The 72,089-nt window shown below is 36.3% G+C and overlaps 3 protein-coding genes across 3 annotated transcripts; all 3 read left to right on the plus strand.

The window, feature by feature from the left end:
• Nucleotides 1-3,654: 3,654 nt before the first annotated feature.
• On the plus strand, nt 3,655-7,196 carry LOC132069313 (trifunctional UDP-glucose 4,6-dehydratase/UDP-4-keto-6-deoxy-D-glucose 3,5-epimerase/UDP-4-keto-L-rhamnose-reductase RHM1-like). The gene is made up of 3 exons (XM_059462698.1): nt 3,655-3,771; nt 4,384-5,930; nt 6,283-7,196. Exons 2-3 carry the CDS (start codon nt 4,410-4,412, stop codon nt 6,724-6,726), a joined length of 1,965 nt encoding a protein of 654 aa, XP_059318681.1. The 5' UTR covers nt 3,655-3,771; nt 4,384-4,409; the 3' UTR covers nt 6,727-7,196.
• Nucleotides 7,197-15,707: 8,511 nt separating this feature from the next.
• On the plus strand, nt 15,708-19,768 carry LOC132029913 (serine/arginine-rich splicing factor RSZ22A-like). Its single transcript, XM_059419320.1, has 6 exons — nt 15,708-15,844; nt 16,663-16,764; nt 18,471-18,559; nt 18,807-19,032; nt 19,168-19,278; nt 19,467-19,768. Exons 2-6 carry the CDS (start codon nt 16,676-16,678, stop codon nt 19,501-19,503), a joined length of 552 nt encoding a protein of 183 aa, XP_059275303.1. The 5' UTR covers nt 15,708-15,844; nt 16,663-16,675; the 3' UTR covers nt 19,504-19,768.
• A 24,004-nt stretch (nt 19,769-43,772) lies between these two features.
• On the plus strand, nt 43,773-45,199 carry LOC132029915 (mitogen-activated protein kinase kinase kinase 20-like). The gene is made up of 2 exons (XM_059419321.1): nt 43,773-44,204; nt 44,295-45,199. The coding sequence occupies exons 1-2, from the start codon at nt 43,982-43,984 to the stop codon at nt 44,957-44,959; spliced, it is 888 nt and encodes a 295-aa protein (XP_059275304.1). The 5' UTR covers nt 43,773-43,981; the 3' UTR covers nt 44,960-45,199.
• The last annotated feature ends 26,890 nt before the right edge of the window (nt 45,200-72,089 follow it).

Below are 72,089 nucleotides of genomic sequence, written 5' to 3' on the forward strand. Positions count from 1 at the left end.
AACGCGTCAAAGAAAATCTTGATTAAATTCCAGATGTGTCTACCTTGCAAATTCGTTGCTAAACGAAATCTTGATATTTTTCTGCTACTACAAAACTAAAACATTTTAGGTGGCACCAACCCAAGTTAGAATGATGGTAATTATCGCTCCATACTTAACCATCTCAGGTGGGATGGAGTCTCCTTTGGCAACAAAACATTTTACCTTTCAAAGTAGGACTTTCCGGTGCAAATATGGATTAGTCAAGTCTCAAAATAGGTACTGAACATCGAATGAAAAACTAAATACATAGGGACATGCTCAATTGGCATTCACATTTCCACAAACAATTAAGTATTTTTTTATGAGGAAAATGTAGTTGCAAGAATTTTTAAAATGATTTATAAAAAATATCTAAAAAAAAAATAAGATACGGAATTTCTCAAGGGAAAAAAAAAGACTTGAATAGTGAAAAGACCAATTTGGTGCTATGGGTTAACCATGTCAATCACACAATTAAAAAGAATTAAGATGTTGCTTTCTTTAATCATTTAAACTTTTAGATGAGTTGATCATACACGTAACATAATAATAGAGTTGGCAAAAGTATTGATTCAAGTCTCACCTTCACGTTTTATTAAAAAAAAGTGCTTAATCTATTAAAAAGAATCACGGGACATATAATTATAGGTGACTAAAAAGTTTCAAAATTGAGTGAAGGTAACTCAAATTTTTTTAATTGAGTAGAGGTGATAATATTTGGATTAGTGATTAAGGACTTTTGACCATATTCCAACTTTCCCAACAGTTTTATTTTTAACACTTTAGCCCTAAGCTTTATTTTTAACACTTTGCCCCCAAGTTATTTACCCTAAGCTTTATTTTTAACACTTTGCCCCCAAGGTTTTTTTTTTACACTTTGGTCCAACTTAATAAAAATCCTAATTACCTAAAATTGATGGGGGAAAAAATCCCAAAAAACACATCAGCACCCCCCCCCTCTCCCCCGCCACCCCTCCCCCCAAAAAAAAAAATTAAAAGTTTTGACATTTTTTTTTTGTTTTTTCACCAGCCCCTCCCCTCCCCCCCGCCACCCCCCCCCTCCCAAAAAAAAAATTAAAAAAGTTTTGAATTTTTTTTTTGTTTTTTCACCAGCCCCCGGTGACCCAACACCCCACCAGCTCCGCCCTCCCAAAAAAAAATTAATTTTGATTTAAAAAAAAAATTGAAAAGTTTTTGTTTTTGATTTTTTGCACCCCTCCAACTTTTTCTAAAAAAATAATTTTTTTGAAAAGAAGTTTTGAATATTTTTTTTTTCTTACTCCATTCACCCACCCCAAAAATAGTTAATTTTGTTTTTTTAAAAAAACAAAATTGGTTTTGGTTTTTTGCACCACCCATCCACACCCCCCCCCCCCCCCCCCCCCCAAAAAAAATTCTTGAATTTGATTTTTTTTTTTTTTTTTTGTTTCTTACTCGACCCACCCACCCCCTCCTCCTTCTCCTCCTCTTTTGCTACTGCTGCTTTCTTCTTTTATTTAGAAAAAAGTTGCTCAAGAAAAAGAAAAAAAAAACTCACCCGATTTACGTAATTGTCGGACCGGATTTCATTCGTGTAGCACTGGACATTACTTCAAGGGTTATTTCCGTTCATTTGGTAAGTAAAACAATGTTGTTTTATTTCAATTATTCATCTGGGTATAGCTGCTGATTTTTCAACAATTTACAGTAGCAGTTACAGTTGTTGCAACAAGTGCTAAAGATGTTGTATGAGAGCTTCTAAATTTATTGCAACAACTTTTGTAGTTTTTGCAACACTTGCAACAACTTCCATACTAATCTGTTGCAACAACTGCTAAAATGTGTTTAAATAATTTAGTCTACTTGTTACAACAACTATGAAAGCTATTTTCTACAGCTTCTACTCTTTCCAACAACTCACTGACTTATTGCAACAAGTAGATTTCTTCTTGAAACAACTGCAGTAGTTTTAAGACATACTTTATAGCTGTTGGATGAAACAGAGACAACCGAAGTTGTCACCAACAACTAAGTGATCAGTTGCAACAACTCACCTAAGTGATACGTTGTTCTTGTTCAAATCACAAAGTATGTTCCGTTGTTAATAAATTGTTGAAAAATTTTCAACAAGTAATAAATATGTTGCAACAGCTCTGTAACATGTTGGGATAGTTGTTGCAATAAGTTTAGTTGTTGCAATAAGTCATGTTACTTGTTGGAAAAACCACAACATGTTACAGAGCTGTTGCAACATATTTATTACTTGTTGAAAATTTTTCAACAATTTATTAACAACAGAACATACTTTGTGATTTGAACAAGAACAACGTATCACTTAGGTGAGTTATTGCAACTGATCACTTAGTTGTTGGTGACAACTTCGGTTGTCTCTGTTTCATCCAACAGCTGTAAAATATGTCAAAAAACTAATGCAGTTGTTTCAACAAGAAGTCTACTTGTTGCGATAAGTCAGTGAGTTGTTAGAAAGAGTAGAAACTGTCGAACAGTTTTCACGATTATTATTGTAACAAGTAGGCTAAATTATTTATACACATTTTAGCAGTTGTTGCAACAGATTAGTACAGAAGTTACAACAACTGCATAAATTGTTGCAAGTGTTGCAAAAACTACAACAGTTGTTGCAATAAATTCAGAAGCTCTTATACAACATCTTTAGCACTTGTTGCAACAACTGTAACTGCTATTGTAAATTGTTGGAAAATCAGCAGTTATACCCAGATGAATAATTGAAATAAAACGACATTGTGTTACTTACCAAATGAACGAAAATAATCCATGAAGTAATGCCCAGTGCTACATGAATGAAATCTGGTCCGAAAATTACGTAAATCGGGTAATTTTTTTTTCTTGAGCAACTTTTTTCTAAATAAAAAAAGAAAGCGAAGAAAGAAAAGAGGAGGAGGAGGAGGAGGGGGAGGGGCAGGGGTGGGTGGGTGGAGTAAGAAACAAAAACAAAAAACAAAAAAACAAAAAAAACAAAAAAAAAACTTTTATGGAATAGTAATATAGCTATACTACTAAATATTTAGTGTCAATTTTGCCTAACTTTTAAATTTTTCTTCTATTAAAAAGTACTTTTTTGTCAAAAAGCTCAAATTATTTTTACTTTTGGATAAATTTTTAATAAAATTAATTACACATTTCCACAAACTAGTACTGAATGACCAATAAGGTTAGAGGAGACCTCTCAATAATGATAATTAAATAACAATATAGTTATACTATTAAGTATATTAGGAGTATTATTTATAGCCAATTCCCCAAACTTTCAGAATTTACTTTTTTTAAGAATATTTTTTTTTCAAATGAAATTTCAAAAAAAGTAACTTTAGATGGTAGTACTATTTTATTTTGTATTTCACATAAATCATATGACAAATAATGTCATTTTAATAGTGTAGGGGGTATCAAAGTGTAACAAACAGATTTGGTATTATTATCCCTTTAACGTGATGCTATGGGATTCAATAACACGAGAACCTCGTTGTTTGCATGTTAATTTATAACCTGAAAAGGAGGAACTAGAAACCCGTTTAATCTCTACTAATTTTGCTACCTTCACGCATCAACAGCCATTATTATCTCTTTTCAGTAAAAAGGCTTTTTAACTTCTTTTACTAAATTGATGCATTTGTCAAACGTATTGCTCTGACTTTAATTCTTCTTCTTATTCTTTTTAACGTCTGCATTCTCTATATTTTTCCAACAGAACCCACCAAAACGATTCTGAAAGTCCATGAAGTGAAAAATGTAAGTCAAAATCGCATTTTTTTCCATATATTTATTGGCTTATGGTGTTATGATCTATTTGTGGGCGTTGTTAATTTAGTTTCTTCTGGAAGATAATGTATTTATCTAGATTTATGCATTGAAATTAAATAAAGAGCATTCAAATGATTTGATCTTGTCCAGAATATATAAACCAAAATCAACTAATTAATTTGATGAACTTGATTTTTCAGAAATTTGTGATATTGAATAGCTAAGTCTATGATCAATCTCTAAGTTTCTTAGCTCTAAAGACGTTCTGCTAGAAAATAGTAACTGTCCAAATTTAATGGTTTTTCACGTATATATTGTTGAAAAACATGGGGACTTTCTTTAAAACCAAATTTTATCATATTTAAAATGCTGAATTTGATTTGCCAGTGATTCACCACATTAATTCCTTAAGGAGAGTATATGGCCAACTCGAGAATATAATTTTTCCTCATATAAGCACCTTCTAAGAGATTAGAAAATAATATCTGTTGAAACTTAACTGACTCCGTCAAGATTGATTTATATGCAACATAATTTGGTCTTCTGATTTCATGTTAAGCAAACACCTAATTGTGATTCTTTCCTATGATTCTGTAACAGTGCATTGAAATAGCAGCAAATAAAGGATGTCGCCCCAACCAGCTCCTTATGTACCCAAAAATGTCCTCATAACGGGTGCAGCAGGCTTCATTCCCTCGCATGTAACCAACAGGTTGACCAAGCTTTATCCTGACTACAGGATTGTTGCTCTTGACAAGCTCGATTATTGTTCGAGTCTGAAAAATTTGGAGCCTAGTTACTCATCTCCAAATTTTAAATTTGTCAAAGCTGATATTACAAGTGCTGATCTTATCAATCATCTTTTGGTTGAAGAGAAGATTGACACAATTATGCATTTTGCAGCACAGACTCATGTGGATAATTCATTTGGAAATTCATTCGAGTTCACAATCAATAATATTTATGGTACCCATGTGCTTCTTGAAGCTTGTAAGTTGACTAAATCCATCAAGAGATTCATTCATGTTAGTACAGATGAAGTTTATGGTGAGACCGATTTGGAGACCGACATTGGCAATCCTGAAGCTTCTCAACTCCTTCCTACTAATCCATATTCCGCAACTAAAGCTGGAGCGGAAATGCTTGTCATGGCTTACCATAGGTCTTATGGCCTACCGACAATCACAACCCGAGGGAATAACGTTTATGGCCCGAACCAGTTCCCTGAGAAGTTGATTCCAAAGTTCATAATTCTTGCCATGAAGGGCGAGCGTTTGCCAATTCATGGGGATGGATCGAACGTTAGGAGTTATTTGTACTCTGATGATGTTGCTGAGGCATTTGATGTGATACTTCACAAAGGGGTGATTGGCCATGTGTATAACATTGGCACTAAAAAGGAGAGAAGAGTTTTGGATGTGGCCGAGGACATATGCAAATTATTCGGCTTGAACACTCAAGAAGTTATCGAGCTTGTGCAGGACAGACCCTTTAATGACCAAAGGTATTTCTTGGATGATCAAAAGCTTAAGAAGTTAGGGTGGCAAGAAAGGACCCCTTGGGAGGAAGGACTAAAAAAGACCCTCGATTGGTACACCAAAAATCCTGATTGGTGGGGCGATATAACCGGAGCCCTTCACCCACATCCGAGAATTTCAAATATTATGCCTTCACATGATGAAGGGTGTTTGTTGCAGCTTATAAAAGGAAGCAAGAAAGGCAGTGGCTCGGACTTGAAATTCTTGATTTATGGAAGAACTGGTTGGATCGGAGGGTTGTTAGGAAAGATGTGTGAAGAGCGTGGAATAGCATACGAGTATGGGTTAGGGCGACTGCAGGATAGGAATTCGCTAATGCATGACATGGTAAGGGTAAAACCGACCCATGTTTTCAATGCAGCTGGTGTTACTGGGAGGCCTAATGTGGATTGGTGTGAATCACATAAAGTAGAGACGATTAGAACTAATGTTGCAGGTACACTAACTTTGGCTGATATCTGTAAAGAAGCGGATATCTTGGTGATGAATTTCGCGACCGGTTGCATATTTGAGTATGATGAGGGGCACCCACTAGGCTCAGGCATCGGATTCAAGGAGGAAGAGAAACCAAATTTTACAGGATCCTTCTATTCCAAGACCAAAGCCATGGTAACTAGTTCATTTTCATTTAGCATTTGTTACTCCTGAATAATTGTCTTACATTTCAAATTACATGTGCCATCACTTGCATTTTATATTCAATAACTTTAGAGATTGGTCCATTCTTTAAAAAATAAAAATAAAATTAAGAGATTAGTCAGACTTGAAGCATTTTAACAATATTTCTGAAAATGTTTTAAATCGCAGATAGCTATTTTAGTTGCCTTGGCAACAATGGAATAACAGATGAAGTCCATTAGTTGATGCATAGCTTTGGCATTAATATAGAGGCAGCAAAAACATTTATAGTTTGATTTGATTTCTATAACATTGCAGTTGAAGTGTTCCATAATATTTACAGGTTGAGGAGCTTCTAAAAGAATATGATAATGTTTGTACCCTCAGAGTAAGAATGCCAATATCATCGGATCTCAGCAACCCAAGAAACTTCATCACGAAGATCACGCGTTATGATAAAGTGGTAAACATACCAAATAGCATGACAGTGCTAGACGAGTTGCTACCAATATCTATTGAGATGGCAAAGAGAAACTGCAGAGGGATATGGAACTTCACCAATCCGGGAGTTGTGAGCCACAATGAGATTCTAGAGATGTACAGAGACTATATTGACCCCAAATTCAAGTGGCAGAATTTTGATCTTCAAGAACAAGCCAAAGTGATCATTGCACCAAGAAGTAACAATGAGCTTGACACAACAAAGCTGAAGAAGGAATTCCCAGAATTGTTATCTATCAAAGAGTCTATCATCAAGTATGTCTTCGGACCTAACAAAAAAACATAAACCTTTAAAATTGTATTTTCCAGATAGTGAAGGTGCCAAACAGACCCCATCATTGATTTGAGATCTTGATAAGATGAATACCCAGTCTATTCAATGCTAAGCATAATGAGTATAAGGACCTATAGTCTTTCCAAATTCCTTATCTTTCTCATTCACTCTATTCTTTTAGGAATGGATTTGAGCGTAAATGGCTTTTTCTAATCACAAGTCTTGTGATATATATGGAATTAGGATATCTTTTTTAATTGATTCTTTTATCACATTGTGATATTTTACATCCATGAATGGCCCCATTAGAGAACAATTGACTATTGACAAAATTATCAACGACTGACATTCCTTATTTCTATTTAACAACGTTTTTCTCATGTTCATCAATCTTTTTGTCTTAGTTACTTGAGGTTGTATTTTTAGATACATAATGTGATTCAGGTACTTCTTATTTTCCTTTTGTTGGTCGTCAGTTATCATTTCACTTTTTCGAACACGATTGCGCTGAGTGAAATCTACTTCACTATCATTTTGGAATTTTGGAAATCTTGAACACCAATTTTAAATGATGCATATAAAACAAATTCAGAGAAGGCTTGCTTGATTTATTTTATTCTATTGGTGTCTTCCGTTGTTTTATTAGTTTCCAATCATTTTAAATATAATTTGCAATTCTTGCGAGAGTAGATCTTGCGAATGATCGTTTATGATAGTTTGTTTGGTCAAGCTTCTAAAATCTGCTTATTTTGAAAAGTGTTTTTTTTTTAAAAAAAAATATATGTTTGGCAAAAAACAGTTTGTGTTTGACCAATTAATTTTAAAAATACTTTAAGCACAAATTAGTTTTTGGCCAAGCTTTTAAAAAATGCTTCTAAGTGTATTTTTCTCAAAAATGTTTATCAAAAAAGTACTTTTCGTCAAAAACTATTTTTTTAGCTTCTGAAAAACAATTTTTGTTACTCCCCATAAACACTTATTTTCTCCCAAAAGCTTGGTCAAGCACCTCACTTTTTTAAAATAAACACTCATTGAAAAAAATAAGTACTTTTAGAGAAAAATAAGTTTGGTCAAACAGGCTAGTAGTTTAAAGGTAGCATTTCATCCTTCAAATTTAAAGCTTTTTCTTCTCCTTTCTTTCTCTTCTGCGATGTAATTTTTATTCTTCTTCTTCCTCTGTTTCTATTAATCAAAAAAGTCTTGAGTATCTTGGCATTTAAACAAGGGCTCATTTGCATTTGGATGTGCATAGACCATATCCTTTCTTAATACAATAAAAGTTAATGCATTCAAGACATTTAAGCTTTTATTTATTTTACCAAATTTGCTAAACTATTTTTTTGTAATGAAAGATCATTAACTTTACCAAACATTTTCTTACAACCAAAAAGCCAATCAACTTTGCTTAAATATAAGGGCAAATGTCTCATTTCTTTCCTCTTAAAAACTTTTGTGATTCTTAATTAAAGTTGAGAGACTTTTTTGTTACAAAAGAATATTTAGTGACTTCCGGAGATACTCAAAATAAAGTTGAGTGAATTTAATTTAATTTTTTTCTTTTAGTATTTCTGGTGAAGAAAAGACAAAATAAAAGTCGAACGACGTTCAATTAAATTAACCCTGAATTCGACCAGTACAAATATTATGGATGACAACTCGTCCAAATCTGAGGGTGTCAGTGGTTCAGTTCGATTGGTTATTTTATAAAATTTATACTGTACCAATTTTTCGGTTCCTCTATTTTGAATAACCAAAATTCAACTTTTCAAAACCGTAACAATCATCTCGGTTCTCTTCGGTATCGATACGGTTCGGTTATTTTTCGGGTTTTTTAAGACATTATGTAAGAGTCGCTAGTAAAAGTTAGAACGCGATAGCATGCATACTTGCATAGGATTTTGTCAAAACTCACTAGGCACATTTACTTTCAAAGTTGAAGAATAAGATGCTTATAAAAGAGATTCATTCTACTATTTTATAGCAACACAAAATAAATTAAACAAAGACGAGAAACATATAAATCACACTAGTAAAAAGATATGCATTGTGCAAACATCTTAATACTTGTTTTGCAGTTTTAGCAATTTAGTAATTGGTATGTTATGAAAGTTAGATTTATCTCATTGCTCTTTGTAAATCAAAAGATTAAGCATATGGTCAAAGCTGAACCTTTCTCTCTTTTAGCAGTTAGTAATCGGTATGTTATGAAAGTTAAATTTATCTCACTACTCTTAGTAAGTCAAAAGATTAAGAATACGTTTGAAGTTTGAATTTAATTTCAACACTGTAGCAAAATAGGTTTGGGAGTAGGAACTTTTGGTTTTAATTACTTGTTGGCTTGTAATAATTTCATAATCCAAAGATCCAAGGAAATAAATTTAGTGCTTTTTTAAACTTAATATATAAAATATATTTTTAATATATACATTAATCGGTACGGTTCGGTATATTTTCATAAACTTTAAAACCTACACTATTATTCGGTATGGTTATGGATTAATATAAAAACTTACAGTATTATCAAAAGAAACCTAATAATCGGTTTGGTATGGTACGATTTGGTCAGTTAAATCGGTTTTTAAGTGTTCATTGACACCTCTCATATACTTTTTTGCCAAAAATCATTACTTGTAATGTTCTGCAACTTTTAGCCTCGCTTTATGGACTATTTGATTCTAAATCTATTTACTAAAATGTTGTTTGTGTTGGTTTTTTTTTTTTTTTTTTTTTTTGTGTGAATGAAAAATGAAGGTTTTATTTTTCGCGCATTTTTTATATAAAGACTTCAGACTTTTCCCAAAAAGGCACATGCCTTTTCTCGTAAAAGCACCACCATTTTTCCAAGAAGACATCGGGTTCACCTATTCGTTGGTCATAAAGTCAGAGGTCTTGCCTTAGATTTTTTCATTGAATTTTGAAATTTCTCTCTCACCTCTTCTCTACACTATATCTTCAAAACAAATAGAGTCATGTTATTTGCTCCGGTCTTGTCATTGGAAGATTGCTGGAATTTGAAGTACCGCTATTCCATCAAAGGTATTTTGTTCTATCCTGGAAAAAAAAAATTTATACCTTGGATATTTTGAGAGGATTAAACTCCTTATGAACATACAGTGCATTTTGTGAGCGCAAAACTTTTATTTCTATATATGTTTATTTTTTTTATTTCGAACGTCGCAGTGGATAACAATTTTCCAGTATAAACTATATATTGGTCTGAAAATAAGGGTCAAATGTGATAATACAAGAGAAAAGTATTTTGGAAACAAGTCTAATGTATTAATGTCTACAGTATTGAACAATGCTTTTAGAAGTAGCTATGCCCTTTTTTGTTTAAAAGAATAAAACTTAAATTAGTACTTGGGAGATTTTTCTTTCAAGACATACAAAATTTACTGACTTAGCTAGACATTTTTCACAAATTGTATGAAAATTCAGTATAAAGAAATAAAACAATTAAATGTCAATAAGTTGGTAATTTGTGCGACTAATTAATTTAAGTTGTATATATGTTTCAAAATGTCAATGTTAGCAAAAATCATCATATAAAACTTTTAGAAGCAGTAATAATAAAAAATAAAATAAAAAAACTCTTCCATCACCTCAGACTTAATGGGTAAAATTCACGATGACCCACTTTTAGGACTGATATTTAAAATGAGTCACAATATCTCGATATAGTCACTCATTTATGCGAAAATAATATTTCTACAACCATATTCCTAACTTAAATGAGAAGCAGAGACCCGCTCCTATAGTCTGGGTTTTTCGAATGTTTATTTTTTATGCTCTTTAAAAGTACAGGATAGTGTCTCGGAATTCAGAAACACTTATATGTGAATTTCACGGAAAATCCATATAGTTTAATCCTTTATCATTTAAACTCCAGAAATTTACACGGACTTTGAATAAATCAGGCCGCTTTTATCAATTCTAAATATTAATGTCACGTCCCAGACAGACGTGAGTGGCACCCACACTAGTCCTATAATGGGCGAACCAATCCCTTAACCCATTATCAAGCCAATTCCAATTACTTAAGTTAATTATAAAATATTACTCACGAATAAATGATAAAATAATCTAACAATAATATAAATAAATAACAAATGTGGAAATCTAGCTATTACATCCCCAAAATCTGAAAGTCATCGTACAAGATCTCTAACTAATAATGTCTAAAGAGAAGAAATAACTGTTTAAAATAAACATAATGTCTGAGATGAAAATAGACACCTGAAATAAGAAAAGATCTCCAAGTGGCATGGCACGGATAGGAGCTCACCCTCGAATCTTGATAACGGATAACCTCAACTAGATGCCAGGTCTGGAAGACGTCTCTGGCTCAAAAATTGCACTCACAAAAAAGTGCAGCAAGTGTAGGTCAGCACAAACAACACGTAATGGTAGATATCATAGGCCGACTAAAATTAGTATCATGCATACATACATAAAATAAATGCAATAAGCAGACAAGCACAACCAACATGAAAACACAACAAGTATCCTCGAACATTACTCACTCAAACATCAGTCGCCAATCATCAACAAAAAACACCACTAGACAGGCCAAATGTAATGCAATAAATGATAAAAATCTCCCTTGTATGTACACACATGCTAAATGGTAATGTTCTCCCCAAATAGGCATGACCTGCAGGGGACCCATGGTGTCTATGTACCACTCGTTCCGGAACGGACCGCGGACCACGAGCTCATAACTTGGTTACATCGTCACCCCCTGTCAAATGTGCCTTAAGAGATGTATATGTTCCATCCCAATCATCATCAATAATTGCCTCATAATCACATCACAAGAATAATTCAAGAATACGTATCAAGTCAACACCAATGAAGTATAATCAAATATCACAAGTCACAATAAGACTCACAAATTATCTGCTCAATGATAATATAATATGTAGCTATTACAATTCGTCTCCGAAGGGTATATATGAACACCTCCCTTTCAACAGTCTTAAGAATACAATTCAAGTTTATCAACCACAACAATGGAGAATCACTTCACACAATTTAATCATACAACTAACAACGATCACCCAAACTCCATGTCCGAAAACCTAGACATGCTTTCTCCTATAAATTCTACGACATATACATCAACTAATCAAAGTCTAACTCAAGTAAACCATAACCTACCTCAAAGTAGATTTGAGCAATAGAATCACTTTGCAACAGCCTTTCCCTTCCGTAATGCCTCAGAACATTCAAAGTCTAGAAATCATAATGCTAAGTAAGTAAATGAGCATTAACTCAATAATAACAATTTGGGAAGACAACCCCTCCACTTCTATCCTTAATCAATGGTTCACTTTCCTTAGGAACATATTCATCCTAATTCTAGTCTCAACAATCATATTATCCATTTATGGGTTCTACAATCAATTTAACCTTACAAATATGTTTTTAGCCAAAGTTCTTATTTTTATTGGAACCCTAGGTCTCAACAAGCAATTTCCATCATTGAATAACCAGTTCTCATCCTAGGAAGTGATAATCTCTTCTCTTAGATGATTAAACAACATTAAACAACAATAAACAGTAACCCATTAGTATTCTAAGGTTTTCTTGGTGTTTGTGTTCTACCCTTCAATTCCCGTTAAGGGCCTTTTGATTGAAACAAGAATCTAATATGAACATTAAGCGAAGAAAGTTGGTGATTAAGGCTTACCTTTGATGGAGAATAGTGTCCTAGCTTTAGAAATTCGCCTCTATACTATTGGGAACTATTTTGGGGATTATGAGAAGTGTGGGCACAAAATAACTACTTAAACTCGTCATTAGACTTAAGTGATCTTCGTTGCAGCGACCCAAGTCTTGCTGCAACAAACTCGTTGCAGCGAACGGGTCGCTCACTGCAACGAACCCTGGGATTTTCCCACCCTTCGTTGTAGCGAACCAAGTCTTCGCTGCAACGAAAAATCTTCGCTGCAACGAGGCGTTGTGAACCAGTGAGCACGAAAATTCCAACATTTTTATACTTAGTCTATCAAAATCATTCAAAGGCCCTATGAACACAAGCCAACAGCCAAACCAAGTTAAAAAAAAACACAACATATCGCAATCAAATTATTTAGGTTCGCTCATTTCTAGCCTTGGGGAAGTACTAGCAAGGATAGAATGGTCAAAGCACGCATAACGACCAACCGGGTCATTACAATTAACATGGAATTTCAGTTTACGAACAATCTCTTTAAATTTTCAATAAGTCAATACCAAAATTTACCTTTAGCACCTATTGATGTGAAGATAATTCAAAAATAAAGAGAAACTTATTTAATACTTGTAGAAACAAGAAACTTATTTAATACTTGTAGAAACAATCCTACAACATAGAACAAACTCCAAAATAAGATTTCGAGAGTGAACCTTAAATTTGAATGAGACCGTCAATGAAGACCCCTTCACTAGTTTAATAAAGACTTTGACTTGGGTTGCAAACACTATGATGTTCCTTTTTTTTTGGTTTCCCACCCCTGATATCCTCACTGGGACTCGATTAAATTCGGACTCGTGCGGGAAATTCCCACATTTCAAACCTCTTTAAGGATTAAGGAGCACTCGTCACTCCACCACAACCCTTATTAGTAAACACTATGATGTTTATGTAGGTTGTATGCGATTGATATTGCTAAAAAGACCCTGACAAAGATAAGAGAACAAAATATATAGATATTAGACATCAATTTTTGAATTAATGTAGAAATGGGCATAATGTAGCTCTCCTAAATTTCTTCATTAAATTTAATACTTTAAAGTTCGCTAACAAATATTTACATACTAAATAATGCTACATACTAGTATATTCTAATAATTTCCGTACAGAATTTTAAATTAAAATTAACAGAATTTTTATTTCCGCAAACTGTAATTATTGTTTCGAACAGAAACTGTCTTTAGGTACAAACATGTCCGTACCTGTTGATACCCAGAGTTCTGCTATAAATTTCGAGGCTTCACCTCAGTTTTACTCACCGAATATTATCAATTTTTTTATCTCCTCGCTCTTCTGCATTCTGCATCGTTTCATAAGCAAGCGTAAGTATCCAATATAATTTGCTACCACCATTTGAATTCGTTGAAGTTCTGCAACTTGCATTACTGCTACTGTATAATAGTTTTTGTTCTATTCTGGAAGGAATTAATCAGTACCTTGATAGCTGTGAAGGGATTAAATTTCTTAAGAAAACACAAGACATTTGTGGGTTTGAAAATTTCTATTTCATCTATTTTCTTATTTACTGCTTTGAACACACAAAGTTAACAGAAAGAGAACATGGAGTTGATCAAGGGACTGCTTAGGGTCAAGCTACAAAGGATATCACGAAACAACCTCAGGTAGAGGGAAAAAAAACGTGTACTACTTAGTTTAGTAGTTGTAGAAACTTTAACAATTTATGGACTATAGACAATAAAATTCACGTCAAGAAAATAATAATCAAGACAGGAAATATCGCAACAATCGTAGTATTTGATTTCAAAATATGACAATCTCTATGAATTCTCTGATTCTACACTTCTATAATAAATTCAAGGGCTTTTGAGTTTAATCTTGAACTTGCTGGATTTGATCTTGACTTATACTTGAATTCAAGAGTTTTTGAGCTTGATCTTGAATCTGGTGGTCTTGAACTTGAACTTATACTTGGATTCAAGGGCTTGAAGCTTGATCTTGAATCTCGGTCTTGATCTCTAGAGCTTCTAGAGAAATACTTGAGTGAATGCTTTTAGCTTGTAGAGAAATCTGCAGCGTTTGATCCACGAGCTCTCTCTGGCTTCTTATTAGAATTTCTAGTCCCTTTTCTGAATTATGAAGCCCCTATTTATTGTTGTAGGATGGAGGAGTTGTGATAAGGACGAACTCCTTTCGGCCAATCAGATTTCAGTTGACATGGCGATATTTGATTAGCCGGAATATGTCACTTGTACACGTGGCACACTTTCATTGGCCTTTGATTTGACTAGGCTTGTTTACACGTGACATAATCCTATAGGCTCCTTTGTTTGACTAGGCATGCCACGTCATTTGACATGTGACACCAATTTGGGCCTCTAGGATAAGATGACATCTTGGGCTTGACAAAGTGGGCTCATCATTTGTAGCCCAAACAAATGGACTAGCCCAACGAAGTTGGACCCTTAATTAAATTCATATTTATTGGACTTAAATAATTAATTCAATTACATTAATCCACAATATTTATTTGGACTAATATATCTTGAACTTAATATAATCAGAATTTCTTATGGATTTAAATTTAATAAAATTCCGTTGTCCACAATAACATTAGTACTTTTAGGTATTTAAATTCTGCCTCAATAGTCAGGACTACATTTTACCTTTAAAATAATTAGATGATTTTATAACTTTTTTTTTTCTGGCAAAGAAATTGAAACCACTGAGCTATTGAGCAAAAAATTTATAGGTGAAAGAACGACGTTAACCCCTGAAAATAAAATAATTACCTCCCGTGTCTTTCTTATTTTCATGCCCCTAAAATTATTTACCCAAAATGCTCTCAAAATTATGATACCAACCTGATATATAAATATACTGAGATTGTATCATGTTCATGCATTCAAAAGACACTTTTCTAAAAAAAAAATAAAAAATCTCCATGATATCATCATCTGATATACATATAATGTGATGGTATCGTGGAGGACTGCTTCAATCCTTCAATAAGACACTTCTCAATCTTTCATGATACCATCGTAGTACATAAATATATTGAGATGGTGACTGCTTCAGTTCTTCTCGTAGTCCTCAATGACCTCCATGATACCATCATGATATATAAATATACATCGATGGTATCATGGAGGAAGGATTTTGGACGAGGGGGTAATCGGATAAATATTTTTGGCCGATTGGGTAAGAAGCGAAATTAGTTTAGGAGGGATAAATATTTTACATTTTTAGGGATATTTTGTGTTGTTTTCCCAAATTTTAAATAGGCATCAGAAAAGGCCATTTGCACAAATAACCACTTCTGCCTATATATATAGTAATCATATTATCGGGTAAGGTCCTTTTTACATGTCCCGTTCAATAGAACACCAAATCAAAGCCCTTGTTCTACAGTTTCGTGTTTCGCTAGGGTTTCAGGTATGCCTCTACTTTCCCAATTTCTCCAGCCAAACATCACTTATAAGCTCATCTGATCTTGAAATTATTGGAGAAAAGATGTACTGATTTTGTTGAGTTGTTAGATTCTTCAATTTATTTGTGATGTATAACCAACTTTGCATAGATTCAACAACTTGCAGTAGATTTCTAGTTTTCTTACTTAATTTTTGATAGAATAGGGAAAATATGTCTTGTTTCACTCCTCCCTGTTATTTTTTTGTTCTTATATTTATTTTACTGAACTGTTGATGGTTTCATTGGATTCAACTCTTAAATTTATGTATAGCTCGTTCAGTTTATATAGGAGTTTTTTTAGTTGCTATCTTCAGTTTTTCTCTCTGAAATTTTCGGTGAATTTGAAAAATAGATCTTGTGTGCCGTGGAAGAGTTGCTTGAACTGTTGTAAAAGAGTTGCTTTAGTTGTCTTGCTGTTTCTCTTTTAATTGTTTGATATGTAATAGTATTTTCGAACTTATGGTGAATGGGATAAAATCCATTTTCCTTTAGAAATCTGGTTACAGCAATCGTATGTTGTTTGATTAATTTGAACTCTTGAATTATTTCTTTATCTTGTGCTTATTCCATATATGTGGTGCATATCTTAAACATAGTTTTGTAAAGGCATTTTCACATAGTGAGTGACACTGAAAGTTTGTATTTTTTAAGTGGAAAGAATTGCTTATAGTTTGAGGATATTATTATGTTACTAGGAAAATGGTGTTTTGTGAGTGGTATTTGATTTCTTGATGGTCTTATTAATGTTAAGAGTTGACTGTACTTTTCTGTTTCCCCAATAGGTGTGTATTGAAGATGTCAAGAGTCTATGTCGGAAATCTGGACCCTAGGGTCAGTGAAAGAGAGCTTGAAGACGAATTCCGCATCTTTGGAGTTATAAGAAGGTAAAGCAAGTTCCAAGATTTACATCTCTTGGTGATTGGTATGCATGGTTGTATTGTGCAATTAATTCTTTCCCTTGTTATTTTCCTTCATGCTCACCTGCACCAGTTGAAATTATGAGTCATTAACTGCCCATCACATAATTGAATTTTGTGCAATTTGTTGTTTTTTGTTGGTTTTATTTGCTGAGGTGTAGCACCTTAGACCATTGATGTTGCAACTAAAGGCCATTAATACTGTTTCCTTTATCTCCATTTTAAAGATGCTTATTATTGTTTGGAATTTGGATTCGAATCGGTTCGTTTAACAGTAAGATGGAAGACATGAACAACTTATAATAATAGTATTTAATTTTTTATTTTTTTGGGATAACAATAGTACCCGAGCCAGCGTGCGCCCACCTTGGCTTTTCCGCGGGTACCTGCAACCTCCCACCAGTAAAGGTTCCGGCTAACTCTGTCTGCTAAGGCTTAGGCACTGTCCAGCAAAAGGCTTAGGAAGATGGAAAAAAACCATCTAGTGTTTTTTGTCTCTGTCATGATTTGAACCTCGGTCTTCAAGGTTTGCACCCAATTCATTGACTACTAGGCCACACTTTTGGGTGCAATAGTGTTTAAATTTTTGCCTATTTGGTTTGTAACATAAAGTCTTAATTTGTTATACTTCTTGTGGCTGAACAGCTCAGTGTTCACATGCCTTTGACTCCTGGGATTTTACAAGAAGATAGAGCGAGGCTTCATGGCTTTATGGCCATGCTGAGAAGTTTTTAGAGGAGATTGAGGGCATATGTTTCTAATTTTATAATGAACTAAGTTTAATTCCAGTCTTGGTTGAAGATGCACAGGTGGTTCTGATTAGCAAGTTGGCCAGAAATAGAAACAAAGCTCAATTCTTTCTGTACTGTTATTCTTTGCATAAAGGGTGAACATCTTACATATATTGTGCTTGAGCTAATTGAGTTGCACTTATTGGAAAAGAGAAAAGAGCAGTTTTGGAGTGACTGATTGAAAAATAAAAAAACCTATAAGCAACCAGAAGGAGATGAACATATATTGACATTTTAAATTACTTGGCAAGGTGGAAATTCTTAAAGATAGTTTGGGATTTCTATGCCTTTTTTTAGCATATGGATCAGTTTCATGCAAGTTAAAGCTGTAATTTGGTCTTTAGTAGAATAATATCAGAAACGTAACGTTGTCTGTGATTGTACTTTTGTGGAAAGAACTATCATGAGAATGCTTATTGAAGTTTAGGCTCTTAGCAAATGCTTATGTAAATAATTCTATAAAATTTGTGTTTGGGCTAGAGTAGTACTAGGATGGGTGACACCATGGGAAGTCCTCATGTTCCATCCCTCCTTTACATCGGTACCATTCTCTCCCCTCCCCCCCCCCCACCCCCCACCCCCCAAAAAAAAAAAAAAAAAAAAAAGAGAAATCTATAAAAACACCCAACTTCCAAATAGGAGTCGTAATTTTTTGCATGTACATTTTCCCTAGCATACACGGTTAAGTCATAAAGGACATTTTCCTCTGTCAGTACTTAGTTGAAGACTTGGAGGGTCTAGCCTGGCTAAGGGAGCCATTTGTTCATAAGTTTTTATCTCTTAAGAGCATTAGTTGCTGTTATCTTGCATTCTTATACATTATATTTATGATACTTAACTGGTTTGCTTTCCATCATTCCTAACTCACAAATTTGTTTACAGTGTTTGGGTTGCAAGACGCCCCCCTGGCTACGCTTTTATTGACTTTGATGATCGACGGGATGCACAAGATGCAATCAGAGAGATCGACGGTATTGTTATTTGACTGTTTGCACCAACTGAGGCATATTATGAAGCTTTTTGAATGAGTTTCTCTTATCTCTGTGATGGCCATGCTATATTTGGCCTTGCTCTGAGCTAAAACCCTAATTTAGTTAGTTTATCTAAACATGGGTGTCTGTGTATTTCTTTCTTATCCTAGCATTTCTAAACACTGGTGGTATGTTAAGCTATGAAGCACTTCTTGAACTGTATTTTATCCCTGATTCTATGAAATAGGTAAGAATGGATGGAGGGTGGAGCTTTCACATAATTCTAGAGAAGGAGGTCGTGGGGGCCGTGGAGGGGGCCGAGGTCGCTCTGGCGGCTCTGATTTGAAGTGCTACGAGTGTGGTGAGTCTGGTCATTTTGCTCGGGAGTGCAGAACGCGTGGAGGTGGAGGTCCTGGAAGACGTAGAAGTCGAAGCCCTCCTAGATACCGAAGGAGCCCAAGTTATGGTCGTAGGTGAGAAACTGAAGGATGTATCATTGACTAGGATTCTATTAACAATTTGAGATCTTTTCTATATTCGTGATCATCTTCACATGTAATTTGCTGCTGTTCTCTCAGTTTCTTCTGATTTCCCCCTCCTTGAAGCAGGAGCTATAGTCCTCGTGGGCGTTCCCCTAGGCGCCGAAGCCCGTCACCACGCGGTCGCAGCTATAGCCGGTCGCCATATCGCGGCAGAGATGAAGCTCCATATGCTAATGGGTAAAGTCTCTATTTACATATTTAGGGTTCTTTTTTTTATGTGAACATAGCTGACACTTCTCTTTCGTAATATATACCGGGTTAATGTCTTTGCATATGCTCTTTTTGATGCTACAATATGTTTATTTTCTTTTTCCTAAAGATTATGATTAAGCATTGTTCTTAATTTATGCGCTGATTATACGCAGAAATGGACTCAGGGAGCGTCTCAGAAGCCGAAGTTGAATGGAAGAGATGATAGTCTGACGTGCAGGAGTTTTTCGATTTGTGTTACTGTCCTTGACTTAATCACAGCTGTGTAAGTGAGGCCAGGCCCTCAGCTTAAACTGGTGGTTTTGGTTATGTTTTAAGTTCTTGCTTTGGTATCATAAGTGTTGGTTTTTGTTGTTTCTTAATATTACCCTTTTTAAGAATCTATATCATAGACTTATATTTTGGATTTCATGTTAGCTGTTATTTTATGAAGAAAATCACAAAGAATGTTGCTGAAGATTTATGTTTTTGTTTTCTTGTGCCGAGGTGTCTTCCTGGTACTGCTTCATTGGTTTTCTGCTTCTACACTCTGTGGTTTCGTTCTTCTCTGCCCTGCTGCGGGATCTTCAATTTTGAAGATTGTGGATCCCAGCTGGCTACATACATCGCTAGATGCTTCTGTTTCTTGAATCTCTGCGGATATGACGCGCCTCACCTCAGGTTGTAGTGGTATTTCTTTATGTTCGTATTAAGGATGAGGAACGGCATGACACGCGACTGGCAGGTACCTAATCTGTTCAAGGGAGGTTGGGGATTTGATGTTCTCGTTTAAACTAAATTGTGAGTGGTGCTCCATTTGGGTTCATAAGGCAGTGTTGGAGCAGATATGCTCATGAGGATTTTAGTTCCCTTTGGCTTTATATGCTGGCTGCTTCTTTTTGCTTTTTCTTTTTCCTTCTTTCACCTACTCTTTTTAGTATCACCTGTCAAAATATCAGTCCTCTTTTAAGGGAAAAATCTCCATAATTTCTGTCTATCTGGGATTAAGAGCTGGTTCCAATTTTATGAAAATGTTCCCTCTAGACTCTAGAGTGACACATATATTTTGAAATTTGAAGTTTCTCTTCTACTTTTCCACACAAAGCTAGTGTTTTGTTTTCAAAGGTTGCCTTTAACCCCCCCTTTTTGCCTTTAAAAACCGTCAGTTATTTCTGTTAACTTCATCATGTTCTTTCTTTTTTCTATCAATATCTCTTTTCCATTTTCTGACGAACAAAGTATGGGCTGGCAAGTAGTAGTTGCACACATCAAAATTGTAGAATGATATGCATGAATGTAGAGGACCACTCGCCATTGGCCTTTCCAGTCGAAGAGCTTGCTTTGACTGCCTTTGTCCAAGATGTTCAGCTGATTGAGTCTTTGTCTTTGAGATGTGGCCTCATTGTTCTGGGCGAATCTTCTTACACCAGTTTCTGTCTAAGTATTCTGCTATATCTGCGCAGCAGTTTGCTAGCTATTGGCTGAATTCTCATCATGTCTCTTTGCTTCAGTCATTTTAGCTGCTAGTGCCAGCTTGTTACACGGCGAGGTGAGCACAGATTATCATATATGTTGTATGCAGGAATAATTTGAACGGTAAGGTTATTATACCCACTAAAATGTAGTAAGTTTTCAAGAATATGTTGTCTTGCCTGCTCTGCTTTGCCTGTCAATAAGTTTGTTTGGCACGTCATCATTACACATGGAATTACGTCTGTAGTCTTAATATCAGATTTAAGGTTTACTTATTTTAATTTTCTATTTCTATTTTCTTGACTTAAATTTTGCAATATCTGTTTTGCATCATAACAATTGCTTGACCAGCGTGCTGCTTCTGTAAGCACCCTAGAACGCTTGTTTCTATCGGTTCATGAGTATTTTGTGCGTGAGCCAACCACGTACACTGTTATCATCTTCTGTTAATCATCAAAATATGGATTTTGCAAGTGAAACAGTAATTTTTATTATATTCTGTTAAATGATCCCAAATATGGAAGTTTGGTCTAATCTAACTAATGCTGAAATCTGGATGTATTTTAAATTGGTTTTGTGTGCTACTTCCCTTGTATGTTTAAGCTCTTTATAAGCATTATGCATCTTGAGCTGAATGTAATATTATTCGCTCCTGTGGAGGATGCGTCACATAAAACAGTCTTTTGTCTAATCTCATTGCATCCAAATGAGCATAAACTTGTACGCAATAAAAACATGTAATAGAGTAGTAAAATCCGCCCTTTTCTTTCAGTAATTAATCTATTTCGGTTTGACCCGTAGACTCGCCGTGGTTGTACGTAGAATGAGCTATTGGGTCAAAATGGTCTAGCATGGTGACTCAAAATGCAATTCTAGTACGAACATACATTATGATATATGAAGATCTTAAGTTAAGAAGTTTAATCATGTTGAGGGTCGTAGTTAGGCCTGTTAACCGGTTTAACCTGAACCGGACCGGTAACTGGTTAGGGAACCGGCCGGTTTCCGGTTAAAAAACCTAACCGTTTAACTTGGTTTGGCCACGGGTTTCAAACCTCAAACCGGAACCGGTCCGGTTAAAAAGCTTCAAAACCTTTTTTTTTTTTTTGTATTATATATATATATTATAGTATATTGTAGGTATATTTACATATGTTATACAAGTTTATAAGTAAAGTTTAAATATTTATCGACTAACATGCTTATAATAAAGAAATCAAGAATACGAATATACGTGTATACATATATATATTAAGTTATATGCTTAAGTTAACACTATATACTACATGTACCTAAAATATAGTAAGAATATACGTATATATATCAATATACTTAGGTTATATATATATATATATATATATATATATATATATATATATATATATACTTATAACTTATATACATACTTTAAGTATACTATATATACTTATAACTTATATATTATAACTTATGTTATTTATAGCTTAATTGTTTTCTAAGTTTATAAATTCGTATATGCGTATACATATATATATATATATACCTAAAATATAGTAAGAATATACTTATATATATATCAATATATGTATCGCATACTTAGGTTATATAACTTAGAGAAAACATCATTTAATCCCCGAACTCGTACGAAAATTCACTTTAAGAACTAAACTTAAGTTGTATTTATATACTTCCTTTAACAACTTTCATCTTAATTAAATACAACCCCAAATGCTGACGTGCAAAAATAAAAAAAAATAAAAAAATTAAGAGAGTAAACAACACAAAAAGTGGACCCGCTAATATATATATATATATATATATTATTATACAATTAAACAATAAAATAAAAATAATATACAATTAAAACATAAAATAAAAATAAAAATAAAGATGGCCCCACTGTTCTCCTTCTACCCCCACCCCCCCCCCCCTCTCTCTCTCCTTCTTCTTCCCCATCCTCTCATTGCATCGTCTCTGCTCTTTTCTTTTTTAAATTTTAAATTTCCTCTTTCTTTACTCTTTTAGCTAATCAACATATTAAACAACAACAACTAATTAGCTAATAGGCAAATTAAACAACAATAACAACATCACTAGGGTCTCATCCTTCTTCTTCTTCTTCTTTCCCATCCTCTAATCGCCATAGTCTTGCTGTCATCTTCTCGTTCTTCTTTTTCGATTTTTTTCCTTTCTTTTTCTAGCAATCCCAGTGGTTCAAATGATTTGGTTTTTAAATGGGTCAAAGATTTTGCGGTGAGTATACCATCAATGACCCACCAACAAGAATTGAGAGAATTCTCAACTTTTTGTGTCAAAATTGTTGTTTCCTAGGAACGAAGCCGATAAAACGGTCTCTTTTTCGGGATAAAGATTTTCGAGTCATGTTGATATTTTGCTAATTTTGACCGAAATTCGATTGGTATCAATAAAAATCAAGATGGTATTTTGTTGATGATAATGGAGGTTTGAATGACAAGGATAAGGAGGAAGATGACGAAGATGACAAAGATGGAATTTTTAGTTGGGTTGATTTAAGCGAGGCGGGTTATGGTGGTGTGTGGTGAGGATGAGGAAGGAGAAGAAAGAGAAAATATAATAAAAGAAAAATAAAAAATAATAATAATGATTTTTTTGGTTGTGGTATGGTATATTAAGCGCGGTAGCAAAAGAAGAAATGAGATAGTGGCGTTGCCATAAAGCAGTATAAAGAAAGTGATATGGTTGTTACAGTTGGGTGAGGATTAGGAGAAAGAAGAAGAAAGAGAAAGAGAAAAAATAATAAAAGAAAAAAAAAAAATGAAGTGTTGGTAAATTTTGATACGACAACGACGCCAAGAACGACGCTAAGAATGATGCAGAATGACATGACGCGAGATAATACACCTCACATCGCGAGAGATATTATTTTTTGTGGTGGAAAATAATTGAAAAAAGTTGTTAAGGGGGTATATAAATACAACTTAAGTTTAGTTAATAAAGTGAGTTTTCGTCGGGGTACAAGGGGTTAAATAAGTTTTTTCTCTATAACTTAATATATATAAATATATATAGTTATATATATATAATTAAAATATACTAAGAATATACTTATAATATATATATATATATATATATATATATATATATATATACTATAAATTATAAGTATATTCTTAGTATATTTTAGTTATATATATTATGAGTATATATAGTCTTAGTATATTTTAGTTATATATATGTTTAAGCTATATACTATATATACTCATAATATATATATATATATATATATATATATATATATAGATATATATATTTAATTAAAATATATTAAGAATATACTTATAATATATAGTATATTTTAGTTATTTTTCAAGTATATAACTTTCTAGTTTTTAATTTAAGTATATTCTTAGTATATTTTAGGTATATTTCTAACTTTATAAAAGTAAAAATATGAACACAAGTAAATAAAAGAAAGCTCAATGAGTCATATATTTTATTCATTCTTGGATAACATTTATTTGCAAGTTGTAGTTCTTTTTAACTTGCAAATAATACATGAGTAGTATAGAAATAGTCGAATAATAAAATCACCAATTTTGAACCATTTCGTTAATTTCCTCCACATTATATTCGATCACAAATATCTTCAAAGTCTTCCATTCTTCGGTCCACTGTTATCAAATCTTCAATTTCTTCCTCTTCGCCTTCCTTCGCTTCTAAGTTTTGGTTGCGTCGCTCCGATCTAATCCAATCGCGAACGCACACTAGATTTGCAAGTTATTCAAAGCTGATAATAAATGTCTATGGTCTCCAATTTGCCGTCTTCTTGGCAAATGCGCTCTCCGAAGTTTCATGGTTGATATTGAACCGTAAGGATATCTCGAGCTATTCTCGAGAATCGGATAACTTGCCTAGTACTTCTTCCACCACGCTAAGACGTCCAAGTCATCCAGTTCCTTGATATCCACATTTGTCGCATCAAATAAAAGTTATATTCATCAAAGTTGCGATGCAAGAAGTTGCAGTTTTGGCCGAACGTAAAATTTTTAAACCCGACAAGCCCTTTTTTGCTACTCGAGAAGTAGTAGAGCGCTGGAGCAACGGCGTAGCTGTTTTTCCAAACTACAATAATGAGAAAAAAAATTTCTAAACTCATCATCAATAAGCGAGTTGACGCTTCGCCAAAGATGGTTGAACTCCCGCTTCAATTTCTAAAAATGTATAAATTTGACCAACCAAATTTTTAGTATAAGACATTTTTAAACAAGGATTTAAAATAGAACCCAATATAAATAAATTTGGGATGGGAAAAAAATACTTCTTAAATTTGATTATCATTTCAAAATAGCCACTTGATAACCGGGTTTATGTTTATACTCTTGTAAAACTCTAGCTATTTCCGCTTAAGTAGGCTAAAATTAGATGCACTAATGGGATAGAATTGTCTAGAAAAAGCAAGAGTTGCATTATAAAATTTTTTTAAGAGCTCAACACATTCTTTAACATCTTCCCAATGCGAATAATTTAACCAATCATCACTATCAGTATTATATTTGTTGTGAATTTGTTGTATGGGAATCCTATACTCATATGCTTGTTGTAGCATAATGTAAGTGTAGTTCCACCTAGTCTCAATTTCTACTTGAATTTTCTTAGGCCTAAGTTATTTTCCACACAAAGATTCTTAAAATCTCTAATTCTTCCCCTATTAAGATTACAAAAAGAAACGCAACCGCATTTCTAACTTTTTGAATAGAATCGTCAAAATAGTCAAGATCATCTTTAACAATTAAATTTAAAATGTGACAACTACATCTCACATGAAAAATATTTTTAGCGGAGGGTTTAATTCTCTCTTTAAAAGACCAATCGCCTTTGTATTATTAGAAGCATTATCTAAAGCAATACAAAGTATTTTTCTATAAATGTTAAAAAATCTCATAATAGTAGACATTGAATCCGCTAAAATTTTCCATCGTGACGATCTTTTCCTTCATCATATAAAAAAGCTATAATTTTTTTTGCATAACACCAAATTGTCATCAACCCAATGACATGTAATAGCAAAAAAATCTAACTTGTTAAGACTAAGACCTAAATCAGCGGTAAGACAAACATTACGATTTAAAGAATTAAATACATGGCGCAAATAAAATCTATATTTTTTAAACAAATCTATAACATCGGCTCTACAAGTACTTCTAGGAATACCCTCAAATAACGGATTATAACAACGTTGAATGTAAGAATAAAACCCCATACCCGATGGAAAGGAAAATGGTAAACAATCATAAGCTATCATTTTAGCTATTTCTACACGCTCTTTTTTTTTGTCATACTTAAAATTTCTATCGGTTCGTGGGTCTATCGTCATTTGAATCCCCCCACATTTGAACCCGTTTGCTCTCCTCAAACATCCATATGTTTGGTTCTCATATGAGAATTTAGTGTACCCGTTCCACCATCCTTACTGCTTCCTTGCGTTTAAAACTAAATACTTGTCCACATAGGGTACATGTAGCTGATTGGTTTTTCCTATTCTTAGTCATAAATTTCCAAACTTTAGCTGTTGGCTTACGAGTTCTAGACGGTTTGTCTTGTGTATGTGATTGTGCAGGACATGTATTTCCTATGGGATTTTCGAGGGGTTGTGTTTCATCATCATCATCTAATAGCCTGTTTGGCCAAGCTTATTTTCCCTCCAAAAGTACTTATTTTTTTAATAAGTGCTTATTTGAAAAAAAGTGAGGTGTTTGGCCAAGCTTTTGGAAAAAAATAAGTGTTTCTAGAAGCGTAGGTATGCTTTTCAAAAAAAAAAATGCAGTTTTTGCCAAAAGACTTTTTTGAAAAGTACTTTTTTGAAAAATACAAATAGAAGCACTTTTAATAGCTCGCCAAGCATTAATTTTCTCAAAAGATTTTTTTAATTAATTGGCCAAACACAAACTGCTTTTAGCCAAAAGTGTTTTTCTAAAAAGTACTTTTAAAAAAAGTATTTTTAAAATAAGCTGATTTTAGAAGCTTGGCCAAACAGGCTATAAGTCTTCATTAAAAGTGTCGGTAAAATGTTGTTGCATTGCCTCATGACCTAAAAGTGGATTATTTCCTCCAACATCAATACCTAAATTAGGTGTTTCTTCTACAAATGTTTCCTCATTAAGCCCACGCCTAACAATACCACTACTACTACCGCAAGACCACGTCTTAATCTCTTTGACATTATTAAATAGAATTAATTTAAATCACAATCAAATAAATCACAACAAATTAAATTGCTAGAATTAAATTGCGAAAAATAAATTGCTAGAATTAAATTGCGAAAAATAAAGATAGAGTTGAACGAAGGTACCAAATTGCCTGATTAATTTCAACAAAGTGAAGGCGGCTAGAATTGCAAATCCATCAAAGTTACTTCGGATTGTTGCAAAATCACCAACTCCACCAACAATATTATAATTGCAAAATTAACAATTGAAACTATAATAAGACTTTGTAATATTTATTTGAGAGAAATATAAAGTGACTAATTATTGCAAAGTAACTATAATTGAGAGATTGAGATTTGAGAGAAAGAGAAGAGTGAATTGGTGTGAATTAAAATGAAAATGAAGAAGAGTTTATATAGGGGTGAGGGATGGGTTAAAGTGTTAAAAAAAAAAGTTTGGGGGTTGGGGGGCTAAAAATAGGTAAATGACCGTTTGGCAACGGCCATTTTTGCAAATGGACCGTTGCCAACGGTCCAATTACGACCCGGGGCCCAGGGGCCCAACGGCTCTAAAAAAAAAAATTTTTTTTTTTTTAATTTAACCGGTTTAAACCGGTTTAACCGGTTCCGGTTTCAAAAAAATAGGAACCGGACCGGTAAAAAAATTAACGGTTAACCGGAACCGGTTAACCGGTTCTACCTGTTCCGGTTTTTACCGGTCCGGTTCCGGTTTTAACCGGTTCAACCGAACCGGTTGACGGGCTTAGTCGTAGTTCACATGTTATCTGACCCATCTTGACAAGTATACCTTGTGTGGATCTGGTCGTTACCCGTTTAATTTTTCATTAGCATCTTAAAAGACACATTATAATTTTTTAGCAAATATTCTCAAATTTACATTTCACATCAGATTTCTAATTCATAAAAGAAACCCCTATAAGACCCAACACCAATTTCTTTCCATCTTCTAGCTAAAAAATATGCACCTCCTATACTCTCTTCCTATCAGATTTCTAATCCATAAAAGAAACCCCTAGAAGACCCAAGACCAATTTCTTTCCTTGTTAAAAAAAAAAAAAAAATTCTCCACCCGCAAGGGTAGCTCAGTTGGTTGAGAATTATGCTTTCATAGTGAAGGTCTCAGATTCGAAATTCCCTGCGTATGAAAGTAGGGGATTTGCCTTCTGAGTCATGAGGCTTTCATAAGGAAGGTTGCAGGTTCGAAAAATCCTGCCTACGAAAGCTGGTCGTGGGTTGCTTAGTGTGGGTTACCTTCTGTGCTGCTTGCGGGCTATTTTATGTGCACACCCAAAGGGTAGCAGCGGCTGGTTTCCTCGTCATAAAAAAAATATATATATATAGATATATATATATATATATATTTTCCTCCTATATTCTCTTCCTATCAACTAAAATGAATATCTTCATATATTCTCACTAAAAATATTGTCTTTCTTAATGGCTGAAAAAAATTGGTTACCATCCGTTTTATTCGAACAAATTATCCGAGAATCTCGATCCTCTTCGATCCTGTATAAACCAAGTATTATTAATAATATTAATATAATTATTGTATTAATAATATTAATATAATTATTGTGTCGATTGATAATCCTTGATGGCTTGCACGTTCGTAATACTCATCCTTAGGGGTCGTTTGGTTTGAATACAAGTTATGCTGGGATTAGTTATCCTGGTGCTATTTCTAATTCACTGTTTGGTATGTTGTATTAAAAATAACATGATTTTAATTTCTACAGAAGTTGTTTGTTTACAAAAATACCCTCTACTCTATTTAACCAAAATGCCTAAAATTTCCCCTCTTCTTGCTCCTTTATCCATTTGAAACACGTCAATTCTCTTTTAACATACTAGTTCCTGGGTTGTCTGCGATTTTTCTGTCTCACACTCTTGTTCATAATGTATACAATCAATGAAGATACTGATTTTTGTAGTGCCACTTCCCAAAGTCAACAGTATTGCTATTGTTAGCGCACAATGTCCAAGTCAAGTCATTTTCAGCATTGGAAGAGCTACCTACAGTAAATTGGTTTTGGAACAAACATATTTATAAGCAAAAGAATTGCGTTTAAAAGTCTTACAAATCTGAAAAGCCAAGCTGGGAAAACTAAAAGATAGGAGTTGTGCCCATATAGCAACACTCAGTTCAGTAGCTTCCCTTATACCACTTAAAACGTCAAACATTACATAACAAATTACTTGCTGTGACCTTCACTTTCATCAGATCCTACTCCCAATCAATTCCACATTAGAGGTACAGACCAAGATTCACTAATTCTCCAGAAAGATAACCAAAACTGTCGAATTTAGAGGCATCAAATACATAGTTAAGCTAAAAAGAGAAATTGAAAACTGCCATAGCATTTACATATGCACTTAACATTTACACTAGAGTTAAGCTATTTAATAGTCATTAGTTACACAAAAATATAGCATCCTCGTGCCCTCCAGGCATCAGCAAAAGAGTATGGACATAACCCGAGGTATCAAAAAATGGCACTACAGTCAAATTTTAAAGTTGTTAGTCGAGCAAAAACTATTAAACTAGTGCCACCACTTATACACACAACTTTACCATATTTCAAAGTTTATCATTGACAATCATGAAGACTATTGTCTGGCGCTGAAGTTCATCCATACATAAAAAAAGATTCATCTTTCTGACATCATCACAGAGAATCATTGTAGCTTTGATACGTTGCTCTCCGGAGTCCAACTCAAATGCAGGAGATTCAAGGATGGAATAAATTTGACCATGAAGATAGGATAGATCACGATCCCCAATCTTGTCAATAAAGGCACCCATTCTTTTGTCTTGACTTTCAGTAAAGTTTTTCATAACTTCCGTCATACCCTTAAGAAATGTCTCAGTAGCATCTTCCACAACCTTTTTTCTTTTCTTGCTTTTCTCTTTTTCATTGACATTAGCAGAGGACCTATTAGCATGCTCACCTTGTTTATGGTTTTGTTGGGATCAAGTATGTTCACTTTCAAATGCTCCAGCATATTCATGTTCAGATGCAGATGCTCCAGTATAAGCATTTTCAGCTTCTCCGGCAGCTATATTAGGTCCGTGACTAGCACCATCTTCTTCTGCATCATCAATGTCGATAGGAAATCCCAAGCTCATGTCATTAGAAAGTCCTGAAGCTTGACTCCTTAGAATATCCTCAGCAGCATCTAACGGCCCTTCCGCGAACTCTCCTGTTGCTCTATCCTTGCCAAAGATTTCCTCCCAATCCTCAAACATTGGCCATTTTTTGGTATTCATATTTTTTGCAGTTGGATCAACCTAGAAAAAATAAGAAAATAAACAACTTGGATCAATCTAGAAAAAATAAGAAAATAAACAAAGCAATGTCTTGTGTCAGTTATAAACTAGTCGTTACGACTACGTTGTTGCTTTTCTCAAGCTCTCTGATATGTTAAGGATGCATTTTCGCAATTGCACATGGTTTTTGTATATTTTGCAGAAAATGGAGGATGGTTGTTTCTGCTAGATCTGAATTACAATATTCTAATAACTTGAGAAAAGTATTAATTACCTTTATAAAGTCAACCCAATATTTTGGATCGTTAACAATTATGGTTCCATCACTATATTGAAATCCCAGACCACTTCGACTCTTTAATAAACTTATGCTTGCATAACATTTCTTCCACGCTTTTATTTTAGAATTGACATGTGGTTCCTTTCAATCGACTATCAGGATGACGTTCATGCAAATAGTGCTCTAACTCTATCAGGTATCCCGGTCTGAAGGTTCCATTATCGGCTCTCCAACCATTAGCACACAACTCTTTTAAACCATCTATAAGAGCACTTTCTTCTGCTGTAGTCCATGTCCTTCGGATCGAAGGTGTTGATTTTCTTGATCTTTTTGACGACATCTTTGAAACTGCTGCCCGGCTATTCATTTTATCTGTATAATCTTGTGAAATAAATCATCACAAGTATTAGTTATCATCACAAGAAGCATAAGTATCTTCAATATTACTTAGCATCATAAAAATAAAATTTCACACTTTACACATTAAAAAAAAAAAAAAAACTTAACTGGAAGTACCAAAACATCACATAAGAAAAGCTAACCAAACATACGTTATCTTCACAAAAATAAAGGTAAGTAACTATTTCTTATAATCACAACAAACTGAAAGTTGATACGCCTTACAATTATACAAAAAACTAAAGAGAAAAACACCCAAAGACCACAAAATATAATACAAGCATGGAACGTGCTGAAAAGATCAATTGTTTAGACTTGCGTTCCACATTGATTGAGCCAACTCATCCCTCCATGTAGTCCACTCCTCAGATGATTCAACAACATTAATGTTGTCTTGTTGATACTCCACTTGTTCTTCCATATCAATGTCTAAGGGATCCACTTCCATCTCTCTACGAAAAAAGTTGTGCATCAAACAACAAGCACTAATGATCCTGTTATGAACCTTAACTGAGTATCACGAAGGACTTCTAAGAATTGCCCAACGCCCTTTCAAGAGACCAAATGCCCTTTCGATAACATTACGAGCCCTAGCATGCTTTATATTGAAAAGTTCTTCTCGACATTGAGGTGGCGGATTGTCACCTTGCCAATCCCTTAACCAATATCTATACCCTCTGTAAGGTGAAAGAAAACCGTTTCCATTTGTATATCCTCCATCGCACAGATAATAATTTCCTATGATATAAACATAAAGTTTAGTTATTTTTATACAGTATTCTTTTTGTGATATAATTTGAGTGTATAAGCATATGTATGGCATACCCTCAGGGATTTTCAAACCATTCATTCGCACTACAACATCTCGTAATACACGGCCATCGGCAGCTGATCCTTCCCAACCAAGTAATACATAAGTAAAATTGAGATTTCTATCCCAAACTCCCAGTACATTAGTTGCTAGTTCTCCCTTTCTTGTCCTGTATCTTGGTTTTTGCTCAGATGGAACTCTAATTTGAATGTAAGTACCATCTAATGCACCTAAACATCCCTATAAAATCAATTATATCATTATCTCAAACTTTTCTTTTTCGTAAAATTATATTCTCTATTAATAGATGCTCAAATGAAATTCCACATACCTTAAACCATCTCCATCGATCTTCAGTCTCATCTTCAAGCACCGGTTTGGGATTAAGAAGTAACAAAGGCGCTAGTTTGAGAACAGCTGTCAAGCATTCGTTAAAAGCTTGACTTACGCTCCAACCCGATCTAACATAATCGGCCTTAATGGATCTATTCTTCTCATGATGAGCCAGGATATTTAAAAACATTGCTAACTTTTCATTACTTGACATGTTTTTGCTATCGGTCAAACCTCCAATTTCCTTGGTTAAGAGAACTAAAGTGTGATAGGAATTTCTATCCATTCTTATCAATACATAAAATGTCACTGTCATGATACCATTTAAATGAGCCATAATTTTAGGAATTCGAACACTCATACGGTACCTAATCACACGTCTATTTCGCCGTTGTTTTTTTATAAAACGACCATACATGGTCATGATAAGAAAAATAAACATAACAAGAAATTGTTGGCACAATATCTCCTCACGGATGATAAAGCATTCAATAACGGACAGTAGTTGATGATCCATAAGAAAACCTAATTTTACCATAATAAATATGAAAAGAATCAATACACAAAAAAATTCAATTAGAAAAAAGGAATGTATGAACACAAATTTATAACTTTCAAGCGCATAGGAGAAACTACTGTGATTTTCAAATATTGCAGCTCTTTCACATATAGCTAGTACTCTTTTCACATATTTAAGCTCTTTAGCACATGTTTCCGGCCATAATTGTTGACATTTTTCCTAACATTATTTATATGAAGCTATAAAGTTCCAGCCTGTTCTATCATTGATGAATAATGATGCTCCTGCAGACAATTAAATTTATTTCTCTTCACTGAAGTTCAACATTCAAAAAGGAGTTCAGATTTTCAACATTCAAAAAGCAGTTCGGATTTCTACTATTTGGTAGAGAAAAGGACTGTACCCCCAAATTATGCAATAGAAAACTTATAAATGATGAAAAGGAAAAATAAGAGAAATTGATTTTGGTAGAAATTTTACCTTGTGAGAAAAGCAAAATGGAAAGCTAATGTCAAAGATGTTCTTCAATCACCCCATTTCCATCCAAAGAAGAGGAGAAATCTCCCAAGAGAAATATGAAGCGTCGTTTCTTTAGTTTTGTTGGTAAACAATGTGAAAAGCTAGGTTGATAAAGGGTTTTTGACGTCAGGGGCATTTTAGTCTATTCACTACTTTATCCTGAGATAAGTTATCCCAGGATTATTATTCCACCCTGTAATGGGTATAAGTTATCCCAACACTATTTTTAATACTGGGATAACTTATGCCAAGATTGGTAACCAAACAAGATATAAAGTGGTACTAATTTTTTGTTACACTCTGTAGTTTCGTATGTTGAGATTCGAGTTACCTTTCAGGAGCTATATGAGATTAGATGTGCTTATCTTATGTTTATGAGGGTTTAAGTTTATATAATAAGCTGTGGAAGGATTGAAGGGCAAGTGAATCAAGGAAATTAACTTTGTTGGATTTTGAAGGAAATAGGAGGGGTAATTTTGGCCCTACTTGAGGAAGAAATATCTTATGGTATACGAGGAGTTTTGAAGTGAGATAAAAGCCAAAATTGAAGTTCATGAATTCTAGTTTCCAACGCAACAAACCGCTCGTCGATACGACATCAGAGTAGAGAATTATGGACGTTACAAGTTAGGCGGGCATAGCAGGGTGCGCTGCTACAGTGCTACAGTGCCAACAGACTCTAACCCACTATATAAGGGCTAGAACCCCTCTTTTTGTCACGCCCCGAATCATGGCCTGGGCGAAACACGGCACTCGGTGCCTTACTGCTTGTGACCGAGCGAACAACATGACTTGCTGAATCATCATGAGGCATAACATGAGCGGAATATAACGTGAATGCATGATGAGCCTTTATAAAACGTAATAAGTCATAATACTTAATAAAAAATACTTGTTTAAACATGAGTGCGGAAATAACATGAATGAGCCAAAATGGCTATACGACTCCGAATGTGTGACATAACATAACTGACTTGTCTAGTCTATGAAACCTCTATCATGAGTCCGACCGGAAAACATACTTATCGACAAGGCCCCAAAGATACCTTAGATGCATAACTAATCATAAAACAAAAAGTTGACTAAACCCCCGAATGAGATGGGGCTCACCAATAAGTGATACGAATGCGTCGTCCCTACGGAAGCGCTTATGTCGTCCGTATACGTATATGCACGCGTCGTGAAATGCAAGCCCCGGGGCAATAGAAAGGGAACGTCAGCACATTGAATGTACTGATATGTAAAGCAACTGAATGAAATAAGATGGGACATGGGATATCGTGATAAGAACTGAAACTGGACATGAATATGAACATGAGCATGAGCATGGATATATATATATATATATAACATGAGTAAAACATGGTAAGTAAGGAGAGCATTTCATAAACCGACAATATGATATCACCACGTGGGTACGTGGAGTCTGGTACCTCGTGGACCGAGAGCCCACATACCTTGCTGGGTATAAGGTGGTAACGTGCCTGATGGATCCATTCAGTGAAAAATTAAGGAATCATCCTAACTGAGCGGAGCGATCCTTGTCCTACGGTGGCTACGTAGTTTCGGGCTATCTGAGCCTTCTCAGTAATTTGTGCAACTCCTAAAAACATGAACATGATATAGTTGGCTAAGAAGCCCATGATTTTCGTGAATTCACTTGTAAATGACATGAAATAATGATTTCACGAAATAACTTGTAAACACGGTTTCATGAAATAACTTGTATTTAGCATGTATGTATCTTGAATCATGGCATGAAGGTAATTATATAATACAATTGCATGAAAACTTGTAGACATGTAGGATATTCATGAAATAAGCATTTTTATTTAAAAACATGCATGCAAGAACCCATGGAATACAAGATATGGGTTTTCATGGATTACGGGCAGATTTACAATAATCATAGTGATGTATCAAGAACACAATGAAGAATTTATAACAATTTAATACATAATATAACATGGAGCATGGACCTAGGGTTATCATGAACATGGTTAAAAACCCTAGTTTTCGTAAAGCTTCATACTTTATGGAAGAAGAAGCGAGGGGAAGAACAATGATGTTCCCACACGTAGATAGCAACTCTACATACCTAGTAATGCTCCAAAACTTGAGTTAAAGACTTGAACTTTGAAGAAGATTTCCAAAATCTTGAATCTTGAACCTTGAGATGGGTTTTCTTGAAAACCCTAGATTAGTAATGATGATTTCTTGTTTAGATTACAAGGATATATATTAGAATAGGCTTACCTTGGTGTTCTTAATGATGGGAGAGGGTAGGAGGTCGTTCTAGGGCTTGAAGGAATAAAAAATAATGATTTGGAATGATATGGACTAATATATACTGTTCTGGAACATTAAATTTTACGCCCAGCAAAATACTGGCCGTATTTTGAAAGACGGGCCGTATTTTGAAATACGGTCTGTATTCTGTTTGGACTACACTGCGACTCTTCAGTAAAATGGCCATAACTCTTTGCACAGATGTCCGTTTGACCCCCATAATATACTGTTGGAAAGGTATTTCAAAGCTCTACAACTTTCATCAAGGAAGTTTTTCCAATTACAAATACGATTTGAAATACGAGCCATATTTCAAAATACGGTCCGTATTTAACAATGAAATCTCCCAATGCCAAATTCCAGAATGCTCAGTGATCTTTGGTGCTAACTTACGACTTGAAATACGGGCCGTATACTGAAATACGGTCATTGTTCATGGGCGTAAACCCCCATCTCACAACTGAAGAGGAAATTTGAATTCCCACATTCTTTATCTGGTCTTTTAAGACTAGAATCATGGTCAAGGCTTAGGTTAAAGGTAAGGGGTGTTATAATATCTCCCCCTTGGGATCATTCGTGCTCGAATGATGGGTCATGGTTTAGAATATGACAGGACGTGGCTTGAATACATGAACATGAAAGAAACATGACATAAAACATTAGAGCTTGACATGGTTACGTGGGAACATGGTCATGGATCATACATGATTACATGGAAACATGTACATGGGGAACATGAAACTGAGTAGCACCTACATGAATGAGAATCATGAAACATTTGTCCTCGATTTAGGACTAGTGGTTAAGAATCGCTACTAACTCTAGAATCTACAAAATTTATGGCAGGACTTCCTTTCATGGTCGGACCCTCGCGACATTTCTCAAACACACCGCCAAAGCTAACTAAAGTACCAACACACAACTCACAGGGTATCTTAATACGCATGATATGACATAACGTGATTACTGAATCTTGAATGTAGCTAACATAAATACTGAGCTGGCTTGAACACACGGATATTGGCTGAATGATTACTATACATGGTGTTTGGAAGAAAATTCGTAGACACGAATGGCATGAGTACTGGAAATAGGCACGAACATGACATGATTACTTGGGCGTGAGACGCATGACGTGGGACATAAATACATGAAGACTGGATGACATGAATACATGAGTGCTAAACTGTCATGAGATACGAATACGTGTAAACATGGATATCGTAACACGGGATCTGAATGTCGAAAACATGATTGTTACAATATGTGGGTTGAATACTAAGCGCGGGTAGGATTTGGATACTTAGAGACTTAATCATAGACGTTCGTATGTCACCATGGTAATATGAGATAGGAGTATGACTTAGGCTTTGAATGTAAGCGCAACTCGATGTGAATGCGACAGACTTGAGTCGTATACAAGAATATGATCCTAACATAGGTATTCATAAATCTCTAGCATAGGCATGACATGAATACGTCAAATCTGAGTAGAATACTCCTGAGATAAGTACCACAGGGTACGTGAAAAGATATCTATTTGAATATAGGAATGCACCTTACTTCTGATTATCTCGTTAGCTGTTAATCATGATTATGAATACCTTAGCTCATCTTGCTCATTCTTGTGAGCGAATTATAGAGGACTGAGAGAAAAGGAATTATTGGTACTATTCACATGAGACACTTTGCTTTAGAGAACAGACATGACATGGCGCATTGTACATGAAGGACGTAACGTGGAACATGCGTACATGGGAACGTGATTCATATGGCATGAAACGTGAATAGCATGACATGGGGCATGGGACCATGAGCAACCTAACATTTACATCAGTACATCATAGATGCATATCGTGGCGTCTGGACTTGATTTCATGAGTATTGAGCTAATAATAAGGCATAAGTGTGATTTGCATGGAGTAAAATTATAGGCTCACTCTTCGGTACTCAGAGACGTAAGGCATGGATAAAGTATTACCTTTAGAACTTAAGATATACTGAAATGATGGGACATGATTCAACATAGCTTACTCTTATCACCGTGAGTAATTGCCCTTGTTATAAATAAGGCTCGTGAAAGAATGGATTATAGGCATGAAAAATTCGTTCCTCGAGCATCTAAGACATGGGTAGAAAGTCACTTTGAACATAAAAATGGCATAGGTACTTCGGAAAAGATAAGGGCATCCTTTGTGCCAAGCTACGAGATGGTTTAAAACATTAGCCAAAGAAACATAAGCACGAATTACATAGAATCATGGGTAGGACATCCATCTTGGTTCACCTTCATTATTATCTAACGACATCATTGTTATGATACCGCTATAAGTGGGATGCATAACGAAATGGATTGGGGCACGAGTATGTGGTAACATGGATAACATAATCACAGGGGTCAAGATCATCATCAGATTTGAAAAGCACTTAGATGCTAGAACATGGACATGAGTATAAAAGCATGATAGATACGTGAGACCTGGATACGGTTTTAGCTCTTAGACATGAGCACAACCTGATGTGCAAAACATGAAAGAATATTTCTTTTGCATGGATTACTATCATTATGGAGTCTTAATTGGTTCTTGAATTATAAGCATGGAGTATAAAACGCCAACTTGGGCATAAAATAGGTACGGAAGGCACGAGTAGAGTATGTTTGGGCATTAGTACCACATAGTATATGAATTACTCTAGAATTGGAACCGTTATACCCTTAAAACCCTCTAGTCGATCTAGAACTTTATCTCATAACATAATTACCTAGTACTTGATCTCAACGGGCATGACAAAAATCGCATTCTATGCACCTTATCTTGGCTACATGAAACTGTGATCCTCTGACATAATCTCCTTAACACCTATCAACTTACGAAACACATAATCTATATCGGTACCTTATTGCACGATTTTCCCCTTAGTTCAAAAGTCTATGTTTTAAGCCTGAAGATTCCTTAAGTCTAGCAATAAGTCGCTATCTGATCATTCTTCTAGTTCTGACTCTAAGACTATCGCCATGAGACTTACTAGTTTAATTTCCTTATTTAGCTTTTCTATTCCCATCGCAATAATCCCCTCAAGACAACTTACTAACATCACACCCTATAATGTTGCCAAAACACTTACACAAGTTGGGACTATACTAAGAGATTCATTATAATCTGATTATACCTTTTGGTCTATCACATCACTACTTCCTTTTAGCCATGTACACTATCATCCTAAAGTCAGTCTACATCCTTGAAGGGAAAATAACAAAAAGATAAGAAAAAAAAAATATACTCTACTTTGAACTTTCAACTGCACAATAACCACATAGGACATAATAGATCTAGGGCATAATATCTCATATGTGACAAGGAGGGGAAATTATTGGCATACCTGTGACACAGGTGATGGCACCTCGGAGTCCTGGCGATCTACCATATCATGATAACGTGTTTGATCCCCACTTGATCCTAACACTTCACCCCTATCTGTGGTTTGGTCTGTTAGTGCCTGAGTACTACGGGCTGTGAAAGGTGTTGTTGAATTGGCTACGCACGTCTGGGGGAATGAATTGCACCACCGCCCTTGGTGTTACTACTATACCTGACTGAAGGGCATTCTCTTTGCATGTGGCCTTGGAGACCACAATTATAGCACACACCCAAACCCATCCAACACACTCCTGCATGTCTTTTGCCACCTATTGCAAATGAGATGCGAAAAACCTTTGTTACCCTGCTTCACTCGTGGGCAACATTTCAGATAGTGACCCTGTCGGCTACACCCAAAACATCTATGGGTGCCATAGTGGCACACCCCTTGATGTCTCTTATTACATTTGCTGCAAATAGGATTATGAAAACCCCTCTTTCTCACATTGGTCTGAGCTGGGGCATTAGTGGTAATTGAAGCAGGTTATGATGACATAAAGTCACAGAACTGAATGATTAGAACTCTCGGAGTCTGAGAGTCCGTCTCTGGGGTCGCATCAATGGTAGCCCTTGGGCTCGAAGTTTCCTTTCTCTTAGTGGACATTTTCTGAAAGGGCATAATACGCATGAGTTAGAATAATTCCTGATGACTCCATCTGAAATTAACACATCGATAATGATTAGATTTACATCTTCCTCATCCATTGAGACGAGGCGTATTCGGTAGAATGGGAAACAACACCCGAGTTCGAGTGATTTTTGAGAACATAGCTCTATTGCACCATCTAGATTTGAAAAAAGTAAGACGATCTTAAATTTCTTGGTGGTCAACTGTTAATATGTGTGGGCGCCACACACATATAAAAGTGACCCCACTGGACACGGTTTCATAGACTCCCTAAAACACTTGAACCTACGGCTCTGATACCAAGCTTTGTCATGCCCCGAACCATGGCCTGGGCGAAACACGACACTCGGTGCCTTACTGCATGTGACCGAGCGAACCACATGGCTTGCTGAATCATCATGAGGCATAACATGAGCGGAATATAACGTGAATGCATGATGAACCTTTATAAAACGTAATAAGTCATAATACTTAATAAAAATACTTGTTTAAACATGAGTGTAGAAATAACATGAATGAGCCAAAATGGCTATATGACTCCGAATGTTTGACATAACATAACTGACTTGTCTAGTCTGTGAAACCTCTATTATGAGCTTGACTGGAAAACATACTTACTGGGACAAGGCCCCCAACATACCTTAGATGCATAACTAATTATAAAACAAAAATTTGACTAAACCCCGAATAAGGTGGGACTCACCAATAAGCTAATACGAATGTTGTCCTATTGAGCAGATATGTCGTCCTGTATATCAATACCTGGATCGTGAAATGCAGGCCCTCGGGCAATAGAAAGGGGACATCAGCACATTGAATGTACTGGTATGTAAAGCAACTGAATGAAATCATGGGACATGGGATAGCATGATAAGAACTGAAACTGGACATGAACATGAGCATGAGCATGGATACATATATATATAACATGAGTAAAACATGGTAAGTAGGGAGAGCATTTCATAAACCGATAATATGATATCACCACGTGGGTATGTGGAGTCTGGTACCTCGCCGGACCAGCAGAGTCCCCATACCTTACCAGGGTATAAGGTGTTAACGTGCCTGATGGATCCATTCAGTGGAAAATTAAGGAATCGTCCTAAATGAGCGGAGCGATCCTTGTCCTACGGTGGCTACGTAGTTTCGGGCTATCTGAGCCTTCTCGGTAATTTGTGCAACTCCCAAAAACATGAACATGATATAGTTGGCTAAGAAGCCCATGATTTTCGTGAATTCACTTATAAATGACTTGAAATCATGATTTCACGAAATAACTTGTAAACATGGTTTCATGAAATAACTTGTATTTAGCATGTATGTATCTTGAATCATGGCATGAAGGTAATTATACAATACAATTGCATGAACACTTGTAGACATGTAGGATATTCATGAAATAAGCATTTTTATTTAAAAACATGCATGCAAGAACCCATGGAATACAAGATATGGGTTTTCATGGATTACACAGTGATTTACAATAATCATAGTGATGTATCAAGAACACAATGAAGAATTTATAACAATTTAATACATAATATAACATGGAGCATGGACCTAGGGTTATCATGAGCATGGTTAAAAATCTTAGTTTTCGTAAAGCTTCATACTTTATGGAAGAAGAAGCGAGGGAAGAACAATGATGTTCCCACACGTAGATAGCAACTCTATATACACGTAATGCTCCAAAACTTGAGTTAAAGACTTGAACTTTGAAGAAGATTTCCAAAATCTTGAATCTTGAACCTTGAGATGGGTTTTCTTGAAAACCCTAGGTTAGTAATGATGATTTCTTGTTTAGATTACAAGGATATATATTAGAATAGGCTTACCTTGGTGTTCTTGATGATGGGAGAGGGTAAGAGGTCGTTCTAGGGCTTGAGCAATGAAAACTAATGATTTGGAATGATATGGACGAATATATACTGTTCTGGAACATTAAGTTTTACGCCTAGCAAAATACTGGCCGTATTTTGAAATACGGTCAGTATTATGTTTGGACTGCACTGCGACTCTTCAGTAAAATGGCCATAACTCTTTGCACAGATGTCCGTTTGACCCCCATAATATACTGTTGGAAAGGTATTTCAAAGCTCTACAACTTTCATCAAGAAAGTTTTCCCAAATTCCAAATACGATTTGAAATACGGGTCATATTTCAAAATACTGTCCGTATTTAACAATGAAATCTCCAATGCCAAATTCCAGAATGCTCAGTGTTCTTTGTTGCCAACTTACGACTTGAAATACGGGCCGTATACTGAAATACGATCACTATTCATGGGCGTAAACCCCCATCTTACAACTGAAGAGGAAATTTCAATTCCCACATTCTTTATCTGGTCTTCTAAGTCTAGAATCATGGTCAAGGCTTAGGTTAAAGGTACGAGGTGTTACACTTTTTCTCCCTAAAAAATTTCCCAAATATTCTAGAAAGCGCGCTCAGCCAACATAAGAGAGCTTATATACACCACAAAGTGAGGATTTTACATAATTTTCAAGTGACGGAGTATTAATCGAGGTTCGGGTAACGTATAGTCGCGATTATAGTTTTGTTTTGTGTTGGAGTTGACTTGGATTCAAGTAAACATTGAAGATTTTGCTATTCTAGCAAAAGTAAGGTATGAATCTCTTTTTATTAATACTGATTTAGGAATATTTACGAGAATAAGAGTTATAATTATTGTGTTGGTATTGTTGGCGTATGGATTGAGGTTTGAAGAAAGTTTTGGATGAAATTGTGCATATTTATCTTGTAGAATCTTGATGATATTGTTGTCGATGTTGTTGGTATTGTTTGGGAGTTGTTTTGGTATTTGGAGGAAGTAGATAATATAGGGGAAATGCTGCCCAAATTTTCGTAACCCAAAGTTAGTCTTCAATAACTAGTACATCTAAGTTGAGATAGGAATATGATGGAAGTATGATTAAAGATATGTTCCTCGCTATATAGGTTCGGGTGAAGTGCGAGCATCGGAGTAAAGGATACTTTAAGTGGTGGCTTGACGAATAACGTATGAAAGGTGTTCGTTTCTCTCTTTCCTTGGCACGAATCCAACTAGAGCATGGATATGAACGTTCCATAATAAAATTCACTCCATTCCTATGGCATGTAGCTCAACTCTTAACGTCTTAGTTAATTGACTGATTCTTGGAATGTTATCATGTTTGTCATCGTTAAGTTATTTCTTTGGATTCGACACGAATTCCATAATATAAATCGGGGCTACCGACCTTACGTCACTCCGATAAAGTTGTAGCTTTCATATGAGCTTTCATGCACGCTATTTACATTATGTATATCTAACATATTATATTTATGGATCGGGCCGTACGTTCCTCGGCACTAACATGTGATATATATGGATCGGGTCATACGTTCCTCGGCACTAACGTATATGGATCGGGCTGCACGTTCCTCGGCACTAACACTTATATGATATACATACATATATACATGTGCTTACTTACCTATGGTGTTAAGATTCATGCATTGCATATTGTAAGTTCTCAGATGACAGGTTACCTTTACTCTATTTATATTCCCGTCCTACTTATGTTATTGCTTCTAACCTTACATACTCAGTACTTTTATCCGTACTGACGTCCCATTACATGGGACGCTGCATTTCGTGCTGCAGGCTTTGACAGGGTTTTTGAGGAGCGGTCGCAGTAGGATTTTCCAGCTTCAGCGGTGTCAGTAAGTGCCACTACTCCGGACTTGCTATCTTTTGATACTTATCTGCTAGTGTAATAGATGTTTATATGTACACTGTTAGAAGCTCATGGACACAGTGGGGTATGTAAGTATTGTATATGCCATGTTGACATTGTTTTGGTCTATGATACTATCCTGTTACCTTGCTGGCTTTATGATACTCGTGATGTTGTAGCGACCTTGTCGGCTCGCTTATGTATAGAGATGTTGGATTATTGGATATTTCTATGTTGGGCCTTTTCTGCGTGCAGGTATTCTTTGAATTACGGTATATGATGTTTAAAGTAACCGTTAAGTTAGGTGGTCTTCGGCCCACGGGGCGGAGCCCGTCATACTCCTCGTCGGGGTGTGACATTTTTAATCCCATCACTATTCTTCCCTATCCATCATACCAAACGTCCCCTTAGTGTATACTCATTAAGAAGTGTGGGGGCATATATTGATGCCCGGTTAGGCTAGTTGTTTGAGAATTATTTGGATAGCACTCGTGATTTACGATTTATTCTTTGATTTTAAAGGATTAAAAGGATCAATTCCTTAATTATTTGATTTCAAATTTTAAAGAGACAGAAAATTAGGTTAAGGGGAGAAAAAGTGGTAACAATTCCTAAACTAGCCTGTTATAAGAGAAAATGTGGTAACAATTCCTAAACTAGCGTGTTATAAATGTTAACTGTTATTTTTGAGGGAAAAAAGGACAAAGTTACATATATACTCGTAGTATTTATAAGGAGTTCTAAAGGAGTTAGAATCCACCGACCTTCTTCCATCATTCATTCTTTATTGAATCTATTGTTTCGTGTTTAGAAGATCCAAGAAAAACTCAAAAAGAAACTATAACATGCATTGGAAAAAACAGCACGTTATTGGGGTTGGATCTTATGGCCCGGTGCATTTGGCTGCACCAATAAACTATTCAGCCAAGAATTCTTCAACATTAGCAGTTAAATCCTCAGAAGTTGAGAATTCATCTCGATTACGAAAAGAAGGAAAAATCTTGAACGAACTAAAAGGCTCGCCTTACATTGTTCGATGTTTTGGAGAAGACGAGAGCTTTGAATACGGTAAGAAGACTTATAATATCTTATTTGAATATGCCTCTTGTGGCACTTTACATGATTTGATACTTTATAACGGAAAAATTCCGGAACTAGAAGTAGCTCGTTACGCGTATCAGCTGTTAATGGGGATTCGTCACGTCCATAACAAAGGGTTTTTTCACTGCGAAATAAAACCTAGCAATCTCCTTGTTTTTCCGACTAACAATAAGTTGATAAAGATTGCTGATTTTGGGTCTGCGTTGAGAGCCACAGAAGTACCAAGAGAGCTTCATGAAAAAAGACGAATTTTTGACGTGTGTTGTATAGGGTGTGTAGTTGTAAAGATGCTCACTGGAGATCCGACTTATTGGTATACGGAAGATATTGAGAAATACCAAGAAGCGCTTTTATGTTATTATCCTGATGAGTTTATGGACAGTACTGTTTCTAATATGACAAAAGATTTTGTGAGAAATTGTTTGCGTTGTAAGAATCCTGGTAGATTGATTGTGGATGAACTAATTAATCATCCTTTTATTCAGAATGCAATTACTGAGAATCATGAAGAGTTGATGGTTTCCAGTGTTAATAATAATTCTTTTGGTGATTGGGTTTCTAAGCATGGTTTGTTTACTACAAGTGGGGTTGATGAGCCTAAAAGAAAAGCAAAATTAGGAGATGAAAGTAAACTGATCAATTCGCTCTTTGCATCAAAGGAATTCATGGAGGCGGACCTAACTGAAATCATGGAAGGAAGTTATGCAAAATTATTGCGTTAGAAACTGAGGACATGATGTAGATCAGAGTTGAATGATGTTATTCTTTTTGTTTTTGAATTTAAGATTCTTTTTTCTTCTGAGTTTAACCATTCGACATCCAGAATACATTGACTTGTCTAATCCAGATTCTTGCTATGTAACGAATCGGATGGAACTTGACATCGCTAGTGAAGGATGGAAGAACTTTTACCATTTCAAGCACCATTTGGGGTTGTACGAGCTATGCAAAGTTAAAACTTATTTTGATGGTGTAAAAAATCTATACAGCGACTTAATTAGTTTGTTTTTCGGATGTCACGCGTATAACTTATAAAATTCCTGGGATTACCTCTGAAAGGTACTTGTAGTAGAAGTTGCAGCACTTGCACTAAAGCAAATGGAAGTTGTTCTGTGGAACCAGTTTATAGTAGACATGAACTCTAGGCCATGCCAATTAAATTAAATGATATAAATCCTTGAAGGTGAAGTAAAGTAATTGGACTGGGAAGACTGAACTAATTTGAATTTACTAAACATGAATGGTAAGAGTTTTTGATCGTACTGTGGGATTAATTATGTCCATTCTATATAAAAACTAGTGAATTTATCCGCACTTCACGCGGTCATTAAAGAAAGTTAAAATATAAACGTAATATTTATATTAATATTTTTAATTAAAACATTAATTTATTCATCGACCAATTTTATCTTTTCTCCTCTTTTCAACATAGATCCAAGAAGTATAGAATCTCATAATGGAATTTCATTTAGGGTGCTCCACGCAGTACAAAAAAATCATAAGTAAATTTATAAAAAGACCAAATAAGTAATAATATATTTAAATAATATCCCCCTTTTCTATGAGAACAAAAACACTTTTAATAAATCACTTCAGGGTTAATTCATAAATTTGATTTATTTACAATAGATACTTATATATTTCGATGTATCATATAGTTAATTATATATTGCTAATAGAGCTTATTTAAACTTTCACCTAACTAAGAAAAATTCAAGGAACATTTAAAAGTAGGAAAATTAAAAATTAAAAAATACTAAAGGATAACAGGTGCATAAAGCACTCCAAGTTAACAAAAAATATTATTGATATTTAAATTTGGGTAACAATTCTTCGGCAATTACCCAAAAGGCACATAAACAGATTAATAGTTTTAACCAAAAGGAAGCGTAACTAATAGTGGAAAAATGTAAAAGAAGAAGGACAAGAGAAAAAAAGAATTCACCTCGACAGCGTCAAACATAATATCCATCTACTACACTTCAAAGCTAGCCGAAACCTCATCAAACTATATAAATAATGTCGTCAAAAAATAATAAATAAATAAAATTAATTACCATCAACTCTTAAGTTCGAATATAATCAATCTCTTGTAAAAAAACAAGATTTATGTCGTTGAACTTCATTTGTCCTTCGATGGTAAGAACAAACTATTACCCATATGAATCTACATCTTTCACTTCATCATTCGCATCATTACTATTCATCTGAATCCATAACTTTTGATGCATGGTATAAATACATATATGTAAAAACCTACTATAAGAAATCAAAAAGTAATATCCTAGCTATAATTTTACAATAAAACAAATACAATGCTAAAAATCTTAAAAATTGAACTCATTAAATATAAAACTTGGATCAAACTCTGATATTAAAGGACTCCTGAAAACATTCTACTTTGGTTGGTGAAATGTTCATGGTGCAAATACTGCTGCGATGAACGACACATTTGGCTGAATAGGTACTTATATCCAATTTACTTGGTGAATAGTAGCTAGCTTTGAATTCTTTATTCTCCATTAAATGGAATGTAAAAACTGAAAGGGTGTGTCCGTTCCATACAGAGAATGTGAAAAGGTTATAACGGTCTTAAGAGCCATTAATCTTGGCACCATTTCTTTTTTTAATGTAGTCATGCTATTATATTAAATTATTATTGATTAGGAAATTGAGTAAAATGCCAAAAATTGACAAAAAAAGATAAATAGCAATGCTGGACATAGAAAGGTGCCACATCACCTTATTTATGCATAACTTTATATTATATATAGATATAGATGTATTTAGGGCTCTGAGGCCGATTATTAATTATGAGCCTAGAGCACTTTTTCTCTAAAAACTGGCACGTCCAAATTGAAACATTAGGGAAAAAGAACATAACCATATATTTTAGAATTATTATATATAGTACCCATCAAATAATTACCTTATATACCGTTCTGGTTAAAGAACAATAAGTACAATATAAACTTGACACTAAATTAAAGGAAATTATCCCTAAATTAAAGCATGGAATATGGAAACATATTTTGAACCAAATATTGAGATTTACTCTCCCAATTGGTATCTTCTTCCTTAAAATTTCAACATGGAAAAAATATTTTTCAAATCAAAAGTAATTGCATATCCACTAGTATTCCAATAAAGAATAATGATATATAGTAATATTCTAATCAAATTTAAGTTTTTAACACTATACTTTTCGATTGGAAAGAATAGTATATACCAAAAATTAAATATATTATTAGATTAGGATGTAAACTGCTTCATTATGGCTTAATCGCTTTCGTTATTTTCATTTCCATATCGCTTTGAATTTCTTGGCCTTATCTGACCTCTTTTTATGCTTTTCATTGAGCCGAGGGTCTTTCGGAAACAGCCATCTTACCTTAGTAGGAGTAAGGTCTGCGTATATATACCCTTCCCAGACCCCCACGTAGTGGGATTTCACTGGGTTGTTGTATTAGATTACTTTGTAAATTCAATCAAATTTTATCTATAAATTAATCTTATTTTTCAAGCATCCAAATCATAAAAGTATACCTTCAAGAATTTCAGATCAAAATTCAAAATTACAATATGCATACCATTATTCAAATGCAAATTAGTTGTACACCTATCAGTATTCTAATATAGAATAGTAATAATACTTACTGGCATTCCAACCAAATCTGAAATTTACTTTCCAATAGAAAAACCGTACACCAACAATTACTATAAAAAAATATATATAATCAAATTATGCAATTTGGTGGAGAATTCTCCACTTTTTATGGTTCTGTCAAAAGCAGTAACCACTCTTATTACCCAATATGAGTCGAATGGATGGGCTAAGCAGCTTCTTCATGACATTTGTGGGCTTTTAATTCTGGACGGCTACTCGGCCCATTACGTTTACAACCGTGAAGAAATTGCACGTTTTGTCCTTTATATGGGCTGGTCTTTAATTTTTGCCTTTGAGCTATCGAACACATGTCTAATTGGCATAAGTTCTTTAAAGACAAAGGCATAACCTGTGGGATATTATGATACAAATATAAACTTATGCCCTACGAAAAAATTATTTGTTACAAAGGACAAAAATTAAAGAACAGCACAAAATAGGGGCATAAGGGCCAGTGACCCTACAACCATTTCTTAAACAAGTTTTGGTATGGCGACAAGCCTGAATTCACTTGATGTTGCTGGTGTTAGTGATCTTCTTCCTACAGATAATTCACAAGTGGTATAATTAATGTTGATTACGTTAAATCCCGTGACACTATCACAAATCTATTGACTCCGCCTAAGCACATTTTGAAGTGCAATATTATACTATTAATCTTCATCTTATGATGTAATCGCGTTTATTCAACAAAGTTATGTAAATTTTGGATTTTTTTATTAAACTCTTCATGAAGATACAAGAGCAATTTTGACGGGTTTCATATATATGCACGTATAGATTGGCCCCTTCGTCTGAATATTGAGTTTATTTGCGAAAAAACTTTGATACAGGAGAGAGCCCATGGCATGCTAGACAACAGAATTTGTGTTAATACCTTGATTAATGTATAATGATCGTTATTTTCCTTATGTAATTGGTACTTCAAGCCTGAAACCACTATTAGCTTCGGATTTGAGATTGTTGATTCTTGAAGCCCAAATAGAAAGCAATTCTACATGCATTCCCTTTTTTGGTCTTCCCCCATTTTTCAAAGCTATATGAAATAATGTCAACATGAGCCGTTCGAATTGGTCTTATGTTAGATATTTCTCTTCAGTTAATTACATTTCTTGAATTGTTCTCCAACATAAGAATAGAATCTACTTCTAACTGGTAGGCATGAAAGCTTAGTGGATTTCGTGAAAGCAACATGATAGTAGTTATTATACTCCTATCAGTTCATGGTTTATACAAGACCCTTTATTTTATGTCTTTGTTGAATGGTTCTCTAACATTTTTATATATATAAAATTACTTCTGCCTTTTAGGCATGAAAGCCTTAGTGGATTTCGAGCAAGCCAACTCCAATAATACTAACAACTACGAAAATCATCACAGGGTATTTGCAAGACATCATATCTCCTCATGTAGTATTTCTTCCACGTCAGTTACAATCTAGCTTTGATAATCATAACTTTGATTAAAAGAAATTCAGAATCTCTCAATGTAAATGACCTTCGGTAAAATTTAATCGGTTAATTGCTTTAGATCAAATTTTGTTGACTTTTATTAGTCATGTCTCATACTAATAGGTCAATAGAAAATATAGAAAACTTCCGGAAAAAAATTTAATAGTGATGTTTAGTATTAGACGGAAATTGTACTTAAATGGAGATAGATAGATACTGGAGATTAAGCCCAACCGAACTGGTTAAAACCGGAACCGGACCGGTAAAAACCGGAACCGGTAGAACCGGTTAACCGTTAATTTTTTTACCGGTCCGGTTCCTATTTTTTTGAAATCGGAACCGGTAAAATCGGAACCGGTTAAACCGGTTAAATTAAATTTTTTTTTTTTTTAGAGCCGTTGGGCCACTGGGCCCCTGGTCGTAATTGGACTGTTGGCAACGGTCCATTTGCAAAAATGGCCGTTGCCAAACGGTCATTTACCTATTTTTTGGCCCCCCAACCCCCCAAACTTTTTTTTTTTTTAACACTTTAACCCATCCCTCACCCCTATATAAACCCTTCTTCATTTTCATTTTAATTCACACCAATTCACTCTTCTCTTCTCTCAAATCTCAATCTCTCAATTATAGTTACTTTGCAATAATTAGTCACTTTATATTTCTCTCAAATAAATATTACAAAGTCTTATTATAGTTTCAATTATTAATTTTGCAATTATAATATTGTTGGTGGAGTTGGTGATTTTGCAACAATCCGAAGTAACTTTGGTGGATTTGCAATTCTAGCCGCCTTCACTTTGTTGGAAATTAATCCGGCAATTTGGTACCTTCGTTCCAACTCTATCTTTATTTTTCGCAATTTAATTCTAGCAATTTATTTTTTGCAATTTAATTTACGCAATTTAATTCTAGCAATTTAATTTGTTGTGATTTATTTGATTGTGATTTAAATTAATTCTATTTAATAATGTCAAAGAGATTAAGACGTGGTGCCGTAGTAGTAGTGGTATTGTTAGGCGTGGGCTTAATGAGGAAACATTTGTAGAAGAAACACCTAATTTAGGTATTGATGTTGGAGGAAATAATCCACTTTTAGGTCATGAGGCAATGCAACAACATTTTACCGACACTTTTAATGAAGACTTAGATGATGATGATAAAACACAACCCCCCGAAAATCCCATAGGAGATACATGTCCTGCACAATCACATACACAAGACAAACCGCCTAGAACTCGTAAGCCAACAGCTAAAGTTTGGAAATTTATGACTAAGAATAGGGAAAACCAATCGCCATACATGTACCCTATGTGGACAATTATTTAGTTTTAAGCAAGGAACTGGTAAGGATGGTGGAACGGTACACTAAATGGTCATATGAGAACCAAACATATGGATGTTTGGGGAGAGCAAACGGGTTCAAATGTGGGGGGATTCAAATGACGATAGACCCACGAACCGGTAGGAATTTTAAGTATGACAAGAAAAAAGAGCGTGTAGAAATAGCTAAAATGGTAGCTTATGATTGTTTACCATTTTCCTTTCCATCGGGTATGGGGTTTGTTACTTACATTCAACGTTGTTATAATCCGTTATTTGAGGGTATTCCTAGAAGTACTTGTAGAGCCGATGTTATAGATTTGTTTAAAAAATATAGATTTTATTTGCGCCATGTATTTAATTCTTTAAATTGTAATGTTTGTCTTACCGATTTTGGATCTTAGTCTTAACAAGTTAGATTTTTTTGCTATTACATGTCATTGGGTTGATGACAACTGGGTTATGCAAAAAAGAATTATAGCTTTTTTATATGATGAAGGAAAAGGTCGTCACGATGGAAAAATTTTAGCGGATTCAATGTCTACTATTATGAGATTTTTTAACATTTATAGAAAAACACTTTGTATTGCTTTAGATAATGCTTCTAATAATACAAAGGCGATTGGTCTTTTAAAGAGAGAATTAAACCCTCCGCTAAAAAATATTTTTCATGTGAGATGTAGTTGTCACATTTTAAATTTAATTGTTAAAGATGGTCTTGACTATTTTGACGATTCTATTCAAAAAGTTAAAATGCGGTTGCGTTTTTTTTTTGTAATGCTAATAGGGGAAGAATTAGAGATTTTAAGAATGCTTGTGTGGAAAATAACCTTAGACCTAGGAAAATTCAAGTAGAAATTGAGACTAGGTGGAACTACACTTACATTATGCTACAACAAGCATATGAGTATAGGATTCGCATACAACAAATTCACAACAAATATAATACTGATAGTGATGATTGGTTAAATTTTTCGCATTGGGAAGATGTTAAAGAATGTGTTGAGCTCTTAGAAATTTTTTATAATGCAACTCTTGCTTTTTCTAGACAATTCTATCCCACGGTAACCGGAATTTTAGCCTACTTAGCGGAAATAGCTAGAGTTTTACAAGAGTATAAACATAAACCCGGTTATCAAGTGTCTATTTTTGAAATGATAATCAAATTTAAGAAGTATTTTTTTCCCATCCCAACTTTATTTATATTGGGTACTCTTTTAAATCCTTATTTAAAAATGTCTTATACTAAAAATTTGGTTGGTCAAATTTATACATTTTTAGAAATTGAAGCGAGAGTTCAACCATCTTTAGCTGAAGCCGAACTCGCTATTGATGATGAGTTTAGAAATTTTTTTACTCATTATTGTAGTTTGGAAGAACGTGCTACACCCGTTGCTCCACGCCCTACTACTTCTCAGAGTAGCAAAAAGGGCTTGTCGGGTTTAAAAGTTTTACATTCACAGCCAACTTCTTCTTCTAGTGCAAACTTTGATGAATATAACTTTTATTTGATGCAGCCAAATGTGGATATCAAGGAACTGGATGACTTGGACGTCTTAGCGTGGTAGAAGAAGTACAAGACAAGTTATCCGATACTCTCAAGAATGGCTCGAGATATCCTTACGGTTCAAGTATCAACCGTGGCTTCGGAGAGCGCATTTAGCCAAGGAAGACAAGAAATTGGAGACCATAGACATTCATTATCTGGCTTTAGCTTGCAAGCACTAGTGTGCATTCGCGATTGGATTAGATCGGAGCGACGCAACCAAAACTTAGAAGCGGAGGAAGGCGAAGAGGAAGAAATTGAAGATTTGATAGCTAGTGGACCGGACCAAATGGAAGACTTTGAAGATATTTCCATGGCCGAATATGATGTGGGGAAAATTAACAAAATGGTTCAAAATTGGTGATTTTATTATTCTACTATTTCTATACTGCTCATGTATTATTTGCAAGTTAAAAAAACTACAACTTGCAAATAAATGTTATCCAAGAATGAATAAAATATATGGCTCATTGAGCTTTCTTCTATTTACTTGTGTTCATATTTTTACTTTTATAAAGTTAGGAATATACCTAAAATATACTAAAAATATACTTAAATTAAAAACTAGAAAGTTATATACTTGAAAAATAACTAAAATATACTAAGAATATACTTATAATATATAGTATATATATAACTTAAACATATATATATATATATATATATATATATATATATATATATATATATATATATATATATATATATATTAAGTTATATATATATATATTATATATAAATATATATATATATAAGTTATATATAACTTAAAGATATATAAATATATATATATATTATATATATATATATATTATATATATTCTTATATATTTTATATATATATATATATATATATATATATATATATATAAAGTTATACATATTTATATATATTAAGTTATATAACCTAAGTATACCGATACATATATTGATATATATATAAGTATATTCTTACTATATTTTAGGTATATATATATATATATGTATACATATATACGAATTTATAAACTTAGAAAACAATTAAGCTATAAATAACATAAGTTATAATATATAAGTTATAAGTATATATAGTATACTTAAAGTATATATATATATATATATATATATATATATATATATATATATTTAAGTTATATAATATATATATATATATATATATATATATATATATATATATATATATATATTATATAACCTAGGTATATTGATATATATACGTATATTCTTACTATATTTTAGGTATATGTAGTATATAGTGTTAACTTAAGCATATAACTTAATATATATATATGTATACACGTATATTCTGTATTGCTGACTTGCTGTTAGCCTGTTAGTCAGTAAATATTTAAACTTTACTTATAAACTTGTATAACATATGTAAATATACCTACAATATACTAATAAATACTATAATATATATATATATATATATATAATACAAAAAACAAAAAAAAAGAAGGTTTTGAAGCTTTTTAACCGGACCGGTTCCGGTTTTTTAACCGGAAACCGGCCGGTTCCCTAACCGGTTACCGGTCCGGTTCCGGTTAAACCGGTTAACAGGCCTACTGGAGATCCATTAATTGATCGCAACTTGCTTGAAATTGAAGCAGAATTATTGTTTTTGACTAATTACTTTCCTCAATCTCAAACAAATTACCTCATTGTTGTGACATCCCATAAGCAAACTAAATTGTAGGCGTTTGGCAATTGAAACCAAAAACTTTTTCACTTCTTTTGGAATTTTGGAGTTGGAGTTGTGTTTGGCCATAGTTTTTGAAATTGTATGTTTTTGTTGAAATGTACTTGTTTTGGTTGTGAAAAAACTTGAAAAACAAGTTTTTCTTGTTTTTCAATTCCAGATACAACTTAGTTGTCTTTGGAATTTCATGGCCAAACTAATTTTTGAAAAAAGTGAAAAAAAATTCCGGAAAAAGTGAATAATTCTTATGGCCAAACGGGTAAATTTGATAGGGTATAAGTTAAAATCCTACTGTTTATGTAACTTAAACTTCATTTGATAGGTTAGAAATACAACTTAATGCTCTTTAACTACTGTCTTGTTGTAGGTTTTGCTTAATTAAACAATAATATTATTTTTTGGGAGTGAAGTTATGGAAACATAGATTGCTTAGTACTAGCTAGCTAGTAGAAATAAAAGGCTCGAATTCTGTATATGACTATTGTAACTGTCTAAAAACTTGCAACTCGAACTTGACCTTTTACTTAATTGGATAGTTTTGTCTAATAATTTGATATGAAATTATTTGAAGTTAGCTGAGCATCGAGCAAAAGATAAACCAGGGGGGAGATGAATATTTTTTATTTTTTTTTAAAATAAAGGAAAGGAAAATGAAAGAAATTACATTGAAGTTCCTTGTGCTTGATTAGAGAGTAAATTACGGCAGAAGTAAATGCGTCATTTTCTATGTTTATCTGTTTGGTAATCCGCTGCACGTGCCTGCAACATGAACACACGGATTTTACGCCTCAATTTGTGATCATATAGCTATTTCATTCATGTTTCTGCGACCATAAACCTCAACTCACACGTGCATTTAGTTCTAACTTCTAGTGTTATGGAGATCAACACCCCTCCCCAAAAAAGAGGTTGATTTCATTGATGATACTCGATTTTTATTTTATTGTACTAAAAGTTGTAAAATTTGTTTTACTTAATTTGCTCAAGCATCCCAGAAAGCCACGGAACCTTTTTGTACTAAAAACATTATTCAGCTTTAATTTGCCTAAGAATTGCAAGGCACAGTCAATTTAATTATAATTAAAAAAAAAAAAGATCGTTCAATTTTGTGTAATTGTCATGAGAAGTATATACGTGAAGGAATCAAATCATACACAAGAGTCAGATGATCCATCACAAGGAATTGGTTTGATTAAAAGATACAACATAATCAAATGCAAAACTACCCATAGGATAGGGGGTCATCAGCCCATGACTTCGCGGTGAGGAAATGATCTCTTACGACCACTGATAATTTGAATAGAAGAATATAACATTTTCAGATCTCTTATGTATAAAAATAACGATCTCTTGTCAACCGCATTGATCATCTCTTGGCTAGGAGTTGGGTGACCTCTGTTTCCCATATTTACAGAGAGGCTAATTCGGTTGCTGATGGTTTAGCCAATTTGGCTTTTAGTCAAGAGTCTCGCTTTGAATGGATTCACATGTGCCTTATAGCATTTCTTCGCGTGCTACAGGAGATGTTGTTGGGGTCTCATTCCCTCGCTTAGTTTTGGGCTAGTTTCTTGTTGTTTTAGTTATCTCTTTTTAAAAAAAAAAATAAAAAAAAATGACGATCTCTTCTAAAAAAGAAATAAAACTAAAAACAAGTTTGTAAAAGCTACAAACCCACTTCTCTCCAAAAGTTTGGCCAGATGCATTGGTTGATTTACGTTTCATTTATTCACTTTTTGTATATTGACTTGGGTTTGATTCACTTTTAGTTCTTAGAGAAATTGCGACAAATTTTGTATAACAAGTAATTGCTATATCTATGTCATTGGAAAATAAAAGATTGATATGTCTAAGTTAAAGACAGTGGTGCTCCACCACTTTTAAATTCTGGATCCGCTTCAATTATAAATAGAAGAATCATTCACATAAAAAAGACGAGCAAACTGAAGATCAAACTGAATGATAAAGATTTCTTCTTTATGAGTGTGAAGAATGCATAAATTGTTGAACCAAAATTCATTTAATGAAGCATGGATGAGTTCAATGGAAAAATTAAGACAACAATAGTTACATGCACTCTACATTTCTTTGGCTTTACTTCACACTTTAGCATATATTTCCTCAACTGAACTCCAATCAATTCCAAATTCTTGGAAAATAATCACTTAATTTCCATCAAAATGTCTTCAATTTGTTAAGGGATCGTGTCAAGTCTCTCCAAGTAATATACATATTCAAATTGATATAAAATTAACCCATCACTTGTTTAGTCTTGGCTCACGTCAGCCTTTACACAATCTACCATTCTATAAATATATCAAGTTACATGTTCATACTATCCCAGGTGATTTTGAGTTGTCCCTTCTGCTAAAAATAATATATATTTTCTTACTTGTCCATTTTAGCAAATTAAGAAATATTTATTGTTTTATTCCGATATTATCTTCATTAGGTAACTAATTAAAATACTAATGGTCAAAATTAAATTTTCAAAGCATAAATAATAAGGTTAATTTAGAGTTTTCCCTCCATTCCAAGATAAATGAATTTTTGGGGTGTGGTACACTCCTTAAGAAAGCTAATTATAGACATTAATAAAAGGGTAATTTGTCAATATTATCATTTTGCTTCTTCACAAACTTTTTAAAACTACAGATAGTCATTAAAAATATGGGTAATTTTAGAAAAATTTAATTAATGCATCTTTGTACTTTGAAAAATTCATTCATTTTGGATCATAAAAAATTGTCAAAATTCATTTATATTGGAACGGAGGGAGTAAAATAAATAGACCCCTTATAAATAGTACTTTCTTAGAGGGAGTGTCAAGTCTATATGGGCCAAGTGAAAGGAAACGGAGGGAGCATTTTCAAAGAATAAAAAATTAAATAAACAAAAATCACTCCTAACCGAATTCATTTCACTTGTCAAAACTTCCCACATTCATGCTGAATGAGCAGAGGCGTAGCTAGTAGTTGAACTTTACGAGTTCTAAATTTTAGGATAGCGACATCAAGTGTTAGTAACTGGGCTCAAAATTTAATTTTTGTGCATATTTAGTAAATTTTTTAATGAAAATACAAAATTTGAACTAAAGTTACTGGTTCGGCCGAAACTGAACGTCGGCTTCTAGGTCCACCCTTGTCAGCGGATGATTTGGTCTCTTTATATGGTTTTGGTCAACCCTCACTTTATGAACTAATCTTTTGTATTGAATTAGAGTAAAGATTCATATTTTTAGCGACTTGAAACGTTGTTAGGGTACAAGCGAAGAGACATCGCTAGCTTGCTCGCCAGTCCGTGATCATAGTGGATTCTATAAAACTTCACAACATAGCATTTTCTGAACAATAATAAACGAAACAAAACAAGAAAGTTAAACTGAGACATTTCCATAAAAAAAATTTAAAATATTCCTCAAACTAAAAATTACTTAGAGAATTAACCTAAGACTACATTTGGACTTGGACATGACGTATAGGGGTGGAAATATGGAGTACTATAAACGATCAACACATGAGGTAGCAAATTCAATGGCAATTGACAGCTTCAGGGGTGGAAATAATTTTTATAATGATAAGTGAGATTATCTTAATTAGGATAATTTTTCATCACGTAATCAAACACGTGATAGGTAGGTAGGTTAAACAGAAGAGATATAATTGTTCTTTTTTAATCAAAATATAAGTGCGTATATATTTTATATTTATATAAATAAAATAGAAAACCAACTGTATGCAAAATTGCAAATCCTTTTCATAGTGTATCCAACAATATTAGGAGGACATTTGGCAACTCTTCTGCCATTTACAGGCAGCAACATTATTATTTAGTCCCACCAAAAATATAGTCTTTTTTGTTAGAGAGAAAAAGGACTGCCAACATTTGAGTATATTACTACAAGAGTATTATTGAATGAAATGCGGCCTGAAAACCGGACAATCTCTTTTTTACTTTAATCTTTTATGTTCTATGGAATAATTTAGGAAAGTTTTCCTAATGAAATGACACTCAGATATAGTATCTGACTAGATGTAGTTTAAAATTAAGGTTGTATACGGGTAAAACCGAGTATACGGACATGCTCGGTTTCCCATTGTTATGGTTATGCTCGGGCACGATATAATCGGCTCCTCGGGAACGAGGCATCGAGCTCGATCTGGGATGATGCGATAAAGGAAGGGCGGTTAACTGCCATAAGGAGAAGACCGAAATATCCGTCCTCAACCGGATATTTCGGCGTCGATCTCGGCAACAGCTATCACCAGATCTCTTTCCTTTATTTAGAATTGTATTGGGGTTGGGACTCCTCTACTATATAAAGAGGAGGTTCCCATCCATTGAAGGGGGCTGGCAACAGAAAGCGTGAAAGAGTTCATATCAGAAAACAATAAGAATCCTTTGAAACCATTCCCATTTGTTCCTTAGTTCATCTATATTGTTCATCGTGTAAGTACTCAACAGAGGGTATCGACCTCGGTTTCTATACCCGAGGCTGGACATAATTAATATTCGGTCAGATCTGCATCTTTATTTACTTATTAACTCATCTCGCAATTTAATCTCGAATCGAATTTAGTCACATATCTTTGGCGTCACGCATAAATTTAATTGTTCTCCATTTTAAGGTTAAACAGTTTGGCCCACCGTGGGGCCTTAGATAGTAGTGGCGGTTCGATACAACATTCGGGTTACGCTCGATATTTTACACTTGTTCTTTAAGGTTTCATTTTAGGTATACCAAAAATGTCGGATTCTCATTCCGTCAACTTCCAAGTGGAACCAAGCCATCACAAGCATGACGACGGGGACGTACCAAACAACAACGCGCCCCCCGTTAACCCTGTTCAAGTCGAATCATCGGTGGGCAACGTACGGCCGGCGAGAATAACGGAGTCGTGCCGCTGACGCTCTAAAACCGATTAGACATGGCTATGACTCATTACGGCCGACCGAGATCATAGCGCAATTGCAAAACCGGGGTCAGGCACCCGATATTGGCCCATCAAAACAGACCCAGGATACGGAGGAAAGACACGTCCCATGGGGTAACGAGAACCACCCTGGGAAAAACAGTGAATTGATAAGAATGCTCGAAGAATTGACGAAATAAGTCGAGTCCGGCGAAAAGAAGATAGAGGCGAACGACAAGAAGGTGGAGAACTACAACTCGAGGGTCGATCAGATTTCGGGGGATCCACCAGTATTGAAGGGACCGAATTTGAAAAAAATTGCTCAAATGCCCTTTTCGCCGAGCGCGGCACCGATGAAAATCCCTAAGAGATTTCGCATGCCTGATATCCCCAAGTATAACGGGACGACGGACCCAAATGCACATGTGACTGCATACACATGTGCTATTAAGGGCAATGATCTCGCCGATGACGAAAGGGAATCAATGCTACTTAAGAAATTTGGGGAAACCCTGTCGAAGGGGTGATGATTTGGTATCATAACTTGCCCGAACATTCAATTAATTCATTTGTCATGCTCACTGATGCTTTCGTCAAGGCCCATGCCGGGGCCATCAAGGTCGAGACACGAAAATCAGACTTGTTCAACGTCAAGCAACGAGATGACGAGACCCTCCGTGAGTTTGTGGCTCGATTTCAAATGGAGCGCATGGACTTACCCCCAGTCACTGACAATTGGGTCGTTCAGGCTTTCACCCAAGGGCTCAATTCAAGGAGCTTGATCACATCTATGGAGCTAAAGCAAAATCTAATAGAATACCCGGCGATCGCCTGGGCTGATGTACACAACAGGTATCAGTCGAAGATCAGGGTCGAAGATGATAAGATTCTGAGGGCTGCTTCGGTATCATGGCATTCCGGTAAAAGGAGTGATCGATTGAGGAAAGTGGTAGATCGGGATTCCAGATCGTCGTATGACAGGTACAGCCTTACCCATTCGATCGAAAGGGAAATGGGCGCAACACCGAATTGGGCAAGAATGATAGGAGGAATGATCGAAGGAATGATCAAGGCCAAAGTAGCCATGGATTGATAAACAGAAATGTTGCCGATAGAGCCTCGGGAAATAGAGAAACTCTAAGATTATCCGAGTACAACTTTTGCGTTGATGTAGCAACCATAGCGGCGGCCGTTATCCGAAACAAAGAAACAAGGCATCCAAGGCCAATCCAATCTGATCCAGAGAAGCGGGATAAAAGTCTTATCTGTAAGTATCATCATACTCACGGCCATCGGATCGAGGATTATCGGCAGCTGAGAGAGGAGGTCGCTCGTCTGTTCAATTTGGGACATCTTCGAGAATTCCTAAGTGAACGAGCAAAAACCCATTTCAAGAACCTGGACTCCAACAAGCGAGATAGGCGGAAGAGCCTCGACGAGTGATACACATGATCATGGGAGGGAACCGAACGTTCCCGTTGGGCGGTTGTAAACACACCAAAATTTTCATAACAAGGAAAAGCGTGTCCGGAATGATGACCCCGATGGTCCCATCACGTTCGATGACGAGGACATGGAAGGCATCGCCCGGCCGCGTAACGACGCCTTTGTAATATCTGTCCTTGTCAATAAATTTAGAATTAAACGTGTGCTAATTGATCCAGGTAGCTCGGCTAATATCATCCGATGGAGAGTCATCGAACAACTGGGACTACTAGATCAGATCGTGCCGGCAATACGGGTCCTCAACGGATTCAACATGGCATGCGAGACAACGAAGGTGAGATCACTTTACCGATCAATATGGCAGGAACTACGCAGCAGTTAAAATTTTATGTGATAGAGGGAGACATGGGATACAATGCATTGCTGGGCAGACCGTGGATTCACCTCGTGAGAGCAGTCCCCTCAACTATGCATCAGGTATTGAAATTTTCAACCCCAGAAGGTATCAAAACCGTCCGTGATGAACAACAGGCCGCAAAAGAAATGTTCGCGGTTGTAGAATTTGTTAGGATTATAAAGGCGCCAGATCGGAACGAAGGGAAGAATGCCAAATAGCAATCACAGATCCCAATCCCGGAATCTTCGAAAGATCGGAACGGAGACACACTAGACGAAGAGTTAAAATTCGGAGTACCGAGAACCTTTGTGGTGCCCGATGATTCTGATACCACTAAGTCCACAGTCGAAGAACTTGAGCAAGTCATACTGTTCGACCATCTACCAGAGAAGAAGGTATACCTGGGTAGGGAGTTAACCCCCGAGCTTAAGAAAAAATTTATTGAGTTTTTTAAAAATAACTCATATTGCTTTGCTTGGTCCCATTTAGACATGACAGGTATTCCACCGGATGTGACGACACACAAGTTGAGCCTGGATTCAAGTTTTCCTTCTGTCAAACAAAAGCGGAGGCTACAGTCGAGGTAAAACATGTATTCGTCAAGGACGAAGTAACCAAGCTCCTTAATATAGGATCCATTCGAGAGGTAAAATACCCAGATTGGTTTGCTAACGTTGTAGTAGTGCCTAAAAAGGGGAATAAGTTTAGAATGTGCATAGATTATAAAGAACTAAAAAAGGCCTGCCCGAAGGATTCATTTCCTTTGCCTAGCATCGATCGCATGATCGACGCTACTGCGGGTCATGACACGCTGAGTTTCCTCGATGCCTACTCCGGGTACAACCAAATACAAATGGACCCGGAGGATCGAGAAAAAACCTCCTTCATAACTAGATCTGGCACATATTGTTATAATGTAATGCCCTTCGGCTTAAAAATGCCGGTGCCACCTATATAGGCGTTTAGTCAACCGCATGTTTGAACACTAAATAGGGAAATCCATGGAAGTTTATATAGATGACATGGTCGTTAAGTCCCTGCGAGTAGAGGACCACTTGAAATTTTTGCACGAAACTTTCAGCATATTAAGAAAGTACAACATGAAGCTGAACCCGAAAAAATGTGCATTCGGAGTCAGATCGGGCAAGTTCCTCAGATTCATGGTATCAAATCGGAAGATCGAAATCAACCCGGATAAGATAAAGGCAATTGAAGATATCGCCGTGATCAACGACATCAAAGGGGTACAAAGATTAACGGGACGGATAGGCCCCTGGCCGATTCATCTCCGGATCCTCGGACAAAAGTCATCGATTTTTCTCATCGCTAAAGAAAAAGATCGACTTTGCATGGACCCCGAATGTCGAGATGGCCTTAGCGAACTCAAAAGGTACTTATCAAGCCCGCCTCTACTCCACACGCCAAAAGCGAACGAGCAGTTGTATCTATACTTGGCGGTGTCCGAGATAGCGGTGAGCGGTGTCTTGGTTCGAGAGGAGAAAGGTACGCAATACCCGGTTTACTATGTAAGTAGAACCCTCGGTGATGCCAAAACCAGGTACCCACATTTGGAAAAACTCGCTTTGGCTTTATTAAGTGCATCTAGAAAATTAAAACCTTACTTTCAGTGTTATACCGTATGCGTCGTAACGTCGTACCCCCTAAGGAATGTCATGCATAAACCCGAACTCTCAGGCCGACTAGCAAAGTGGGTTGTGGAGATTAGCGGGTATGATATTGAATACAAACCCCGAACTGCGATCAAATCCCAAATACTGGCGGATTTCGTGGCCGATTTTGCACCGGCCATGATCCCCGAGGTCGATAAAGAAATGCTTCTTACCTCGGGGACTAGTACGGGAGTCTGGACTCTTTACACAGATGGTGCGTCTAATGTAAAAGGGTCCGGGTTAGGGATCGTTCTCAAACCTCCCTCGAATGACGTAATAAGACAATCTATTAGATCGGCTGATTTAACTAACAACGAAGCCGAATATGAGGCTATGATTGCAGGTTTAGAACTAGCTAAAAGCTTGGGAGCCGAGATCATAGAGGCCAAATGCGATTCTCTCCTGGTGGTCAACCAAACGAACGGAACCTTCGAAATCAAGGATGATCGAATGCGGAGATATCAGGAAAAATTGCAGGTTATCCTTCGCCGGTTCAAGGAGTGGACGTTGGAACACGTACCCCGGGATCAAAATAATGAGGCGGATGCCCTAGCAAATCTAGGATCCTCGGTAGAATCGGATGGGTTCAATTCCGGAGCTGTGGTGCAGTTGACAAAATCGGTCATAGAGACCGGTCACGCCGAGATAAACTCGACCAGCCTCACTTGGGATTGGAGGAACAAATACATAAACTATCTTCAAACTTGAAAGCTACCATCTGATGCCAAGGAATCAAAAGCCCTCCGAACCAAAGCAACTAGATTTTGTTTGGTCGATGGCCAGTTATACCGAAGGTCATTCCACGGCCCCTTGGCGAGATGCCTAGGACCAGGAGAAACCGACTACGTTCTGAGGGAAGTTCACGAGGGGACTTGCGGGAACCATTCGGGAGCCGATTCATTGGTCCGCAAGCTGATCAGAGCGGGATACTACTGGAACGAGATGGAGGAAGACGCCAAAACCTTCGTTCGAAAATGCAACGAATGCCAAAAGCACGCCCCGTCAATACATCAACCCGGGGAAGAACTCCATCCGGTCCTTTCCCTATGGCCATTCATGAAATGGGGCATGGATATAGTAGGGCCTTTGCCATGGGCCCCAGGTAAGACGCAATTTATTTTACTTATGACTGATTATTTCTCTAAATGGGTCGAAGCACAGGCACTCGAGAAAGTCAGGGAAAAAGAGGTCATTGATTTCATTTACGACCATATAATCTGTCGATTCGGGGTACCCGCGGAGATCGCGTGTGATAACGGGAAGCAGTTCATAGGCAGCAAGGTCAACAAGTTTTTCGAAGAATACAAAATCAAGAAGATCTTATCCCCCGTATCACCCGAGCGCGAATGGCCAGGCCGAGTCTACCAATAAAACTATACTGCAGAATTTAAAGAAAAGACTGGCCGGCTCTAAGCACCGATGGAAGGAGGTTCTGCCCGAGGTTTTATGGGCCTACCGCACAACGGTAAGATCAAGCACCGGGGAGACTCCGTTTTCCCTTGTATACGGAGCCGAGGCCCTGATACCCGTCGAAGTTGGTGAGCCAAGCTTGAGATTTCGATATGCCACTGAGGACTCGAACCATGAAGCAATGTCTGCTAATCTGAATCTCGTGGACGAAAGGAGGGAAGCTGCTCATATCCGGATAGCCGCACAAAAACAAAGGATGCAAAGATATTATAACCGGAGGGCCAACCTCAAGCACTTTCAGATTAGAGACTTGGTACGGAGGAAGGTCACACTTCATACAAAGAACCCTCACGAAGGGAAATTAGCCCTTAATTGGGAAGGACCATACCGAGTTACTGGAATAATCGGGAAAGGTTCTTATCAGCTCGAGAACGAAGACGGACAACAGTTGAAACACAACTGGAATGTAGCACACCTAAAGCGATATTACTGTTAAAGGTACGAATAACTTTTCTTTTATTTTTCTTCTCTCTCGATCTAACCACGCAGGGATACAGTCCGAGGGACACCGGAGCAGCACAATGGAAACTGGAAAGTCATAGACTTAGGACTGAAAGCACGTGCTGCACTCTTTTTCCCTTTGACCGTTTTGTCCCGAAGTGGGTTTTCGGCAAGGTTTTTAATGAGGCAGCGCTGAACAGCGTGCTACGCGAATAGAGCATACCGATCAAAGATCGGAGACTGGGAACTGCATATATCGGGCTAATAGTACCCGAGCTCTCATACCTCGGACTCGAGTACTAGGGGACTATTATACTAAGTGATAACTATGTAAAAGCCAAGGCTTGAACGATAGGATCAGATGTAAGGACCAAACGATCGATTGAATCGTGTCCAATTAGTTTGTTCTTGCCACGGCAACAATTGCGGATACATCTCCGGTCGGTTTTTCAATAAAAAATCTTACTTCGATCACAATGATCCAATGTTGCCAGATACTGAAAGGCTATGGCCTAAACGATTAAAGACTACGGTCTAGAAAACATACACAATGCTAAAAAGCTATGGCCTAAACGGTTAAAGACTACGGTCTAAAAAACATGAAGATTATGGTCTTAAAACAATAAAAATATCGTGATCCGATCTATCTTGCAATTTATAAATAAAGCAACGACTAAAGTCAACACGGATTAAAACTCGATCACGAGCCATTACCACTTGAATTTTATCCCGGCCGAAACAATAAGGCAAACTAAAATGATGGCATAAATCGAACAAACATTAAACCAAGGAATACTTTGCAAAGAGCAACAAAAAGGCGATGAATAGATCGAATGAAGATCTTCTTTTCATTTATACATACATATAAGTGGATTTACAAAGGCTCGAATTAGCGGCCTTAAAACAAAAAGCAAAAACAACAACAAAAGGAAAAACAAAAAAGATATAAGGCCTGCGAGCCTAATCTTCACCCGATCCCTCAGTCTCTTCTCCGGCTGACTCAAGGTCGATATCCTAATCCTCAGGGTCGAATGCAGCCTTTGCTTCTGCTTCGAGCTTCTTGGCCTCCTCGATCAGATATGATAAGTCCACTCCGGTGGCTTGAACCTTTTTGAGGGTTTTCCTTCGGGATAAGCACTGCACGTACTCGGCTCGTAGATTACTGGCCTTCTCGGCAGCAGTCACGTCGGCCTTATACTACTCTAGCATATCGTTATAACCCGAGATCTGGTCAAGAGCCCTTCTATGTTCATCCTGTAGATCGATGATGACCCGGTTCAGTCGATCCCGTTCAACTTCGGCCACAGCAAGCGATGAGCCGAGTCCGTTTATTTGTTCCACCGACGCCCGAAGCTGCTCTCTGAGAACATCACGTTCGGCCACAGCACCGATGGTCATTTCTCGGAGGGCATTAAGCTCGGGCTTGATCCCATCAAGCTCTGCCCGAAGTTGATCAATCTGGCTAACATATGCCCGGGCCTGAGAAGGAAGGGCATTAGCATCGGCTATTAAAGATTTATTGTAAACTTCAAAAGCCCTTACCTTCTCTGCCAACTGGTCACGTTCCCGCTTAGCCTCGGCAGCTTCGTTTCGAGCCGCTACTAAATCCGACTTAAGGATAGAAAGGTCAGGGAGAGACGAGATATATTGCAACTTCTGCTCATACAGATTCATGAGCTCGTCCACCTCCTGACTCTTGCTTTTGAGCTCCTCCTTGAGCCGGCCCACTTCGTGCCTGAGCCGGTGGAAGCTTGCATGATGAAGCACGGAGGCCTGTAAGGGAAAGAGGAATGGTTGTTAAAATGAGGCTTGAAATTAAAGCTAAGTGAAAAGGGTGTAAGAACAAGACTTACTCGGTTCAATGCCTGCTGAGCCTCGTTGAAAAGGCACGATTCGCTGACTTCGGCCATTTTCTTACGGTCCTTTTGGGACACCGGAAGGGTACGGTAGCGGCCACCCCGACCGGCCCTGATAACATGTTCATATCGGCCGGCACCTTGAAAGTGATTAGCCTCTTCCGATTCGGGTCGGTACTAGGGGCAGGAAACACTTTCTCCAACCTAGGATCGGAATTAACCCCAAAACGGTTGGCCACGGGGATGGACAAATGCTCGAAACCCGACATACCCGGAGCGGGTATTTCATAACCCTCGTGACCGGTTGCCCCTTCCTCGGTCATCTTGCCTTTGGCTTTTTCAACATCGGCGGGAATATCCACCAATGGGGGCGGAGAATCCTGTATGCAAATTATTGTTTCAGACGAGGCCACAACTTGTATCGGAAGGACAGAACCAATACCATACAAAGGCGGAATGTTAGGTACCTTTGAGCCCGGTACCGAGGAAGCTGCCTTCGATCCAGCGGCTGCGGCTGGCAGCCTTTCAAAACTTCGAGTAGGAGTGTGCTCTGTCGTAGGGTCTTTAGATATCCCGACCTTCGACTTGATGCTCCCCACTACTGTCGGCCTCGAGACATTGCTCGAACCCGCCAGAACTTGACTTGAGCTTTCCACCAATGGTGGAATAATCGCCGCAGAACCGGTCAGATCATGCTCAAGGAGCTCGTCAACAAGACGGTGCCCGCCCAACGCTTGGTCGTCATTATCGGAATGATTCGATAGTTGACCGACAACCTTAGTGTCCAGAGCTCGGGCCGAGACATCTTTCGAAGAGGTCTCTCTAATAGTGAGCCTCGATCTTTTCCTGGCCTGGGAAGAAGCTCGAGAAGATTCGGAGGATCGTCTTTTCCTCCTTTCAGCTTTGTCTCCCTGATCAGGAGCTTCGATATCTTGCTCGTCGGCCGAGGCCTCGGCAGCTTCCTGGCCCCGAATTCTGGTGGCCTTTGATAGACCTGTGAAGCGAAAAGAAGAACAGTCCTTACTTATCTAACATGGCGTAGCACGTAGGGAAGACGGGACAACGCTCTAAGGGAAAGACTTACCGTGTGTTCCGGCCTCCCACCGGGACCGGGACAAACGTCTCCAGGTACGGTCGGCATAAGTAAGTTGGGAACAGATTTTCCCGATCCACTGATCAAGGTTAGGAACCGCACCGAGGGTTCGGGCAAGCGCTATATACACACGAGCAAATAAAAGATTCAGTGTAAGTACAGGCATATGGTCATATCGTACCAAAATAAAGTTACTTACGGTTTGGGTTCCATCTCTCGGGAAACGGCAACTTGTCAGCGGGAATCAGATCCGTTGTCCTGATTCGGACAAACCTGCCCTGCCAGCCTCGGTCTCTATCTTCGTCCAGACCGGAGAAGGGCGCCTTTCCGGCTCGTTTTGAGAGTTTAATCATGCCCCCTCTGAAGACACGGGGACTATATAGCCGGAGTAGATGGTGCACCGTGAATGGAGCATTCACGTTTGAAGTGAAATAACGGAGGAGCACAACGATCCTCCAAAATGACGGATGAATTTGACCGAGGGTAATCTCATACCAATTGCAGAAATCCACTACCACGGGATCGAGTGTGCTAAATGTGAAAGGATAGGTATAAACACTTAAATGCCCTTCCACGTAGGTCGTTATGGCTTAATTTGGGGAATAACGACCTCCTTTACCCTTCCACGCAATCGACCTTGACACCTTTCGAGTTTATCTTTGGGGTATGTGCGCAAAACGATATTTCGACACTCGATCCCTTGTTGAGAGGGTTTCTCGACCTTGAAATCCTGGATAGTCGAGCAATCTTGAGGAATGAAGTCAGTCAATATTGGCTCCGATTTTGGAGCCGAGGAGGTCTCCCTGGTTTTAGCCTTTGAAGATTTGCTCGTCATTTCAGAAGTATGAAGATAAGAAGGTTTGAATGAAGGTTTGAAGATTGAGTAGGAGATTGATAAGGAGATATGAAGATATGAAGGTATGAAGGTTTGAAGATATGAGGATCAACGCGCACGAAGGTAAAACTCTCTTTGGTAAAAGTCAGAAAGTGAAAAATGAAAGGAAAAACTTGCTTTTATAGAGTGGGGCCGAGATGGTTTGCCTTCCATAACCGTCTTCGGAACCAATGGGGTCTTGACACGTAGCGATGTCAGACGGATGTGACCTTGATCATATCCACCCATGAGGAGCGTACGGGAGAAGGAACCGGGACGACCGCTCGATCAACAGATCATACTTAAGCAGGTCGGCCTTCCGATGTAACCTAGGTTGGGCTCTCACACGAATACCACTATGATCAAGTAAAGCTTCTGTATCGGTTACAAAGATGTGGTCTCGAACCAATTACGGTCGAGTTTTGAATAAAATGTTCGAACATGGCAGCCGGTAGCAAAACATTTCAAATTTTTGTGAATTATAGAACAATAGATTATTGATAGAATATTGCAAGGACATATACAAAGCTTCAGGTATAAACAACGCACATGGAATGCTCAATCAAGTTCAATAAAAACGAATTCGCAAAGTCCCATTAAAAGTTGTTCCATTTTACAAAATTCCGACTATGTCGGATACATCAGTATAACAGGAAACACGAGAGAAGCCCTACTCTACTGTCACTAATTGGAAAACAAAAGTAAAACAGCAACATCCTTAACCGACCTAGCAAGTCGAAGGTTGAGATCTTTAGCCTATTTTACGGGATGCAACGATGGCGTGTGACCCCGATTAGATATCCCCATGACTTACACCGGAGGGGGATGAACCGGGGATATTCGGCCCCGGTAGATCTTCTTCATCAAGAACTATTATCGGCGGAGTTTCGCCAAAAGGCATTTCTCGACGGGTCTCCATGATATGATGGGTTCGGACCCGAGATCCAACCCCCGAATGCCTACTTGGGAAGCTTCCAGTCTCTCTGCACCCAGGAGCTCTCGGTGGCGCACATGCTCTTCTTCCCCGAACAACATCCTCGGCAACCAACTTTCCCTTAGAAGACCTCCTCGTCTGAAGTCCTGAAAATCAAATACATTGGGTTGAGACATAATACAGGGAAATGAGGGTCGAAATGATCAAATTAAGAAATTACCATGGTCTTTGCCTTTCCACCCTTCGGGTGCCATCCTTCTCCAAGAATGGCCTACGCTACGAGAAGCTCGGAGAAGGGCAATCACCCATTCAAAAATAGCCGTAATGAGCTCGGGTTCAACCGGATTTGGTGAGGGGTTCCACACCTCAGGAAAATCGGTAGACAATGGACGATGAAGTTGAGCTGTGCGTATCATCACAAACCGATGAAGCCACCCTCGGTCGTAATCGTCTTCGGGATCGATCAGGTTTCGATTCCCCCTGGGAACCATATGAACAATTCCCCCTCGGATCACCCGATATACATATATGTGAAGCAAATGGTCTAGGGTGAAGGTGACTCGGACCACGTGCCAACTTCTCGATACAATACCTGAGTCTCCAAACCTGTGGAGCGATCTGCCCGATACATATCTGATATCGGCGACATAAATCCTCGATCACTCGATGAACAGGGAGAGTGTACCCTATGGCAAAAGGATACGTGTATGACAACGAGTAACCAATAATGTGGTGATTTATTTTCACACCGTCCCCAGCAGGGCGAACGTCAACATCTGCGCCTAAGTTGCAATCTTCCCTGACTACGGTAATGGCGCCATCACCAATACAAGATTCAAAGTTCTCCACCGAATCAAAATGGTGAAGAATTTTACAATCGTTCGTATAGATAAGACCCGACGGGAGAATACCAGCAGCAAGAGATTCTAGCCCCTGTCAGAATCAACGGTTCCAGTTGATAGCGTAAACGAGTGCTGATCTTCACCTTGAGTCAATAATGGGACGTGAGCCATGTTCGTGGAAGGTTTTTTCTTAACAGTAAATAGTTACGCCTTGATGAAGGAAGATTGAAAATCCGAGGATTGCTACGAGCTCGATTCGGGAATCGCAGAAGGTTTTTTAGGAGGAGCAAAGTGAGATTTGAAGAAGTGCAGATGCATGGAAAAGGAAGAGTACATGGGCTTTATATAGAAAGAGAATCAAGAGGTCCTGTAGCGTATCAAGGACTCTGACACAAAGAGGACTCCCAAAAGGATTTGGCGGTACAGGTAATGATGACCTAACATCGGGCGGTAAGATTTTGACCGGAAGGTCTTGTCCTAGGAAATTGGAGGCGGCTGTTCAGCTTGTTTGGGTCCATTCCCCGCCGTCAGTAATTTTACCTCGGGGAATGGGGGGACTATATGTATACGGGTAAAACCGAGGATATGGACATGCTCGGTTTCCCGTTGTTATGGTTATGCTCGGGCATGATATGACCGGCTCCTCGGGAACGAGGCATCGAGCGCGATCTAGGATGATGCGATAAAGGAAGGGGGGTTAACTGCCATAAGGAGAAGACCGAAATATCCGCCCTCAACCAGATATTTCGGCGTCGATCTTGGCTTGGTATGTTACCAGATTTCTTTCCTTTATTTAGAATTATACTAGGGTTGGGACTCCTCTACTATATAAAGAGAAGGTTCCCATCCATTAAAGAGGGCTGGCAACAGAAAGCGTGAAAGAGTTCATATCAGAAAACAATAAGAATCCTTTGAAACCATTCCCATTTGTTCCTTAGTTCATCTTTATTGTTCATCGTGTAAGTACTCAACAGAGGGTATCGACCTCGGTTTCTATACCCAGAAATTTGGACATAATTAATATTCGGTCAGATCTGCATCTTTATTTACTTATTGACTCATCTCGCAATTTAATCTCGAATCGAATTTAGCCACATATCTTTGGCGTCATGCATAAATTTAATTGTTCTCCATTTTAAGATTAAACAAAGGTATCATCTATCATCAATTTATGACATTATATGATTAATAAATTCTAAATTGTAACTGTCTCTAATTTTAACTCATAAAATGACAAGCCAAACTTGTGATTTTGTCTTGCCAACCTTCACTAATTTTGGTGCTTGCATTGAATTCTCTTCCAAATTTGTTTGATGAAAAATACCGAAGCAGGCACTAAGGGTGTGTTTGGTATGAAGGAAAGTGTGTTTCACGGAAAAAAAATATAGGAATATATTTTCTTGAAAAATAAGTAAGTTTCAGACTTATCTTTTTCTTTGGTAAATAAGCAGAAAATATTATCCTAGGAATGAGGGCAATGGGGTGAAGAGGAGATCATTAATGTGAAATGTTACTTATAAAATTTATTTTTTATATATTAAATAAGGTAGTTTCTTTATTTTCAAAGAACTTATTTTTTTAAAAAAAATATTTTTTAAAAATTTTGACCAACAAAATTTTATGTCACAAAGAAATGTTGGAAAGAAAGAACGTGCAAAGGCGGAGGTGTAGCGGCCAAAATTGTGTGGACCAAGCTCATTAACATTCTAATGTCAGTCGAAGGTCTCTTTCAAAAGTCATAGCTTCTTCTTTTTCTTTTACATATGAAAACCACAAAAGTTGATTCTGGGCATATCCTCAGTGGGACCTATGATAAAGTTTGTGGATGATGTGGTACCCATAATTTCTGATCATCAATTACTCCGTGTGTTTTAGTGGGACTCCCTGTGCATAAGAAGGGTGTCCACCTAACCAAAACCATTTGTACATAACTTAAAAAAATACTAATTCTTATATAGTGGCAAATTCAGAATTTTTATTTAAAAGACTTAAAAAATAAAAATATAGTGTTTGAAATTTGAACTTAAAACCTCAAGATGAATTTTGAACCCTTTAAAATACTAAGTCAGCCTAGTCTTGTGTTTAAGGTATTCAAAACTTATATATATACATAAAATATAAATATATAACTTATATATATAAATACAGTGTTTTTTTTGCCAAAAGTGCTCGGGTGTACACTCTCGGCAACCTCTAGATCCACCTCTGATCCTAGGTATTGAGATTGGATCAC

The sequence above is a fragment of the Lycium ferocissimum genome, chromosome 9 (genome assembly GCF_029784015.1).
Source record: "Lycium ferocissimum isolate CSIRO_LF1 chromosome 9, AGI_CSIRO_Lferr_CH_V1, whole genome shotgun sequence".
In the NCBI taxonomy this organism is placed as follows: domain Eukaryota; kingdom Viridiplantae; phylum Streptophyta; class Magnoliopsida; order Solanales; family Solanaceae; genus Lycium; species Lycium ferocissimum.

Coding starts and splice junctions, on each gene's coding strand:
- LOC132029915 (XM_059419321.1), top strand. CDS start 43,982: ATGCATTGGAAAAAACAGCACGTTATTGGGGTTGGATCTTATGGCCCG. Junction 44,205..44,294: donor AGACGAGAGCTTTGAATACG/GTAAGAAGACTT, acceptor TTCCGGAACTAG/AAGTAGCTCGTTACGCGTAT.
- LOC132029913 (XM_059419320.1), top strand. CDS start 16,676: ATGTCAAGAGTCTATGTCGGAAATCTGGACCCTAGGGTCAGTGAAAGA. Junction 16,765..18,470: donor ATCTTTGGAGTTATAAGAAG/GTAAAGCAAGTT, acceptor ATTTGTTTACAG/TGTTTGGGTTGCAAGACGCC. Junction 19,033..19,167: donor AGCCCAAGTTATGGTCGTAG/GTGAGAAACTGA, acceptor TCCTTGAAGCAG/GAGCTATAGTCCTCGTGGGC.
- LOC132069313 (XM_059462698.1), top strand. CDS start 4,410: ATGTCGCCCCAACCAGCTCCTTATGTACCCAAAAATGTCCTCATAACG. Junction 5,931..6,282: donor ATTCCAAGACCAAAGCCATG/GTAACTAGTTCA, acceptor TAATATTTACAG/GTTGAGGAGCTTCTAAAAGA.